The sequence below is a fragment of the Sapajus apella genome, unplaced genomic scaffold (genome assembly GCF_009761245.1).
Source record: "Sapajus apella isolate SASKATOON/1434 unplaced genomic scaffold, GSC_monkey_1.0 scaffold82, whole genome shotgun sequence".
NCBI lineage: Eukaryota > Metazoa > Chordata > Mammalia > Primates > Cebidae > Sapajus > Sapajus apella.
This window is the reverse complement of record NW_022437022.1, coordinates 2,078,168-2,150,256: the sequence shown is the minus strand read 5'-3', so window position 1 is coordinate 2,150,256 and position 72,089 is coordinate 2,078,168. Positions and strand designations below refer to the sequence as shown.

Below are 72,089 nucleotides of genomic sequence, written 5' to 3'. Positions count from 1 at the left end.
AACTGGATGAAAGAAATGGAGTCAAAGGTCATTTTGGAGATTTAAGATTTTACTACCCTGCTGGATTTCAGACTTGCATGGGGCCTGTAACCCCTTTGTTTGGGCCAATGTCTCCCATTCAGAATGGCTGTATTTATCCGATTCCTGTGCCCCTATTTTATCTAGGAAATAACTAATTTGTTTTTTATTTTAATGGCTCATAGGGCAGGGAGACTTGCCTTCTCTCAAATGAGACTTTGGCCTGTGGACTCTTGAGTTAATGTTGAAATGAGTTAAGACTTTTGGGTACTGTTGAGAAGGCATGATTGGTTTTGAAATGTGAGAACATGAGATTTGGGAGGTGCCAAGGGCAGAATGATATGGTTTGGCTGTGTCCCCGCCCAAATCTCATCTTGAATTCCCATGTGTTGTGAGAGGGACCTGGTGGGAAGTAAATGAATCATGAGGGCAGGTCTTTCCTGTGCTGTTTTCATGGCAGTGAGTAAGTCTCACAAGATCTGATAGTTATTATAAGGGAGAGTTTTCCTGCACAAGTTCTCTTTCTGCCTGCTGCCATCCATGTAAGACATGACTTGCTCCTCCTTGCCTTCTGCCATGATTGTGAGGTTTTTTTCAGCCATGTTGAACTGTAAGCCCAATTAAACCTCTTTCTTTTGTAGTTTGCCCAGTCTTGGGTATATCTTTATCGGTAGCATGAACATGGACTAATACAGGAGGGCTGCTTCAGCTTCCACAGTCAGCTGTATGCTGACTGGGCCACTTTGCTCATCTTGGTTTGATTTTCTCACTTGTGATGCATTCTCCAGCAAGTTCACATATGTACGTTCTCAAGATGAAAGCAGAGGAGTGAGAGGGGAGGCAGAATACAGAAATTCACATCCATGCCTCTGCTTACATTGGGTTTTCTACCATCCCCCAAGTCTAAGCAAATCCACAGCTACCCTAAGAGTCTGAGAGGAAGTCAACAGCAAAGTTGCCGGACCAAAGGCATAGACACAGAGTGGCCACCAGTGGTCATACCTCCACTCAAATTATTCACGTTTTTCACCTGCAAACTGTCCTCATCCTCCATCCACAGCACCTAGAAGTCTCATCCTACCACCAATCCCAGCATCAGGCTTCAAGTCAGGATCTTGTGAATGACATCATCTGGATGTTCAGCTGCTGCTATAATCTATCAAGAGGCTTGTGATCTAAAGACAAGTACCTGTCCCCCACATGTCCAACACACTGAGAAAATAGGCACAGGATCATCAAAATAAGCATCATAGCTCAAGTGAAGCAAACGAGCAGCATGCATAGACACTGGTCTGCAGAGTTCCAAACCCTCACCCTCAATAGTTGGCTGGTCCCATAATCTAAAAAGAGGAGACTATCTTTTTTTTAAAAAGTTCTGTTCTGTACCCTGGAACTGGCTTCCCAGTCCCTTGGCCATCCCATCTAGTGCTATTCCATTCCCATCCTCCTTGGCCACTGCTGAATGAAGAGCCTTGCAGGATATGCCTCTTGAGTAATCATTTCAGGCTGCTTCCTACCTGTTTGGAAGGTTGGGTGCCCAAGCTATGAATGACAACTATTTTTCTCCCTGGAGTCATATAGGAAACCAAATTTACAATCAAACTTTGAGGTTGAAAAAAATTTAAATGTGCAAAAGCAAAACATTTAAACCTCTCACAAATCTTTCTCAGGTAGTTTCTGTAGCATATACTTTCCCAAATCAAGTTGAGAAAGAGAAGGCCATGACTCACGAAATAAGGGGACTCACACAGGGTGGAGGCAAGCAGTGTCTGACAGGCTTTGCTGTGAAATGGCCCAGCCGTCCTGAAGAAGCGAGGGCTGCCTGGGAAATTCTATGCAAATAAAGAGGGGAGGCTGCTTTTCATCTTTTCAGGTTGTTTAGTGTTTTTGAATTTTTACTTAAAAACCCCTAAAAGACCAATCACAACAACCTAGGTAGTCACTCCCACACTACTCCACAGTACTCTGTCTGTGGGACTGTGAGCAATTTCCACAGGACAGGCGGGAGGCAGAGATTTGGGCAGCAGAAATTCTATGAGGGACAACACAAATCTACTCTACTCAACAAAAGTCACTTGGGGTCAGTGTTGTGGGCGGTCCATGTTATTTGGGATAGGAAATACAGGCTGGGCAGTGGAAAAGAAAATCTTACTGGGAAGTCAGAAACAAACTCTAGGGAAATAGAGATTTTTTTTTTTTTCTGAAATCAGAAAAAGGTGAGTGAAATGATCAAAGGAGAACTTCCAAAATGTTAACGAAATGATACAGCTGATTAGATAACAAAATGTAGCTTTGAAAGAATTAATAACATGACAAATCTAAACATATAAATATTACAATAGTCCATGAAAAACAAACTATAGTGATGGCAAAGAGTATGGAAAAGAGATAAAAACGCAGATTTTTATCTGAAATGGCAGATTCTAGAATGAAAATTTAAATAAATCTTTAGATTTACTAGAGTGAGGAGACACTTGTGAGGGACTAGATATACTGGAGTGATGGCTCTGGCCTGAAATTATAATGTTCTGTGCATGGCACCCTATAAACTAGAGAATGAAAAGGACCATTGTGCCAAATAGCCAGAGATTCAACAGAGACTTTTTTTAAAGATATTCTGATTTTTATAATGACAAAGAAAAGTGAAATGAGTAGAACAGAGTAAGCTACTCCAAATTTTAATTAGAAAAGAAGGAGAAATCTGCAGAAGGGTCCAGGTAAAATATTTTTAATTGACATGATACTTTAAAAAAAATCAATTGTATTGTGTATGTTTAAGTTATATGATGCAGTCCCCAACCTTTCTGGCACCGGGGACTGGTTTCATGGAAAACAATTTTTCCATGGCTCACTGCGTGGTGGCAAGAGGTGGAGGGAGTGTGGGGCGCAGATGGTTTCAGGATGAAACCATTCCACCTCAGATCATGAGGCATCAGATTCTCATGAGGAGCACACAACCTAGATCCCTTGCATGCGCAGTTCACAATAGGGGTTGTGCTCTTATGCATTAGATAATGCCTCCACTGATTTGACAGGAGGTGGAGCTCAGGAGATAATGGTTGCTAGCCTGCAATTCACCTCCTACTGTGCGAACCCATTCTTAACAGGCCATGAACTGGGGGTTGGGAACCCCTGATATACAATATAATCTTATGAGATTCACATGGAGAGAAAAAAAGTTACCATAGTGAAGCAAATTAATATATCTATTGTGTCACATAGTTACCTCTTTTCTGTGGCTAGAGCAAATAAAAGCTCCTCACTTCACATGAATCCTATATGCAGTACAATTTTACTACTTATAGTCCTCATGCTGTGTCTTAGATCTCTAAACTCATACATCCTGCAGCTTCCATTTCATATCCTTTGAGTTACATCTCCCATTTCTTCTCTTCCGCTGCCTCTGGTAACCACTGTTTTGTTCTATATTCCTGTGTATATATTTCAATTCCACATATAAGTGAGATCAGGCAAATATTTTCTTCATACATCTGGATCATTTGACATAAAATAATATATTCTAGGCGAACCCATGTTGTGGCAAATGGTGAGATCTTGTCCATTTTAGGGCTGAATAATATTCCACCATGTATATGTACCATAGATTCTTTATTCATTCATCCCTCAGTGGACACTTGGGTTGTTTCCATATCTTGGTTATTGTGAATAATGCTACAATGAACTTGGGAGGAGAAATGCCTTTATGAAGTGGTGATGTCATTTCCATTGAGTGCTTTCCCAGAAGATGGATTTCTGGGTCATATTGTAGATCTATTTTTAGTTTATTTAGCAACCTCCATTCTGTTTTCCATAATGACTGCACCAATGTCCATTCCCACCAGCAGTGTACAAGAATTCTCATTTCTCCATACCCTTGCCAACAATGAACTTTTGACTTTTTGATACTAGCCTTCCTAATGAGTATAAAGTAGTATCTCATTATAATTTTAACTTGCATTTCCTGTTGGTTAATGAAGTTGAGCACCTGCTCATATACCTTTTGGCCATTTATTTGTCCTCCTTAGAGAAATGTCTATTCCAATATTTTGCCTGTTTTTCAATTAGGTTATTTCTTTTTCCACTATTGAGTTGTGTGAGTTTTTTATAAAATTTTGGATATTGACCCCTTATCAGATAAAGCATTTGCAAATATTTCCCCCCAACCCATAGTTCACTGTTTCACTTTGTTGATTGTTTTATTTGCCCTGCAGAAGATTTTTAGTTTGATGAAGGCCCACTTATTTATTTTTGTTTTTGTGATCTGAGCTTTTGGTGTGATATTAAAAAAAAAGTCATTGCCAAGGCCAATGTCCAGGAAATTTCCCTTGTGTTCTCTTCTATGAGTTGTATGGTTTCTTGTCCCATATTTAGGTCTTTTATCCGTTTTGAGCTCAGTTTTCTATTTGGTGCAAGATAGGCATCCAATTTCACTATTTTGCATGTAGAAATTCAGTTTTCCCAGCACCATTTACAGAAGAGGCTGTACTTTCCTCATTGTGTCCTCTTAGTGCCCTTAACAAAAGTTAGTTGTCGGTTTATATTTGCATTCATTTCTGGACTCTCTATTCTGTTCCACTGGGTATCTGTCCTTTTATGTTCACAAACCATAGAATCTGGTGAACAGAAAGACTCATGACAAATATTCAGAGATTCAATCTACCAAACACAAAAAGTTTAATTCTTTAAACTCTTCCATTTTTTTAATTAGTAGGAAGACAGTAACCAGTAGGAAAGAGTAAACTACTCTAATTTTTATTTAGAAGCAAAGGAGAAATCAGTGGAAAGGACCAATTAAAATATTTGTAACTCATATGATAAAGCTTTAAGTTAATTTTTCCATTTAATTGGAAATTGGAGAGGACATTAGGGGATATTTTGAATGAATAAATTGCACACATACATAATTTCAGTATCAGTTATATAAAGGTAATTATCTTAAATTGTTTGAATATTTTTCTAACAGGTGCTTTAAATGAAATTAAGTATTTCACCACATGGAGCATTAACTAAGCTTTGAAACTGAAAGTTATTGAGAGGTATCCGGAAGATTATCCTAGCAAAGCAAATGGTGAGTTGAAGGTAAGATACAAATAAATAAAAGACAAAGCAACAAGTTTACAGAAATAAGAAAAAAATAGGGGCAATGTGACATTAGCAGGAACCTCTCATCTATCTTCCAAAATTAATAACACTATGGTAAATTTTGTGACAACTTATATATCATAAAATATATATGCATATATATTAAATAAAAGTGGAAAATCCAAAAACATATTGAGATTTATGGCAGCCTGGACAATTAAGACCTAGAATACTAGAAATGAGTTCCTTCAAGAAATTTTGGGCTGAGGAACCCAGTAAAGGAACTTTCTGGCCTATGTCGCCAAATCATCTACACTAAATTGCATAAACGATGAAAATAGTGAACCACATACCCTTGACTTAAGCTTCTGAAGATGTTTTAAGTCCGTTGAGCTAAAGCTCAAGAGCCACTCCCTCATCTCAAAACTATGAGAATAGGAGCAAGAAGGCCAAAACTGTTTTTCCCTGATCTTCCTCTCTAAACACAATCAGAAACCCTGGAAATAATGCAAGAAGCAACCAAAGGGAAACTCTAAAGGTAGAAAGAAGAAGAACTGGTGAGAAGCCCAGGGCCGGCAGAACAGAACACACAGCAGCAGGATGTCCAGGGACCTCCCACCCAGCAGAAGACAATCACCAGGCCTGGCATTTCTGATCCCAACCTGACAACAGAAGGAGATCCAGGGCTGCTCCTTCCTCCCAGGATGAAACAGTCTAATCAGTACAAGCAGGCCAGCTGGCACCTTTGGCAAGGAGATGGATCAGGAGACCCCTGACAGAAAGCTAGCAGTGGATGACTGTTTCCTCTTTCTAGTTTGTCAGTTGCCCAGTTGCCATGAATGTCACTAAATCATCATTTATTTTCTGACTCCCTGAGATGTGTTTGTGTGTGTGTGTACATGCCTAATTCCTAAGAAGTCATAAAATCACCATGATGCTATCGTCCTCCTTTTCTGCAGGGAGAGAGACTTCCCTGCTTCACCAAGAGACACTGAGCAGCCAGTCAGCACAAGTAAAGAGAATTTTCCAGCCGCCACAGCCCAAATGGAGAAAGGTCACTTTATCACCAGTTTCTCTACCCCACCTGGTGGCACCTGGAGGCCAGCCTGGGAAACGTCCTTACACTACCTCAGGCAGTACCTACAGGGATAAGTGGGAGTCCCAATAGAATAGATAAACCAAACAGATGAAATAGCATCATGAAGCTTCTGCAAAGTCAAGTGATACTGTAACCACATCCCACAAGACATTCCCCCAGATAAATCTTGAAAGCAGTCAAAGCATAGGGATACATTTCCTATAGGAGTTCCCCAATATGGATGACAGCAGAATTTTCATCTGAAAGCATGGAGACCACATTGAATTAGCACAACATTTTTCAAGCAGGGAAAGCAAAAAAGCTGTCAACTAAAAGCTGTAAAGCTGAGAAAACTGTTGTTTTTTTTTCTTTAGGAATGTAGGGGGAATAAAGACATTCTCAAACTAAGTAAAGCAAATAATTTGTCACTAGCAGAACTTGCTTTAATGAATAGCTAATTGAAACTCTTGAACAAAAAGAAAATGATAAAATGGCAGATGTAAGCACTAACATATCAATAATTAATAGTTAAACCATTACATTCATTCCACGGAATATTACTCAACAATAAAAAGAAACACCCTATTGGTACACAAATTAATGTGAATGAATCCCAGAAAAATATGTGGACTGAAAATGTCTAATCCAAAAGGTTGCATAGTGCATGATTTTACCTATATGACATTCTTGAAATGACAAAAAAATTATGAAAATGGAGAACATGTTAGTGTTTGCAAGGGTTTGAGATGGAATGGGGAGAAAACAGGACAGGATGGAGGCGCATGAGACAACATGAAGGATCTTTGTGGTGTCAGAATTTTTCTGTGTCTTAGCTTTGGTGGTGGAAAGATCATACTAGATGCACAATAAAAATTCAAAGAACTAAAGAAACACAAAAGGTTAATGGAATGTATTAATGTCAATTTGTTGTGATATTATACTATGATTTTGCAAGATGTTCTCACTGGAGGAAACTGAGTAAAGGGTACATGAAACCTCTCTGGAGTATTTCTTAAAATGGCATACCAATCTCTAGTTATCTCAAAATAAAAGGTTTATTTTTTTAAGTGACAGGCAATATGGTAAGTTTTGGGATATGGAAGTAAGCAGAAAAGGGTTCTGCTCCCATTGACATTATATTGACAAGTAATGCCAGACACTGTGCTTTCAAATGCGTACAGACTTAGAAAAAAGAAACTGCTAGAAGCTACTACAAAGGCTGAATAAGATATATTAAACATTCTTACAACTGAGGATGAGCAATTTCTTATGAACATAGTTCAGCATATAAGAAGTTGCTCTTCTCATGGGGTGTACAGACCAGATTGACAAGGAAACACCCCATCACATGTGCCTTGTGAGTACCTGCTGATGCTAGGACTCAAACTCTGATTTTAATATCGATACGTACCAGTGGGAATGGCAGGTAAACACTTGTTTCTGTACAAGTGTATGGGTGATATATAAAGACAGAACCAAACACAAATGAAAATAGGCCAGAAAAAAATTTTTTTTCTCCAACAAATAGAAGAGAAAATCTCTCTAGGTCCGTCTCAACCTTGAGTGAAGTAGGAAAATAAAACATTTCTCAGATATTTAAAATACTGCTGAGACCTCACCTGGGGGTGAAATTTATACTGTAAGAATTATCCAGGATTCCAAGATAAAGAAATAAAGTGCTTCTGAATTAATAGTACTCTAGGGCAACCTGAATAAATGAACTCAAAAGCTTTTGAATGAAAGCATTCTCTACCAAACCCTTCATATGATAAGCTCAAAATTCAAATTGTATAAAACTCTTTTAGATTTTAAAGGCAACAGAAAAAAAGTATAGCCCCCAAATACTATAGCTAACTATGTTTATAAAGTTACACTTTATAAAATTATAAAGTTTATGTTATAATATAACTTATTACAGTTACCATATAACTTACTACAGTTATAACATGGCTTTATAAGGTTACAAAGTTAACTTTTATGAAGTTAAACTTTATAAACATAGTTTTATATTTAAGTTTAATATAAGGATAATTCAAAATGTGAGAAAACAGTTCAAATAGAAACTTCCAGCACGTCTAATATGTATTTGATTAAATTTTTTAAAAGTCAGATTAAGAGAAAAATAGTGACCTGAAAATGGGTCTTGGACTGGGGGTGGTGGCTCATGCCTTTAATCCCAGAACTTTGGTAAGCTGAGGTGGGTGGAGTTTGAGAACAGCTTGACCAACATGGTGAAGCCCTGTCTCTGCTAAAAATACAAAAAATAGGCAGGCATGACGTCAGGCACCTGGAATCCCAGCTACGTGGGAGGCTGAAGCAGAAGAATTGCTTGAACCTGGGAGGCGGAGGTTGCAGCGAGGTTGCAGTGAGCCAACACTGCACCCTTGCTCTTCAGCTTGGGCAACAAGAATGAAATTCCATCTAAAATAAAAAGAAAGAAAAGGAAAAGGGTCTTTAGAAACTACAGCAAGTTGCCTACAATAGACCCACCTAATGGGTAAAGACAGCCACAGACTCAAAGTAAATAGGGGTAAAAAGATATACCATGAAAACAGAAAACAGAAGTGAACAGAAGTTGCCATGTTTATAAAACATGTTATAAAATAGACTGTAAACTAACAACAGTAAAAACAACAGCAACAAAAAAAAGACAAAGGTTATTATATAATGATAAGAGGTTCGATTAAACAAGAAGATATAACTATTTTAAATATATATACACCCAATCCGGAGCACTCAGATTCATAAAACAAATACTAATAGACCTAAGAAAAGAGATAGACAGCAATACAATAGTACTGGGGAATTTCAACATCCCATTCACAGCACTAGACAGATCATCGACCAGGGAACTCTGGACTTATACTGAACTTTAGACCAAGTGGACCTAACAGATATTTACAGATTATTTTATTTAAACCAATGAATATACATTTTGAGACATTCTCCAAAACAGACCATATGTATAGCCATAAAACAAGTCTCAAAGGACCAAAAAGATATCAGAGTCATTTCAAGTATCTTATCGGACTACAATGGAATAAAATTAGAAATCAATTCCAAGGGAAACTCTCAAACCTATACAAATACATAGAAACTAAACAACTTGCTCCTGAGCAATTTTTGGGTAAGTGACAAATTAAGGCAGAAGTCAAGAAAAGTTTGAAATGAATGAAAATAGAGATACAGCATACTAAACGCTCTAGGATATGGTAAAAACCGTGCTAAAAGGAAACTTTATAGTGTTAAATGCCTCTATCAAAAAGATAAAAATATCTCAAATTAACAACCTAACATCACATTTCAAAAACAAACCAACCCCCTCAAAAAAGGTACAAAGAATCAATGAAATAAAACACTGATTCTTTGAAAAGATAAACAAAATTGAAAGCCCAATAGCTAGATTAACCAAGAAAAAAAAAGAGAGAAGATTCAAATATGCACAATTAGAAATGATAAAGCTGGCATAACACCTGATACCACAGAAATATCAAAGATCATCAGAGCCTACTACAAGCATCCTCATGTGCAGCCATTAGAAAACATTATGACATGGAAAAACTCCTGAAAACATACAACATGCCAAGATTAACCAGGAAGAAAAGAATCTTTAATAGACTAATAAAACCACCATGGCACGTGTATACCTATGTAACAAAACTGCACCTTCTGCACATGTACCCTAGAACTTAAAGTATAATAATAAAAAAAAGTAACGAAATTAAAGCCATAGTAAAAAAAATCTTCCAATAACAAAAAAATGCACTAGACAGAATCACAAATTGTACTAGACATGCCAAAGTGAACTGGTACCTATCCGACTGAAGCTATTCCAGAAGATCAAGCAGGAGGGAATCCCCTACCTTATTCTTTGATACCAGTCTCACTCTGCTATCAAAATTAGACAAGAGCACAATTAAGAAAACCCCATAAACTAATAATCCTGATGAATAGAGATGCAAAAATCCTTAACAAAATACTAGCAAACAAAATCCCACAGCACATTAAAAATATAATATACCATGATCAAGTGAGATTTATCCTAACAATACAAGGATGGCTCAACATATAGAAAATGATAAATGTAATTCACCACATCATAAACTAAATTAAAAACAAAAACCATATGATTATCTCAATAAATGCAGAACATGCATTTGATAGCATCCAATTTCTATTACTGATTTTTTTTAAAAGCCCTCAAAAATTTAGGCATTGAAGAAACATATCTCAAAATAACAAATGCCATATATGACAAACCTACAGCTAGAATCATATTGAATGGGCTGCAGTTCAATACGGGCCTGAATATCCCTCCACCCCAGTGCTATAGATCTCATAGAATTATTGTTAGAATTAACTTGTGCACAATATATATTGAACATATTATATGTTGATATAGTCATATATTATCTAAATTAATTTTCCTAATACACACAACAATTTTTATTTTAATCTAACATATAATAAAATTGGAGAACCAAGGGATTAAGTAACTTGCTCAAGGTCATACAACTATAACAGACAAAGCCAAAATTTGAAACAACCAGTTTGCTTCCATAACTCATGCTGTTAATCATAATACTGTATATGATGGCCTCTCAATAAATGCAGAAAACTTTTATAAAGTTCAACTCCATTCATTGTTTCAATATGACATGTATTTTAAATAAACTAGAAATAGAGGACAGCTTCTTTACTAACTACACATAGAGAATTTCTACCCCTGCAAAAAAACATATGAAATGGTAAAATAGTAGATGGCTTCCTTTATTTATTTATTTATTTATTTATTTATTTTTTGAGACAGAGTCTCACCCCATCACCAGGTGCCAGGCTGGAGTGCAGTAGTGCGACCTCGGCTCACTGCAACCTCCACCTCCTGGGTTCAAGCAATTCTCCTGCCTCAGCCTCCCAAGTAGCTGGGACTACAGGTGCATGCCACCAAGCCCAGCTAATTTTTTTGTATTTTTAGTAGAGACAGGGTTTCACCATGTTGGCCAGGATGGTCTTGATCTCTTGACCTCATGATCCACCCGCCTTGGCCTCCCAAAGTGCTGGGATTACAGGTGTGAGCCACCGCACCTAGCCGATGGCTTCCTTTAAAATCATGAGAATGCAAAATATTAGCACTTTGTTCAAATTAATTTGAGGAGCAGCATTGCAGTAACATCAAATTTAAATAAGTAAATGTGCAGGTACTGTTAAAGGAATCACAAATAAAATATCAAAAATGTCATTATGTATATAATTTTTGGAAAAATCACAATGGTATCTACAGACAAATTCCAAAACTAATATAAATTCAAAAATTAATGAAAAAATAAATATGTAAAGTATCCTTGTTCCACATCTGCTCATAATGGAGTCATCAGAAGTAGGCTTATTCTTCTGCCATAAGTATTTGAAAAACTGTACAAAATTTTTAAAATGCTTGTTGTAAACATTGACAAACATGCAGTGCAAGACTATGAAACACTGCACCCCCACCCCAACACGCATATTATTGCAATTCATTTCAGCCTGAAGACACATTTTGAACCACAGTGAAGGGTAGTGGTCCCAAGCAGAGAACAATGGACTTGCTGAGTAGATGAGACAATGAATCATTCAGAGAGGCTGTGATGGTTGGCAACTGTCAGGGAGAGTTTTGGAGAGAAAGGAGCTGCACAAAAAAGAAGCTCTAGAAATCTGCACAGGGATCTCCTTGTCTCTTCCCTGACATCAAGCTACACATGCATAAGGAAACATTCCATGAATCCAGAAAAGGGAACTACAAAGGAACTCAAGTCTACCCTAACAAAATTTAGTAATAACTCGCAAAAGGATAAAGCTAGCCAAAACTTTAACTCCCTACCAAAAATATTTAAAGGAAAAAAGTCAGGCAATCAACAACAAAAAAATCAAAATGTCTGATACCAAATCAATATATAGTAACCAAAAGTAGAAGCAGAAAAATATGATTCATACTCATGAGAGAGAAAAAAGTCAATAGAAATAGAAGCAAAAGTGGCAGATGTGTTAGAATTTACAAAGGAGTTTTAAATGAGTATTACAAAATGTTTACTTGTCAAGGATTGTAAAGAAAAATATGAACTTAATAAAGAGATAAATTAAAGATGCAAAAAAGTACCAAATAAAATTTCTAGAAGGAAAAATACAAAATCTAACAAGAAAAATGTATCAGATAGGATTAAGACTACATACTGAAAAAGAAAAGATCAGTGGATTTGAAGACACAGCAAGAGAAACTACCTATATGAAATAGAAAGAGAATTTAGCAGGGTCAGTGATGTGTGGAACAATGTTAAGCAAATAAACGTGTATGTAATTGAACCCCTATGAAAAGATAAAAACAGGGCAGAAGAAGTATTTCACAGAATGATAGCCAAAAAAATTACCTGTTTTATGAAAACTATAAAGACACAGACACAAAATTGTCAACAAACATTCAAGCAGGGTAAACACAAATAAAAGCACACTGAGGAACACTACAATCAAATTTGCTGAAAATCAGTGATAAAGAGAAAAACTCGAAAGCATCTACAGAAAAAGACATTGTTACAGAGAAACAAGATCAGGATAAATGCAGAATTTTTTAGACACAAAGCAAGCCAGAAGCAATAGAATACAATCTCAAAGTGCTGAAAGAAAATAACTGTAAAACTTGATTTCCATATCACATAAAAGTATCTTTCAAAATCAAGGATTTTTCAGACAAACAAAAGCAGGAAGAATGTATTGTGTATACACTTGCATCATAAGGTAGGATTTTAGGGAAAACATAATATGCTATATGCAAATTTGAACCTGCATAAAGAAATGAAGAATGTGAGAAATGGTAAATATGTGTGTACATACAAAAAATAACTTTCCCAGTTGTTTGGCTTTTTAAAATATTGTCAGTGATTTAAAGCAAAAATGAATATATTTTTTATTGTATATAGAATTCATGAAAACAATGGCCAAAAACTGAGAGAGGAAAATGGTAGGGAATAATTGAATTGTTCATATATTATGTGTGACCTCTACAATGTTACTTAAACATAAACCATTATTACTTAAAGATGTATATTGTAAACCATAGAATCTAACTACTAAAATCATATACTCAATCAAAAATAGCAAAAATTGGGGAGAAAATCCCCCCCCCAAAAAAAAACAAGATAGGCTAATAGGAAAAGTAATGTGAAGGCAATCAGTTAAAGTTCAATAGTGTCAAAAATTGCATTAACTGTACATAGTCAAAAAACACAATTTTAACTGAAAGATTTTTAGACTGGATTTTAAAAGCAAGGCAATTCTATATTGTCTAAAATATTTAAATGTAAAACACTGTTATGTTTAAAGTAAAAGAATAGAGCATGGTATACTTTTAAAATACTAATCAGGAGAAGGCTGGAGTGGATGTATTAATAATATTGGACAAAGTAAATATCAATGCAAGGAATGAGACAATGTGTCAATTTTCTCCAAAATTATATGTTTGATGAAGGTACCATGAAAATCTCAGCATGATTCCTTATAGAAATTGGCAAGGCTTTTCTTAAAATTATATGGAAAGCCAAAGAAATTTCCTACACAAAACGAATTTGATAAAGAAAAACAAAATTATAGAGATTATACTAGCTGATTTTAAGACTTACTATATGTCATAGTTGTCACAGCAGTATGGAATTGAAGCAAGGAGGGGTATATTGAATAAAATTCAGGAGACTTCTCTGCAAAGAGCGACACAGTAAGTTTTTCAGACTTTGTAGGGCATTCCATGTCTCTCATTATTAGTTGGAACAATTGAATATCCATATGCAAGAGTAAATAAATAAACCTCTATTCATGCCTCAAACCCTGTATAAAAATTACCTCAAAATTAATCATATATCTAAATATGAACCAAAAGCTATAACTTATGAAAGAAAACAAGCAAAAATCAGTGATCTTGGATTAGAAAAAAATTTCCTAACTACCAATATCATGAAAAGTCCAGGACCAGAAGAGTTCACACCGGAATTCTATCAGATGTACAAAGAGGAGTTGGTACCGTTTCTTCTTAAACTATTCCAAACAATACAAAAAGGGGGAATACTTCCTAACTAGTTTTATGAGACCAACATCATCCTGATACCAAAACTTGGCAGAGACAAAACTAAAAAAGAAAACTTGAGGCCAATATCCTTGGTAAACATTGATGCAAAGATCTTCAATGAAATACTGGCAAACTGAATCCAACAGCACATCAAAAAGCTTATTCATCATGACCAAGTCGACTTCATCCCAGGGATGCAAGGCTGGTTCAACATCCACAAATCTATAAACGTAATCCATCACATAAACAGAACCAAGGGCAAAAGCTACATGATAATCCCAATAGATGGAGAGAAGGCCTTCAACAAAATTCAACAGCCCTTTATGCTAAAAACTCTCAATAAACTAGGTATGGATGGATTGTATCTCAAAATAAAATAGTTATTTATGACAAACCCACAGCCAATATCATAGTGAATGGGCAAGAACTGGAAACATTCCCTAAAGAAGGATGCCCTCTCTCACTGCTCCTATTCAACATAGTATTGGACGTTCTGGAGAGGGCCATCAAGCAAGAGAAAGAAATAAAGGACATTCACATAGGAAGAGAGGTTGTCAAATTGTCCCCGTTTGCAGATGACATAATTGTATGTTTAGAAAACCCCATTGTCTCAGCTCCAAATCTCCTTAAGCTGATAAGCAACTTCAGCAAAGTCTCAGGATACAAAATCAATGTGCAGAAATCACAAGCATTCCTACACACCAATAACAGACAGAGAGTTAAATCATGAGTGAACTCCCATTCACAATTGCTACGAAGAGAATAAAATACCTAGGAATACAACTAGCAAGGGATATGAAGGACTTCTTCAAGGAGAACAAACTACTGTTCAAGAGAGGACACAACAGATGGAAAAACATTCCATACTCATGGTTAGGAAGAATCAATATTGTGAAAATAGCCATAATACCCAAAGTAATTTATAGATTCAATGCTATCCCCATAAAGCTACCAATGACTTTCTTCACAGAATTGGAAAAAAAACACCTTAAACTTCATATGGAACCAATAAAGAGCCCACATAGCCAAGACAATCCTAAGCAAAAAAAAAAAAAAAAAAAGCTGGAGGCATCATGCTACCTGACTTCAAACTGTATTACAAGGCTACTATAATTAAAACAACATGGTACTGGTACTAAAACAGAGATATAGACCAATAGAATGTAAAAGAGGCCTCAGAAAGAATCTCACACAACTACAATCATCTGATCTTTAACAAACCTGACAAAAAGAAGCAATGGGGAGAAGATTCCCTATTTAATAAACGGTGTTGGGGAAAATGGCTAGCATATACAGAAAGCTGAAACTGGATCCCTTCCTTACACCTTATACAAAAATTAACTCTAGATGGATTAAGGATTTAAACATGAGACCTAACAGCATAAATACTCTAGAAGGAAACATAGGCGATATCATTCAGGACATAGCTATGGGCACGGACTTCATGACTAAAACACCAAAAGCAATAACAATAAAAGCCAAATTAAAAACAACCACATCAAAAAGTGGGCATAGGATATAAACATACACTTTTCAAAGAAGACATTTATTCACCCAACAAACATATGAAAAAAACCTCATCATCACTGGTCATTAGAGAACTGCAAATCAAAACCACATTGAGATACCACCTCACACTAGTTGGAATGGTGATCATTAAAAAATCAGGAGATAACAGATACTGGAGAGGATGTGGAGAAATAGGAACACTTTTACACTGTTGGTGGGAGTGTAAATTAATTCAACCACTGTGGAAGACAGTGAGGTGATTCCTCAAGGATCTATAAATACAAATACCATTTGACCCAGCAATCCCATTACTGGGTATATACCCAAAGGATTATATATCATTCTATTATAAAGACACATGCACATGTATGTTTATTGTATCACTGTTCACTACAGCAAAGACTTGGAACCAACTCAAATGTCCATCAGTGATAGACTGGAAAAAGAAAATGTGGCACATATACACCATGGAATACTATGCAACCATAAAAAAGGATGAGTTCATGTCCTTTGAAAGCACAAGGTTGAAACTGGAAACCATCATTTTCAGCAAACTGACAGAAGAACAGGAAATCAAACACTGCATGTTCTCTCTCAGAAGTGGGTGTCGAACAAAGAACACATGGACACAGGGAGGGGAACATCAAACATAGGGGTCTGGGGGAAAAGGGGTTACGAGAGCAGTAGCAAAGGGTGGGAGGATTGGGGAGGGATAGCATTAGGAGAAATACCTAATGTAGATGATGGGGCAATGGATGTAGTAAACCACCACCATGGCACGTGTATACCTGTGTAACAGATCTGCACTTGTATTCCAGAACTTTAAATATAATAAATACATTTAAAAAATAAACTAAATTGGACCTCATCAAATTTAAGAACTTCTGTTATCTAGAAAACACTGATAAGACAATAAAAAGACAAGCCACAAATTGGGAGAAAATATGTGCAAATCATATATTTGATGAATAATTTGCAAGAAAATATATAAAGAACTCACTAAAATCAATAATAAGGAAATAATTCAATTTTAAAAATTGGCAAAGGATTTGAAAACAACTTCACCGAAGAGGTATGTGGAAGACAAATAAGTGCATGAAAATATTCTTGCATTTTGTCATTAAGAAAATTCAACTAAAACCACAAGGTACCACCACCTACATATTAGACTGACTTTTTAGAAGAACACCCAGAAGAGGGGGTTGGCAAAGATACAGGAAAACTGGAACTTGCATTCATTGCTAGTTGAAGGAAAATGATACAGCTACCTCAAAGAACATGTTTATGGTGGCAATTTCTTATAAAGTTAATCATATAATTACCCATATATATGACCTGAAAATTTTTCCAGCCAAGTGTGATAAAAACCTACATTTGCACAAAAACTTGCATGTGAACATTTATTATGTTTTTATTTGTAATAGACAAAAGCTAGAACAAGCCAAAATATTCTCCAACTGGGAAATAATAAAAAAGTAATAATGAAATGTTATGAATCATAAATTATGATAATTTTATTGAAGTTCTAACAAGCAATGAGTTACGGGGAATAAAAAGAAGTTCTATGAAGTCCAATTTCCCCCTTTTTTTTTCTTCTATAGTTCTTGTTTGGCCTGTTTAAAAATGACCTGCTACATCAAGGCCATAGCTATCTTTGTTTTCTTCTTTAAGCTTAGAGTTTAAACATTTACATTCAGGAACACTCTAGAATGAATGTGCTGTATCCTGTAAGGTAGAGCCCAGGTTTTTTATTTTATCTGATGTGAGTATCCATTCTGTTGTTTCAATACATCCCTGTCGAAAAATTATTCTTTTTCCCATTAGATTGCTTGGATCCTTATCAAAACATGTTTAATTATTATCTATCTACCTATTGTTTTATTTACCTATCTATACATGTACATATGCATGCATACAGAATCTACCTCAAGGTTCTTTATGCTTGATAGTTATGGTAACTCTCAATAAACTAGAAAACTAAGAATATGAATATATTGATCTATTTATCTGTATTTTCATCAATAGCATGCTATCTTGATTACTATAGATTTAGAATAAGTTTTGATGTCTGAAAGGATAAATACCATATTTTTTTCAACTTTTTCCAATACATTGTATTGGCTGTTCTGAGTCCATTGCATTTCAAACTACATTTTAAATTGGCATGGTAATTTCTCGGAAAAAAATTTGTCGTTACTTTGATTGGTATAACAATGTATCAATAGATGAATATGGAAATAATATTGTAACAATAATGAGTCTTCTAATCCATGAGTATATCATAACTATTCCTATATTGGGGTCTTCTAACATTTTTTCAACAATATTGTAATGTTTTCAGTGTAGATATCTTGTATATATTCTGTAAAATTTATTCCTAAGTACTTGATGATTTTATACCACTTTAAAAGCTATGTATTTTAATTTTATTTTATAATTGCTTTTTACCATTCTATAGACATGCAACTGGTTTTTATGTTGACAATGTATTCTGCTACATTATTAAATTTAAGTATTAAATCTCTAAGTCTATTCGTAGCTTCTTTTTAATTTTCTAGATATAAGATTATGTCTCTGAATTAAGACAGTTTTACTTTTTTCATTGTTCTTGTCTTTTATTTCCTTTTCTTTTCTTGTTCTACTAACTTACAGGATAATATTGAACAGAAATATTTAGAATGAATATATTTGCCCCAGTCCTAATCTCAGGGTGAAAGCCTTAAGTATTTCACCACTATATATGATATTCACTGAAGGTTTTAATTAGAAGCCCAATATCGATTTGAGGATGTTTCCATCTACTCCAATTTATTTAAAGTTATTATGAATATGTAATGAATATTATTAATTTATTCTCATATGTTGAGATAATGTTCTCATTTAATCTGTTAATGCATTGAATTAATTTTCATGTATATAGCCAAACTTGCATTCCTAGGATAAATGTCATTATTCATGGTATACTAATGATTATTATTTTTAAATTTTATTTGCAAATATTTGGTTAACAATTCTTTTGTCTATGTAGCTATGTTCATGTAGAATATTAGTTTACAGCTTTTTTTTTTTGTAACATCTTTGCCTGGTTTTCATATTAAGATTACAGTGACCTCATAAAATAAGATTGGAACTGTTTCCTCCTCTTCTATTTTAAATGAATTTGTGGAGAATTGGTGTGATTCTTTTTTTAAATGTCTAATAGTAGCTTTTGAATTCATTGGTTTTCTCTATTGTTTTTATGTTTTTCTTATTTCACTGATTTTTTAAATATATTTCCGTACTTTCACTATTTTGAGGCTTAATTAGACCTTGTTTTACTAGCTTCTCAAAGGGAAATATGAGATTTTTGATTATGGAACTTTTGTCTTTTCTATAGAAGCATTTAAAGCTATACTGATACTTTTAATGATTTCTTTATTTATATCCCCCAACTTTTTATATTTAACTCAATATCATTATACTCAAAAAAATATAGCTCTAATATCTGAAATAGCACAAATTCATAGATACATGCTTTATGGCTTAAGATATCACTTATCTCAGTAATGTAATCCCAGCACCTTGGGAGGCTGAGGCAGAATACTTAAGCCCAGGAGTTTAAGACCAGCCTGGGCAACAGAGCAAGACTCTATCTCAAAATAACATAAAATAAAAATATAAAAAAGTTTAATTTTTTAAAAATATCATTTATATTAGTGACTATTTTATGTTTTTATTACTTTACTGTTGTTAGCATAGTATTTTGTAAATGCCAATTAGGTCAAATATTAATAAGTGCAGATCACAATTAGATTGGTTTACAGTGCTATCCAAATCTTCCTTATCCAGAGTTTGCATACTTGTTCTATCCTGAAAGATGCATGTTACATTTTCTAACTATGATTATGCATTCTGGTGACTAATAAGTAGTTTATATTGCTCTTTGACTACATAACTTTGTTTCATGTGTTTAGGATCTTCATTTTTAAGTGCATTTGAGTTTTGGTTAATTGATGCTTTTTACAATAAGTATCCTATTTAATAATGTTATTTCTCTTCTATGTGAAGACTATTTTGTTTGCTATTAGTAGTGCCACACAGCTTTCTCATACTCACTTTTTGCAGTGTGTATTTATTCATACTCTTAATTCTCAACCCCTTATGTTTTGATGTTTAAAGTGTTCTTCTTTTAAAGAACATGTAGTTGGATATTGCTTTTTTATACAATCTCTTAATCTTTGCTATTTAATTGTGATGTTTAGTGCATTTACTTTGTAATCAATTCTATGCTTACATTTCAGTGTGTTATTTTTGCATTTAATTTCTAATTTGTCTTTGTATTCTTTGTTTCCTTCTTTTGCTTTTCCTGCAATTTTTGAATAATTGAACTATTTTTGTGTATTTCAATTATCTCCACTATTAATTTTTAGTATGATTTGCAAGCTGTTTATAGGGGTTACTCATAGAGATTACAGTATTTGTCATTAACATCATGGTTCATATTCAAAAATATTATATTTCTAAGAAATTTGAAAACTTTAGGACAGCGTATTTCCAATAAAAATCTTCCACACTTTTGCTATTATTTTATATGTTATTGCTATAGATAATATAAATCTTACATTGCTTTGTGATTATTATTAAACAGATGATAGCCTTTAGAGATATTATATATATATGTATATATAGTTTAAAAATGTTCTTTACGTTTACTGACCTATGTACATTTTTGATACTCTTTATTTCTGCATGTAAACTAAATTTCTTTCCAATACCATTTCCATTCAGTTTATTACATTTAGCATTTCTCAAGGGAGAGATCTGTTTAAGATTATTGCTTTCAGATTCTTTTTTTTACTATGAGGCATATCTTTATATCATTTTGAAGTATATTTTACTGGACATAGGATTTTGTGTTGACAATATTTTTTTGAGCACTTTAAAGATGTGTCATTGCTTTCTTGCTTCTATTATTTCTGATAGAAATCAGAAGTAATCCTTAGTGTTGTCCTTTTGCACAGAATATTTCTTATTTCTCTCACAGCTTTCATAATTTTTTCTTTATCATTGATTTTCAAATGTTAAATGTAGAGTCTCTAACAGGTTTATTTATTCTTTATATTTAACCTGCTTGTAGTTATCTGAGTTCCTTAGTTTATTTATTTAATTTTTTTCAGTAATTTTGATAAATTTTCCTATCATCCCTCAAAAATTACACCTGTCTCATTCTCTTCTTTATTTAGGGCTCCAATTCCACATTGATAGACATTTAATATTGAAGCTCAGATCTTGAATTCTCTGTTACTTTTTAATGGTTTTCCTTTTGTGTTTAGTTTGGATTATTCTATTGCTCTATCTATATTATTGATTGTTCTGTTGAATCTGTTTGCCGATAAAGCCATCAAAAAAATTATTCATTTCTGATACAAGTTTTATTTTTAGCATTCCTAAGTTTTAAATTGGTTTATCTCTGCTGAAACTTTCCAGCTGTTCAATCCTGTTATGCACTTTTTTAATGGTGATTCTTTAACATATTAATCAACGTTGTTTTAAAGTCCCTTTCTGAGAACTGTAACATCTAGTCCATCATTGCATCTGGATGTATTGACTAACTTATACCTTGGTGAGACATTATGGTTTCTTGCTTTCTTTATGTACTTTTTTAAACTTTTTGATTGAATACCAGGTACTGTATAATTTCAGCTAAAAAGTAAACATTTTCTTCTTAGTCGTGTCTCTGATGTCTTTCTCTTCCACCTGTTAAATCAAATTTAATCAAGTTATCCTCCTTACTTATCCCCCCAAAGCACTGGGAATACTGGTGTAAGCCATCATAGCCAGCCAAAATTATCATTAAATCATCACCTATGGTTATATGAGATGGAAGCATAATGACGGCCTAATAAGAGTGGGTAGTTGCTACTTTGGGCCATCATGGTGAGAATAATAAATATACAACTGTGGATACAGAGTTTCAGTTTTGCAAAATAAAAATGATTCAGAAATTGAAAGCACAATGTGAATATATCTAACACTAATGAACTGTACACTAAAATATAGTACAGTAAAAACAAAAATTTTTATGTTAAGATTATTTTACCACAATTATAAAAAACAAACAAACAAACAAACAAACAAACAAACAAACAAAAAACCTGTGGAGTGGGTTGGCTTATTCCAACTACTCTACAGACCAGCAGAAAGAAAATTAAAACCTCAGAGCTTTAAACTTTCAGAGTTTACAAAATACGAATTATTATTATTGATATTATGAATGTCAAACAAAGAGTTTACTAAATGGACTGCATTCAGAAAGCTAAAGCAACCTTTTTGACTTTTGCTTGAAATATTGCTGATCCTTGTTTTGTTTTTCAGAGTCAAGGAAACTATTTTGAACCATGTATGGCCTTTAATAATTGAGTAAGATATACTCCTGTGAAAAAAATTTGGAGTATGTGTGTTTCTTTCTGCCTGGTTCCTGTAGAGTTTGGAAATTATATGTGAGTACTCTTAACTTATGGCAATACAGATGTTTGCATCACTGCAATAAGCATCCATTTTTCTTTTGCAACAAGATATGATTGGAAAAACTGGTTATTTTATTAAGTCTTTGACTGAAAGGGCCTGCCTCCATTTAAGGAATCAATCTCAACTTGCAGAGCTGATAAAAGCCTTATGGGGAGAATTGGCCTCATATCATTGCATGCACAATCCCTGTACACTGTTCCTAACCTGTGGTCAGTTAAGAATGTCACTTTCTAACAGGTCCAGAAACTCCAAGTTTATCTTGTGACCTTAAGAGGAGAGGATCACTCAGCTCACAGGAATTTGAGGATATAAACCCATGGCTGGGCTCAGCTCTAAAAGGTCTTACCTAAGGTTACTTGTGAAACAGAGTTCCATCGAAGCCAATGAAAAGGCCTATGTAGAAATAATTATTCTTGCTGTGCTTTATGCAAATAACCAGGCCAAGTATAAGAATAAAGTTCATTCATAATTTGTTTTTACCAAAAATGAGGACTTAAGAGGGAAATTGTGCTCCAAAGCTTATCATACATTTTTCATTAAATTCTAGTCTCATGAATTGCTTTAAGCATTTTGCCACAGGCTAGACTAACCCTGCTTATTCCTATGAATCAAGTGGTGATGTCCTGCAGTTTGGAAAAAACAAAAAGGAATGGGTACTTTAAAAATCTGAATCAATATGTTAGTTTGGGGCAACTATCCTGCAAATTCTGCCAGGTAATGAAAGTAGGTAGAATGGCAATAACCAGCAGGTTTCCTTGTTTGGAAAAATAAAACCAAAGAACTTCATAGACTGCCTCAAAGGGGAACTCTATATCTTGGCAAGTAAAATTTTAGATAGAAATAATTGACTACATCACACTTGTAGAAATAGCTATAGTCACTCTCCTGTTTGTAGTAGAGATATGCAGAGTAGCACCTTCTAACTGAAATATTGGACAGAGTTTACATTGCTCTAGTATTTTGCTTAATTATTATTCTTATAGCAGGAACAATAATTACCAACAAAAAGGAAGCATGAAAAGTTTACTGTCAGTAAGTCTGCTGGAATTTCTTATTGGGTTTGGTAATATGTCACATCCTGGCTATGCAAAGAATGTTATAAAGGATAAATATTTTATATAAGAAAGGATCTTTCTTATATAATAAATACTTGTCCTAAAGAGAATACGTGGTTGTTTAAAAGAGGGATGTTTACGACAAGTCAGAAGGTTAAAGCACGTCGTAGATGGTTCGTGGAAGTCATGAAAGGATTATAAGGATGGTAAATACTTGTGCTAAAAAGAATAGTTGGTTGTTTAAAAACAAGGCTATTTAGGACAAGTCAGAAAGTTTAAGCATATCTTAGATGGTCTGTGGAAGTTATGAAGAGATTAATGATTGCAGGAAAGATTTACCCAATGTTAACAATAAAGTTACTTTAGCCACCCAAATCCAATGCCACTTATCCTAAAAGAAATGTTACTTTTATATTAACATTTCAGCAACATCTGGTAGAGGCCAACCAATGTTACAACTCATCAGAATAGCTGATCGCAATCAAACTCCAAATGATGTTGCAGACAGAACCACTCATAGACATGTCTTTCTTCTGAGGACCCTTATATAGACCCCAGGAGGAGACCTAGCTGTTGCTCTGCACACAACACCCCTTTTCAGCAGGAAGTAGCCAGAAAAAGTCATTAACCAACACCCCATAACAGCAGTTAGGGTTACCACTCCCAAGGGGGGTAATGATATGGGAGTTAAGAAGAAGTCACTTAGGCATATAATGAAAGTAAGGAAGTACTCTGTAAGGTTTTCCTTTTAATGAAAAGTAGCTCAAAATTATTTTCCTTTCTAACTAAGAGCAGCCTGTAAAATTGAGCTGCAGACATAGATGATGGCAGTTGTGCCAATCATGTTCAAAATGGAAGCCCCATCTTTCCTTCTCTTCCAGCCACGTGTATAGTAAGAAGCAGACAAAATGTCACTGGCCAAGGGGAAAATCCATTTGCATAACAAGGTTAGAGTGTGACAACCAGACTTCCCCATGAGCTATGAAAATCTCACACCTGATTGAACCAATCTGGGACCCTACGGAAATCAGACATGACATCTTCAAGCCTCACTATAAAATCTGGTGCATCTGCCACCAGATGGTCTTTCCTCTCAGAAGTCACCCCTCTCTCATTAAAGAGAGAGCTGTTTGTCTTTCTCTTTATCTCTATTTTGCCTACTAAATCTCCACTCCTAAGCTCCTGTGTGTGTCCATGTCCTAAACTTTCCTGGCATGAGACAATGAACCTTGAGTGTTTACCCTAGACAATGTAGGTGCTTCATTACATATCTTGACTGATGTCTTATGTCTTCATAAAATGTAAAAAAAAATTAAGCTGTAGCACAAGCAACTTGGGCACATGTTCTCAGAATCTTCTGATGCTGTATCTTGGGCCAGGATCACTCATATTTGGCTCAGAATAAATCTCTTTAAATATTATACAGACTTGTACTATAGTTGTTCACAACATGTCACAGACTTGACATCCCTTAAATAAAAATGATTCCAGCTTCGCTTATGAAAAATCTTATTACACTACTATAAGTATCCCCCATATATTTTCCTCCATGCCTTTTCCCATTACCATAGGGAAATAATCTTGCAAAAAGTTAAAGGAAAATAACTAGACATTCTGGTACAGGTTCTAAGGTAATGTTTAGTGCCTGTGATGATTAATATTAAGCATAAACTTGATTGAAGAATGCAAAGTACTGTTTTTGGATATATTTGGACATTACTGGGTGTTGCCAGAAGAGATTAACATTCTTCCCAGGAGAGGAAGACCCACCCTCCGGAAGACCCACCCGCAGTGTGGGTGGGCTCTATCTAATTGGCTGTCAATACAGCTAGAAAAAGGCAGAAGAAGGTGGATCTGGCTGACTTGCTGAATCTTCCAGCCTTCATCTTTCTCCCATGCTGGACACTTCCTTCCCTCAAATATCAGACTCCAAGTTCTTCAGATTTTGGGCTCTTGGACTTAGAGCATTGTTTTTCCAGGGGCTCCTGGGACTTCAGCCACAGACTGAAGGCTGCACTGTCGGCTTTCATACTTTTGATGTTTTGGGACTGAGACTGGCTTCCTTGCTCCTCCGCTTGTAGAAAGCCTACCATGGACTTCGCCTTGAGATTGTGAGTGAGTTCTTCTTAACAAACTCCCTTTCATATATACATCTAGCCATCTACCTTATTAGTTCTGTCCCTCTAGAGAACCCTGACTAATACAGTGCCCATGAAAGTTACTGGAAACCCAAAATATCACTATGTCTCACTGGTGAGTGTGAGTGTTTAAGGAAGTCAGAAAAGAAACAGAGGTTAGATCCAATTCCATCTCTCTCTCAGTGAGGTTTCTGGGTGCATGATAGACCAACTGTGATTATATGACCAACTCTTGGAGCAGAGTTGAAAATACGCAAAATCATCAGCTGCAAGAATTCCCATCTGGGTTCCCTGATCTGTGGGATGAAGATTATCATAGCATAAAGAACAATTTAGAGCCCCCAAGAAATAGCCCCACAAACCAAAAGAGTAACAAAAAAGCAAAACCACATCCCGGGGGGATTTACAGATATTAGTGCCACAGTGAAATATTTGAAAGTGAAAGAGGTTGTGATTTGTGTCACATCACCTTTTAATTCACCACTTAGATTTTTTTCCAGAAAGTGATAAAATTTGAGATCATCATTGTGGATTATTGTAAACTTTATTGGTGATGACTCCAACTGCAGCTATTTCCCTAGATGGGATATTTTTCCTTGCTCAAATCAATACAACTGAGAGTCTCTATATGCTACTGTTTAGTAAAGTTTTTTCTCTAAACCAACTGGTTATTTCTAGAAACCTTAATTTGCTTTCAGCTGGCAATGGCAGTGGTACGCTTTCACTATCTTATCTCAGAGCTGTGTCATCTTCTGTGTTTTGTCATAATCTAATCTTCAGGAAACATGATTGTCCTGATAACATCATGGAGTATTGCCACAGTTCACTGCATTAGAAATTTATGCTGATTGAATCTGGTGATCAGGAAGCAGCAATATCAATACACCAGGTGCCTTAGTAAGACAAATGTACACCCAAGATATTGTATCAGATCCTGAAAATATTATTCACGTGCACATGCAGGCAATTAATTCTTCCATGGCCTCTCTCCTTGCTCATTTTCCACCTTCTCTCATACCTGAGAGAAGCTCCACATGCCAGTTGATGAAGGAAGCTTCATACGCCAGTTGGTAAAGGAAGAGAAGACTCATTCTGCTGCTGCAGCATTATGGCTCTGCTATGCCTGTCACTGAAAGACAGTAGTTAAGGGAAATCTACCAGATAGAAAGATCTTACAATAGCATATCAGATCATCAACTTTACCTGGATTAAATGATGGCCAGAATTAATGTCTTGGTCAGTGTGGGCTGCTATAACAAAAATAGTATGGACTCAGAGGTATATAAACAACAAACATTTATTTCTCACAGTTCTGGAGTCTGAGAAGACCAGGATCAAGATGCCAGAAGATCTGGTGTCTCATAGTTGGTCAACTCTTGCTGTGTTCTCACATGGCAGAAAGAGGGCCATAGTGCTCTCTGGAACCTCTTTTGAAAGGGCACTAATCCCACTAGTGAGGATTCTGCCCTCATGAGCTAATCACCTCCCAAAGACCACGCCTCATAATACCATCACCTTGGGGTGAGGATTTTAACATAGAGATTACGGGAGCACACAAACATTCATAATGAATATAACTGTGGCCAAATAGACAGAAATGGGAAAGGTGGAAAATGAGTGACCAGAAATTCTGGGAAAACACCTCTAGGTGAACCCCTCAGAATGGGGTAGCATGTGAACATCTTTTTGTGGGCATTCACTATAAGAATTCCCCTGAAGAGAAGGCTCTTAGAAATCAGGTGGAGGAGGTGATGATCTGTGAATCTCAGTCATTTCCTTATCCACCTGGTTATTTTCTGAGGTTTATGTTTTAAAAAATGGCCATGGTAGCGGGAAAAGAAGCTATTCAGGGCCTTCTATGGAGAAGTCCTTGGGGACTTCTCCCCAAGTTGTATCTGGTTAGAGATGCTATCTGTTGCTAAACCTGAAATAGCAAAGGCCCTTGAGACCCCCAATATGGCATCATTCCTGGGAGGAGCAGCCAGCCACCTGCGGCAAGTTGATTATGTTTGGATCCTACCATTCCATATTTCCCTTACCATAGTACAGATGCTTTTTGGTTTAGAATGGGGTTCTGTCCCAATAAACCTACCCTATATTGAAAAAATCCTAAGGGAAACTGCTTTAATATGCCTAACCTACTGAACATCATAGCTTAGCTTTGCTTGCCTTAAACATGCTCAGAACACTTATGTTAGCCACAGCTGGGCATACTTATCTAACACAAAACTTGTTTTGTAATAAAATGTTGACATCTGATGTACTTATTTAATATTCTATTGAAAAAGAAAAACAGAAGAGTTGTGTGGGTATTCAAAGCGCAGTTTCTATGGAATGCATATCACTTTTGCACCATCATAAAGTCAAAAGTCTTTAAGTTGAGCCATCATAAGCTGGGGACTATCTGTACACATTTAATCTAGGTGTGAATGCACCTTTCCTGCCCACAGTTCTGCCAGCACCACCATCCCAGGCCTGCAGAATGCTGTAGTCACAGGCATGGTTTTCCACAATACACTACTTCTACTAAGAACTCTTTCTTTTTACAGCAAAATAGTGCTACAGTGGGCCCACACCCATGGAATTCACTGATTTTGCCACATCCAGAAGCTGCCTGCCTCATAGAAATTTGAAACAGCCTATGGAAGGCTCAGTTAATGAACCAGCTGGAGACAACGTCATGGAAGTTTGAAATGTTGTACCTAAAAAGTGATATAATTCTCTCAACAAACAACTCATATTTGATGCTGCATTAATTTCCATTGCAGCATAGTGAATTATTACAAACTTGGCAAGAAAAAACAGCACCTATTTATTATCCAGGTTTCTGTGGGTGATGATTCTGGGCATGACTTAACTGAATTTTCTGCTTGGGGGTCTCAAAGGACTATAAGCAAGGTGTGGGCTGGGGCTGAGGGCTCATCTGAAGCTTGAGGTTCTTACTGTCCCAAGCTCACAGAGTTTGTTGGTAGTATTCACTTCTTTGCATCTGTAGAACTGAGGGTCACTTGTCTTCCAGGGCAGCAGGAGAGAGCATCTCTGCTTTATAGACCCTCTAATAAGGGCTCCCCTGCTAAGGTCAGGCCCAACAATGGGCTTTTGATTTACTCAAAATCTTTCATTAGAGATCTTAATAACGTAAGTAAAAGTCCCTTCACCTTTGGCATACAACATGATCTAATTATAGATGTGGCATCTACCATATTCACAGGCCCCATTTGTGCTCTCAACTGGAGGGGCATAGGCTGGTCCAACCATCTTAGAATTCTGGCTACCACCAAATGTTGTCTCTAAAACACCTAGAATACAGAATCTGGAGGATTTAGAATTTTCTGTTCCCTAGGGGGAAATGTAATGCTGATAGGGGTGCTGGCACATAGGTTTCTGCAGAGGCCTTGATTTCTACAGCAGCTATGGGAGAACCAGCACTTCAGGTCATGAGTAATAATTTCATTCATAGTATAAATTAGTTTTCTTCCTCCGTTGTCCCTCCTTATTTTCTAAGCCTTCTATAATTGATGTCTTACATTAAATCTCCTTCTGCTCAATATATCTAACGTGGCTTTTGTTAATCTACCTGAACACTGACTAATAAAAATCATGATTTGTTCATTATATGATTCCAATAAATTTTAGCCTATTCTTGCTCAAGTGAGTTGGATTTATGGATGTTTTTAGGTGATAAGTTTCTTCATATTATACACCCAAAGTGTTATGTAGATTTGTAAGAACCATTAGTAGAGATGATTACTGAATTCCACCAAAGTTGCACATAAGTTCTTCTAGTCACTATGGGAATTGCACCAAATGTATTCCAGCATAGATCTTTAGGTATGATTGAACTTTTTAACCAGCAGTGAAATGTAAAAGAATTTTAAAAATGGGACTCAAAAGCATAGTGAAGTTAGAATTAACAAAGATATTTGAATGCTTGAAAGGAAAATTACCTGGCAAGTTTCTTTTTTACATCAAAAGATAGAATTCATGCTAGATATTTTCACAAACATGTCTACATATGTCCCTTTATATTTCTGTATTCTTGCTAATTAAATAAGTTTGCTTATCCTTACACAAATTACATGCAAGGATATTTTTCAAACATGCCGCATATTCCCTAGTGCATTGGGTGGGGCATTCCTACCCTAAAAAGCAACATGAGTAGGCCCCCAAGGCAGTGCTAGCTGTCATATAGCTTTAATAATCATACATCATGTATTCTATGAAACACATTTATTTTATAGTATTTAAAAAGATCTTGATAAATAACCTTCTGCTTAACCTGAAACCAGTTGATCAGAAATCTAAAAGTAGTGGATTTCATGCTACTGTATATAGTTTTGAGTATATCTGGTTTATGTCTCTGTGTCTTTAAGATCTTATTCTTTGTAGATCAGGGTTAAGGTTCACAAAAAAATTAAGAGGAAGGGACAAGTAATTCCCATCTACTTCCTTCCCCAACACATGCACAACCTCCCCCACTATCCACATCCTCTGCCACAGTGGTGCATGTGTTGCAGTCAGTGAACCTACCTTGACACGTCCAAAGGTGATTGTGTAGACCAGGGCTGATTCTTGGCGTTGTACATGCTATGGGTTTGCACAAATGCATAATGACATGTGTCCACCATTGTAGTATCATACAGAAGATCTTAGCTGCCCTAAAAATCCTCTGTGATCCACCTATAGTACATCCGTTGTATTTAAATAAAAGAAATTTTTTCTAAAAACATTTAGGTTGAGAATGGATATATCATAGCATTCTGGGAGCCAACAAAGGCAGAAGCAACTGACAATTGGTAATGAAATTAAACCAGTGGGCTGCTTTTGAGATGGCACTGATTGTCTCACATTTGGTACAGCACATTGCCACCTCTGAGTGAGATTTCTGCTCCCCTACCCCAACACTAACTGTTTGCTTTCCTAACGTTTGCATAAGAAAACAAGTAGCCCTGAGGTCACAAAAAAGTTTCCTTTTCTTGGTTCTTCACTACAAGGAATGTCATGTCATATTAAAAAGTGCCACATGTTCCAGATTATCTCAAAAACAATGATCTCAGCCTTAAAGAGTGAGTCGGAGAGGAAATTGGGCAAAGCAAGTAATATAGGTCTTGGGAAATCAGCATAAAAAACAAGAAAATGGGAGATTTGTTACTATAGTCAGGGGAGCTACCCAACCTCCATTCAGGTTTTTTCTTTCTCTTCTCTGAAAATTCCATTGACATTTTCTCTTGGATTTCCTTATTCAGAGACATCAAAGAAGTAACATTCTTCCCACGGATATGTTGTCACCATATGCAGCTCCTACCTAGCAGATACCCAAAGACAACATTTGGGATCAGAAACCAGTCGTGGCACCAAACATGAATGAAGCCAGAGTCAAAAAAAGGTCCAAGGCCTAAGTGTCATCTGGAGGTGACTCTGACTTTCCTAAGCTAAATCACTATTTGTGAGGCAAATCCACTTTTGCAACATCTTCTCAAGGAACACCTACTTCAAATGAAGTGACCATGGTTTCCCTGGAGAGATGCAAATTTATGATTAAAAAACCCAAGCCTCTTCTTATATATCTAGGCATTTTCCACGTTATCGAGAATGAGTAACACCAGCATAGAGTCCCTCCTTACGTTGTCCAAGTATCCATCAGGATATCTATATGCACGAAGACGTCTGTTTCCTGTGTTTTCATCCCTAACTGGCTCCTCGGGTGGTCCTTGAAGTCATTGCAGGCCTGCAGGCCCCTACACTAACCAACCTAAATGCCTGATCCTGCCAGCTGGATGCTGCAGTCTCCTGGCATATGGGCAGTGTTAAAATGTTTAAAACTCTTCCAGGGATTAGAGGAATTTAGACCACCAGAGCTCCATCAATTAAAGACTGATAACACTCATTTTACTTGGGCCTCTTCCAGCACAGCATTCTGTTCTGCCCCATCTCCAGTTGGTTTGACTTGGTACATTTCCTAAACACAAGGGCCAGGTGTCCAGCACTGCCAAGCTGAATGTCATTTCCATTTTGGATGGAAATTTGCAATTCAAATTTAATTCCACTTTAAATCTTTCAGAATCATTTATAAAGATAACCTGATTTTCAGCAAAGCTAGATGCTTCTGACAAGAGTTTCCTGCTTGTTATATGCATTCAATAAGTGATGATTGATTCTTTTGAAAATCATCAATTCTTTCTACTAGTGATAGTTCGTTGATCAATTTTAGACCTAACTGGAGAACACACCAATTTTATTATGCTGACTACAATATTACCAAGATGATTCAAGTAAAGAAGTCAATTATCACAAGGCACAATTTCTCAAGACCCAAATTATGTCAAGCTAGAGATATTAATTTCACAGTCTTGATGTCAGTAAGCCTCTCTATGTGTGTTTAGTAATCCCATGCACAGATTGATCTCACATTATCTTACAAGGTCCATGAAGAGAAACCTTGAGCTTTCAGAAATTATGTAGCTATTATGAGCTTTAATTCAATAGCAGAACCTCCATATTTACTATCTCTTGGAATTTTTGAATTTCAATAAGTTAAAATACCAAACCAATGTGTTGACCATTTTTGTTTCAAGACTCAAATCAACAAACTCTCTAAATCTAACGGTTTCAGTAATAAAAATACTCAATCATTCACTCACAGAAATCAGAATGCATGTAATGACAGCCTAGAGCAGCTTTAAAGATAATTAAATCAACACTGTTCATCTTCCTGAGGACTGCCTGAAAAGATGAGAGAAATAAATAAAAGGTTGAAGACAAACTCCAAACTTACTTAGCATGGCATTCTGTCTTTTTGTAGAATTCCAATGGAAATAAATAGAACACAATCCACAGTGATTCTCCAACACTTTCCCTTCCCTTTTCCCTGATAACACTGACTATGGTTAATGGAAAAACAGGATTAATGGAATATCTTTTAAATGCATGCACACATTTTAACTCTCACACAAGACTGCTACAATGCACAAATCCAAGTTGCACCACACACCTAGTAGCACATCTGAATAATATGTCCTGGTGTTGTGCAGCACACAGCACACTTAATATTTGTACAAGGAAGTAAAAAAGAAAGAAATCAACCTACAACCAAATTTTTCTTAGTTCAATTTATAGTGTTCAAAGATTTTCCTGAATTCTCTGAATTTTTATTTAGAAAACAAACAGGTTTCCTAAGAATTTTTTAAAATTAAAACATTTCCATTATATTCAAGGTAAAATATCAATAAGACTTTTTTTAAAAATTTTACTTTAAGTTCTGGGATACATGTGAAGATCTTGCAGGACTGTTACATAGGTATACACATGCCATGGTGGTTTGCTGCCTCCATCCCCCTGTCATCTACATTAGGTATTTCTCCTAATGTTATACCTCTCCAAGCCCGCCACCCCCTGCTATCCCTCTCATAGTGCCCCACCTCCAACAGACCCCGGTGTGTGATGTTCCCCTCCCTGTGTCCATGTGTTCTTATTGTTAAACACACACTTATGAGTGAGAATTTGCAGTGTTTGCTCTTCTGTTCTTGTGTCAGTTTGCTGAGAATGATGGTTTCCAGTTTCATCCATGTCCCTGCAAAGGACATGAACTCATCCTTTTTTATGGCTGCATAGTATTCCATGGTGTATATGTGCCACATTTTCTTTATCCCACCTATCATAGATGGGCATTTGCATTGGATCCAAGTCTTTGCTATTGTAAACAGTGCCACAGTGAACATACATGTGCATGTGTCTTTATAATAGAATGATTTATAATTCTTTGGGTATATACCAAGTAATGGAATTGCTGGGTCAAATGGTATTTCTATTTCTAGATCCTTAAGAAATCATCACATTGTCTTCCACAATGGTTGAACTAATTTACACTCCCACCAACAGTGTAAAAGCATTCCTATTTCTCCACATCCTGTTCAGCATCTGTTGTCTCCAGATTTTTTAATGATTGCCATTTTAACTTGCATGAGGTAGTATCTCAGTGTGTTTTGATTTGCATTTCTCTAATGACCAGTGTTGATGAGCATTCTTTCCTATGTTTTTGGCCACATAAATGTCTTCTTTTGAAAAGTGTCTGTTCACATACTTTGCCCACTTTTTGATGGGGTTGTTTTTCTCCTGTGTATTTGATTAAGTTCTCTGTAGATTCTAGATATTAGTCCTTTCTCAGAGGGGTAGATTGCAAAAAATTTTCCCATTTTTTTGGTTGCCATTTCACTCTAATGATTGTTTCTTTTGCTGTGCAGGAGCTCTTAAGTTTAACTAGATCCCATTTGTCTATTTTGGCTTTTGTTGCCATTGCTTTTGGTGTTTTAGTCATGAAGTCCTTCCCTATGCCTATGTCCTGAATGGTATTGCCTAGGTTTTCTTCTAGGGTTTTTATGGTGTTAGGTCTTATGTTTACATCTGGAGTTAATTTTTGTATAAGATGTAAGGAAGGGATCCAGTTTCAGATTTCTGCACATGTGTAGCCAGTTTTCCCAACACCATTTATTAAATAGAGAATTCTTTCCCCATTGCTTGTTTTTGTCAGGTTTGTCAAAGATCAGATCGCTGTAGGTGTGAGGTGTTACTTCCATTCCATTGGTCTATATGTCTGTTTTGGTACCAGTACCATACCATGCTGTTTTGATTACTATAGCCTTGAAGTATAGTTTAAAGTCAGGTAGCATGGTGCCTCCAGCTTTGTTTTTTTTTTGTTTTTTTTTTGTTTTTTTTGTTTTTTTTTTGCTTAGGATTGCCTGGCTTTGCAGGCTCTTTTTTGGTTCCATATGAAGTTTAAGGGGTTTTTTTCCAGCTCTGTGAAGAAGGTCAGTGGTAGCTTGATGGGGATAGCATTGAATGTATAAGCCACTTTGGATAGTGTGGCCATTTTCACGATATTGATTCTTCCTAACCATGAGCATCAAATGTTTTTCCATCTATTTGTGTCCTCTCTTACTTTGTTGAGCAGTGGTCTGTAGTTCTCCTTGAAGAGGTCCTTTATTTCCTTTGTTAGTTGTATTCCTAGGTATTTTATTCTCTTTGTAGCAATTGTGAATGGGAGTTCTCTCATGATTTGGGTCTTTGCCTGTTATTGGTGTACAGGAATACTTGCGGTTTTAGAACATTGATTTTGTATTTTGAGACTTTGCTGAAGTTGCTTATCATCTTAAGGAGATTTGGGGCTGAGACGATGGGAACTTCTAAACATACAATCATGCGGTCTGCAAATAGAGACAATTTGACTTCCTCTTTTTTTAACTGAATACTCTTTATCTCTTTTTCTTGCCTGATTGCTCTGCCTAGAACTTCCAATACTATGTTGAATAGGAATGGTGAGGTTAGGCAACCTTGTTTAGTGTCAGTTTTCAAAGGGAATGCTTCCAGTTTTTGCCCATTCAGTATGATTATGATATTGGCTGTGGGTTTGTCATAAATAGCTTTTATTATTTTGAGATACACTCAATTGATACCTAGTTTATTAGGAGTTTTTGTATAAAGGGCTGTTGAATTTTGTTGAAGGCCTGCTCTGCTTCTATTGAAATAACCATGTGGTTTTTGTCTTTGGTTCTGTTTACGTGAGGGATTAGGTTTATAGATTTGTATATGTTGAACCAGCCTTGCATCCCAGGGATGAAGCTTACTTGATCATGATGCATAAGCTTTTTGATGTGCTGTTGCATTCAATTTGCCAGTATTTTATTGAAGATTTTTGCATTGATGTTCATCATGGATATTGCCCTAAACTTATCTTTTTTAGTTGTGTCTCTGTCAGGTTTTAGTATCAGGATGATGTTGGTCTCATAAAACTAGTTACAGAGTATTCCCTCTTTTTGTATTGTTTGGAGTAGTTTCAGAAGGAATGGTATCAGTTCCTCTTTGTACACCTGGTAGAATTCATCTGTGAACCTTTCTGAATCTGGACTTTTTTTGGTTGGTAGGCTATTAATTGCTGCCTCAACTTCAGACCTTGTTATTGGCCTATTCAGGGATACAACTTCTTCCTGGTTTAATCTTGGGAGGGTGTAAATTTCCAGGAATTTATCCATGTCTTCTAAATTTACTTGTTTATGTGCATAGACTTGTTTATAATAAGTCTGATGGTAGTTTGAATTTCTGTGGAATCAGTGATGATATCCCCTTTATCATTTTTATTGTATCTATTTGATTCTTCTCTCTTTCCTTTTTTCTTAGTCTGGATAGTGGTCTATCTATTTTGTTGATCCGTTCAAAAAACCGGCTCCTGGATTTATTGATTTTTTGAAGGGTTTTCTTGTGTCTCTATCCTCTTTAGTTCTGCTCTGATCTTAGTTATTTCTTATCTTCTGTTACCTTCTGAATTTGTTTGATCTTGCTTTTCTAGTTCTATTAATTGTGACAATAGAGTGTCAATTTTAGATCTTTCCTCACTTCGCATGTGGGCATTGAGTGCTATAAATTTCCCTCTAGACACTTCTTTAAATGTGTCCCAGAGATTCTGGTACAATTGTGTCTTCATTCTCATTGATTTTGAAGAACATCTTATTTCTGCCTTCATTTCATTGTTTATCTAGTAGTCATTCAGAAACAAGTTGTTCAGTTTCCATGTAGTTGTGCAGTTTTGAGTGAGTTTCTTCATCCTGAGTTCTAATTTGATTGCATTGTTGTCTGAGAGACTGATCCTTATGATTTTTTGTTCTTTTGCATTTGCTGAGGAGTGATTTACTTTCGATTATGTGGTCAATTTTAGAGTAAGTGCGATGTGGTGCTGAGAAGAATGTATATTCTGTGGATTTGGGGTAGAGAGTTCTATAGATATCTATTAGGTCTTGGCCCACATCTGAGTTCAAGTCCTGGATATCCTTGTTAATTTTCTGTCTCATTGATCTGTCTAATATTGACAGAGGAGTGTTAAATCTCCCACTATTATTGTGTGGGAGTCTAATTCTCTTTGTAGGTAATTAAGAACTTGCTTTATGTATCTGGGTGCTCCTGTATTGGGCACATATATATTTAGCATCGTTAGCTCTTCTTGTTGCACTGATCCTTTTACCATTATGTAGTGCCCTTCTTTGTCTCTTTAGCTCTTTGTTGGTTTAAAGTCCATTTTATCAGAGACTAGGATTGCAACTCCTGCTTTTGTTTTTCTCTCCATTTGCATGATAAATCTTCCTTCATCCCTTTATTTTGAGTCTATGTGTGTCTTTGCACATGACATGGATCTCCTGAATACAGCACACCGATGGATCTTGACTTTTTATCCAATTTGCCAGTCTATGCCTTTTGATTGGGGCATTTAGCCCATTTACATTTAAGGTTATTATTGCTATGTGTGAATTTGATCATGCCATTTTGATACTAGTTGGTTGTTTTGCCCATTAGTTGATGCAGTTTCTTTATTGTGTTGACGGTCTTTACCATTTGGTACATTTTTGCAGTTGGTGGCACTGGTTGTTCCTTCCATGTTTAGTGTTTCCTTCAGGAGCTCTTTTAAGGAAGGCCTGTTGGTGGCAAAATCTCTCAGCAATTGCCTGTCTGTAAAGGATTTTATTTCTCCTTCACTTATGAAGCTTAGTTTGGCTGGATATGAAATTGTGGGTTGAAAGTTCTTTTCTTTAAGGATGTTGAATATTGGCCCCCACTCTTTTCTGACTTGTAGGGTTTCTGCCGAGAGATCTGCTGTGAGTCTGATAGGCTTCCCTTTGTGGGTAATCTGACCTTTCTCTTTGGCTGCCTTTAGCATTTTTTACTTCATTTCAACCTGGTGAATCTGATGATTAAGTGCCTTGGGATTGCTCTTCTTGAAGAATACCTTTTATTTCCTGGATTTGAATGTTAGTCTACCTTGCTATATTGGGGAAGTTCTCCTTGATAATATCCTGGAGCATGTTTTCCAGCTTGGTTTCTTTCACCCTGTCACATTCAGGTACACTGATCAAATGTAGATTAGGCCTTTTCACATAATCCCATATTTCTTGGAGGCTTTGTTCATTTCTTTTCACTCTTATTTCTCTAATCTTGTCTCCTCAATTTATTTCATTGAGTTGATCTTCAATCTCTGATATCCTTTCTTCTGCTTCATTGATTCAGCTACTGAAACTTGTGTATGCTTTGCAAAGTTCTCTTGCTGTGTTTTTCAGCTCCATCAAGTCATTTATGTTCTTCTCTAAGCTGGGTATTCTAGTTAGCATTTCAACTAACCTTTATTCAAGGTTCTTAGTTTCTTTGCATTGGGTTAGAACATGTTCCTTTAGCTCAGTGAAGTTTGTTATCACCCACCTCCTGAAGCCTGCTTCTGTCAATTTGTCAAACTCATTCTCCATCCAATTTTGTTCCCTTGGTGGCAAGGAGTTGTGATCCTTTGGAGAAGGAGAGGCGTTCTTGTTTTTGGTGATTTCATCCTTTTCATGCTGGTTTCTTCCCATTTTGGTGGATTTATCTACCTTTGTTCTTTGAAGTTGGTGACTTTCAGATGCGGTCTCTGAGTGGACATCCTTTCTGTTGATGTTGAAGCTATTTCTTTCTGTTTTTTAGTCAGACCCCTCTGCTACAGGACTGCTGGAGGTCCACTCCAGACCCTGCTTGCCTGGGAATCACCTGTGGGAACTGTAGAACAGCAAGCATTGCTGCCTGTTCCTTCCTCTGATTGTTTCATTCCAGAAGTGTACCTGCCAGATGTCAGCCAGAGCTCTCCTGTATGAAGTATCTCTTTGGATATATGGAGGTCAGGGAGCCACTTGAGGAGACAGTCTGTCCCTAATCAGAGCTCAAGTGCTATGCTGGGAGTTCCATTGCTCCCTTCAGAGCTGCTGGGAAGGGATGTTTAAGCCTGCTGCAGTGGCACTCACAACCAACCCTTTTTCCCAGGTGCTCTGTCCCAGGAAGCTGAAGCTTTATTCATAAGTCCCTGGTGGGCTGCTGCTTTTTTTTTTAGAGATGCCCTGCCCTGAAAGGAGGGAGTCTAGTCACAGTCTGCCTGCAGATGCATTGCTGAACTGCCACGGGCTCTGCCCAGCTACTGTGTAAACTTCCTTGAGATTTGGTTTACACAGGTAAAGTTAGACTTGGCAATGGTGGACTGCCTTGGTAATGGTGTATGCCCTTCCCCCTACTGAGCTCCACCCTCCTGGGTCTGGGTCAAACTGCTGTGCTGGCTGCAAAACTCTCCAGTGGGTTTCGGTTTGCTGGTCTTTGTCGGGGTGGGACCCACCACGACCACCTGGCTCCCTACCTTCAGCCTCCTTTTTTTCAGGGGAATGGGCAGCTCTGTCTTGCAGGCACTCCAGGTGCCAGTAAAAATGGCTGCCCAGATTTGTGCTGGAAACCTGTGGCACCAGCTGAAACAGCTGCCCAGATTTGGGCCGGAAACCAAAGGCACCTGTCAGCCCAGAGGGAATCTCCTGGTCTGTGTGCTGTAAAGACCATGGGAGAAGCTGGGTATCTGAACCGGAGTGCCTGAGTGGCCGGAAAAGTCCCCGAGGGCCTCAATTGGGTAGGAGGGGGATTCTCTGGCCTGTTGCACTTCCTGGGTGAGGCAGTGCCCTCCCCCCACCTCAGTTTGCCCTCCTTGGGCTATACCCACTGTCCAAGCTGTCCCATTGAGATGAACCTGGTACCTTGGTTGGAAATATGGAGGTCACTTGCCTTCTGTGTTATTCTTACTGCGCACTGCACTCCGGAGCTGTTTCTATTTGGACATCATGGTGAAAGTCTTCTCAATGAGTCTTTAATCACATTTATCAGTACCTACGGTTAAGAATATTTAACAAGAGAACTTTGGAAATTACTACTTGCCAAACTCTCAGGGAAAAAAGTATTTTAAAAATGTAACCCACAGTCTTGTCTTTTAGTCTGAATGTAAAATATTTAGGGATAAAATAAGAGTTTATCGATACTTTAAAATTCTATTAGCTTTCTTTTGTTAGTGTGAACTAAAAATAGATGACTTTTAAAAAATTTTTAATACAAGAATAATATTTTGTCTTAGAAAATCTTATTAAATATTTAGAAATTAACACAAATATATCAGTTTGACCTATAGTTTAATATATTGGTGATTTAATATAAATATGTTTTTTATTCTACCCATTATAATAAATATGACCCCTAAATTGACACAGGATTCATTTGATTATATAATCTTGGCTCACGATAAGTAATGAAGAGCCTTATTAATATTAAGTATTTTCTCATTAATATATTCAAATCACAAAAGTTTGGCCTTTCGTGTAAGTAGTTTGGAAATCACTCCTTTTTAATGACAAATAATGACTTGAACAAACTAAAAAATCCACAATGTGTCTTACTGTCAGAACTACGGCCACAGGGACAACCACTGCCCCAAACTGGAGACACCTACAGGCAGACACAGATAATTACAACTTACCAGAGCAGAACCCCAGCACAACCAGGGGCAGGGTAAGGAAACCTGAATGGTCACTGGCACATGGCTGCAGGCTTGGTATGAACAAGTCTAAGAGTGAAAAACACCAGTGGGACCCAGCTATTCAGGGATCACACACTTCTGTGAGTTGTAGCTCCAGGAGCTCTGCCAAGTTTTCACAGTGAAGATCAGAGAAAAGTCTTTTTATGCTACTGGCAGGGGCAGGGATCAGAAACCACTTGAAATACACTAGAGCATCCTGTTCTTCCTAGCCAGAGGACACCATATAATTAGAGCCCAAACTACTGGATTTTTCCCAATTTTGAAATTGGGAAGTGCCCAATTTCAGCCCACGCTAGCCATTCTATGCCACTTAAGGAAGGTAGGGTGACCAAAACATGATTGTGAACTCCGTAGTGCAGAGGCCAAATCTTTCTAAAAGACTGGGGCCTACCCATAGAGTTCTACCGTGCTCCCTCACCTTCACACAACTACAGGCCTATTAACTGCAGTTTTTAAAAATCCATTATATCATGTATGGCTATCAGAAACAATGGCAACGCATACTAAAATGAGAAAAACACAGTCTGAAGAGACAGAGCAAACATTTGAACCAGACTCAAATATCAAAGGGACTTTGGAATTTTTAAACAGGGAACTTAAAACAACTATGATTAATCTGTTAAGGGCTCTAATGGACAAAGCAGAGAGCACGCAAGAACAAATGTGCAATGTTAGCAGAGGCATGGAAATTCTAAGAAACAGTTCAAAGGAAACGCCAGAGAGAAACACAGAAACAGAAGGAAGAAGAATGCTTTTGATAGGATCATTAATAGACTGGCCATGGATGAAGAAAGAATTCTGCACTTGAGGATATGGCAATAGAAACTTCCAAAACTAAGAAGCAAAGAGAAAAAAAGGACTGAAACAAAAGAGCTGAATATCCAGCAACTACGGGATGACTGTGACAGGTTTAACTATGTGTAATGGGAACACTAGAAGGAGTAGAAATAGAGAAAGAAGTGGAAGAAATATGTGAAGCAACAACTGAGAATTTAACTAAAGATACTATCAAACACCAAATTGAGCCAGGTAGATCACTTGAGGTCAGGAGTTCGCCAACATGGGAAAATCCCATCTCTACCAAAAATTCAAAAATTGGCCTGTTGTGGTGGCACACACCTGCAATGCTAGCTACTTGGGAGACTAAGGCAGGAGAATCGCTTGAACCCAGGAGGCAGAGGTTGCAGTGAGCCAAGATAGCATCATTGCACTCCAGCCTAGGCAGCAGAGCAAGACTCCGTCTCAAAAGAATTATAAAAAAAAAAGACACATTAGTCAAACTTCAGAAAATAAAAGTTAAATAAAAAATCTTGAAAGACACAGGGGGAAATATCTTACCTCTAGAGGAGCAAAGATGAGAATTATATACAACCAACTTTTCCACAGAGAACATACAGCAAAAAGAGAGTGAAGTGAAATTAAAGTGTCAGAGAAAAAGAACACCAAGCTAGAATTCTGTAGCCTACACATTATCCTTCAAAAGCAAAGAAGAAATAAAGACTTCCAAGACAAGCAAAAATTTAGGGAATATTTTGCCAGTACACCTGCCTTGCAAGAAAAGTTAAAAGAAATTCTTCACAGAGAAGAAAAATAATATATGTCACATGAGAAACTAACTCACCTGTCCAAATCCAAATAATATACTCAGAGATGCAGAGAACAGCAGAAGTGAGGCTTTAATGGTAGTCTTGCAAAACCGGGTGTCTGGCATGCAGGCACACCCAGAATGGTTTCAACAAGTAACTTATTCCCTAGTACACAAGTTCCTTCCCAAGTTCCCTTATTGGCTGAATACTATGGGTTACAATCTTCCTGGACATCACCTATTGGTAGTTGGGTTAAGGCTTCAAGTATGTTCTTTAGGGTCTTTTTATTGCAATTTATTGCAGCCCGTAATGCATTGTGACTGCTTCAGGACTCTTTAAATATTTGACTCATGGCCATAATGGCTGCACTTAGCTGATAAGAAAGGGTACAATTATTTATGTTGCAAGCTAGCCTAAACTGAATTCTTTTGTGGGGTGGGGAGTGGGTACTTAATGTGGGCAGCTGACATCTAGGTATCTGGCCACTGGGTGAAAGGGAAAGCAGGAAGAAGGGAGGGAAGGGGTGGCTCATGGCTCAGTACATTCTGTTTCATTATTGGTTTATTTCCATGAAGACTGTTTAAACTTATACTAAAGCACTTAGCATTGGAAATGGACCATCACATATAGGTTGTTCTCTACAATTCACTCCTCTTTTCTTTTTACCCTTGTTGTTATTTTCATTTAAATTACTTTGTTTTTTAAACTGTTCCAGAAGTTGTATACTTTCTTTTTCATAGCAGGGGAAGTTTAATTTGGCTTCTAATAATAGTAGTTTATTTTGTTGGGACATTAAGGGCATTAGTTTACTGATAACTGCTTTAATTAACCTTAGTGTTAATCCCCTCACACAAGGAATGATACAACATCCTATGGCTGTTAAGACCCCTGTCACAATTACAAGAGATGTAAGAATAGAAGCTACCATTCCTTTCACTTTTTAAACCAACCTTTTAGCCAATCAGTAAAAGGGTTATTTATTCCTGCATTTTTTAAAATTTTTATTTATTTATTTATTTATTTATTTATTTGCCATCTTATTGGCCAGAGTTCTTGTAGTGCCTTTGTAATGGTTTCATTTGGGGCAAAATTGTTGGGAGTGAAAATACAACATTTTCCGCCCAATGTAACACATGCAGTACCTTTTTCTGCTAATATATTGTTCAGTGCAATTTTGTTTTCCCAAGCCATTGGGCTAATGGCATTTAGTTGGCTGGCTACACACTTAAGGGCCTCTTGAGTGTAACTGATGAATCTTTACTGATTATAATAGATGTTATTGATCTAGTTTACATTTTTGTTAATAGTTGACCACCAGAAGAGTGCTGACTTAAATCCAGCAGCTTTTTGGTTTTGAGCCTTAAATATGTTAGGCACTCCCCGAGGAACTCCTAAGGAATTAATATATACATTGGGGTCAAAAGAACTTGTTATATTTCTTCAGTCTCAATGACCCTGTGTGTTTTTAGGTATTCTATGGAATGCCAGGGTGACAGGAATAGCCAGTTGCACTAAGGCACAAGTTCCAATTCAATTGGACAGTAGCAAGCTACTGAGGTTCCATTTCCCACAATACCACCAGACATCTGCCCCAGGGTATTTGAAGAGCTGCGTAGTTGCCACAGTCTGGCTTGCCAGTGACATTTAGGACATGAGTGCAGATTGAGACCTCCCCCTTGGGTTTATGGAACCTCGCCTCCTGTCTAGAGAGACAAGAGGAGTGATTTCCCTACAGAGGATGAGGGGATTGCTCTGGGATCTGTTCTCCACGAGGTGGGAAAGAGCAATGACAGGCTTTTACAAGTCTTATTTCCGCATGTATCCTTGTCTTGGTATAGAGCCAGCAGGCAACGTATTTCCATCCAAGAGGAAATGGAACCACCTGTGCCTGAGGCTGACAGCAGTGCATGCATAACAATTACTCTTATTCAGGGCTTATACTGAAAATGTAACCCATTTAACCCAGGCATGGAGAGCTCCATCTTCTGTTTGAATTTTCAATGTTTGTCTTAAATATTTTACTTCGACTATTTCTACTCTCTTAGGGTTATCATTTGAAGCAAGGTACGGGGTTGGAGTGGCATCAGGGAAAAGGGGAACTGAATTTCTACCTTAAGCATAAATTACCCTCTGGGGTCTTTACCGTCACATTAGGTCCCATTCCATATACTCAAGGTGCTACTATACCAATTCTTAGTTCTTCTTCTAAGTCCCATGATCCTAAAAGAGCAGGACTTTGAATAGTTAGGAGTACAGGATTACCCTCTAGGTTTTGACAGTTGATGGGGTGCCCCTGTGTATGCCTGGCATATCATTTGGGGGTACCCTGCCCCAGATGAAACCTGATGTCCAACCCTGAGGCTTGGTGGTCCACCATATATCTTCCCAGACATGACAAGGGGCTATATCAAGGCCCATGAGGGATTCTGGGCAGAGATTTTTTTTTTTTGCTCAGAAGAGCTGTCTCTAATTTTCCAGGCCTCTCTATAAAGCAAGACTTGATAGGCATTAAATTTTATAGTAATGGCTGTTTTAGCTTCAGTCACATATGCATATGGTGTGCTTTTAGTCATGTTAATTACTAATTTAATTGGCCAATAAGGATTTCCCTTCCAAGTCATCCAGTTCCTGTGCCAGCCGCTAGCCCTTGATATAATAACCCGTCCTAGCCATATTAATTTCCACAAATGGGGCCAGCTTATGTTTCCTTCTTAGGCTTTTCATAGGGTTAGCTTCAGGGGTTCCTTAGGTGACACATATGCCTCCCACTGGCCTGTGCTTTCCCTTCTTGGACCTGGCTTACCCGTCCCTTGACTTGCGTATAGTGAGTTCAGTCTTGTTTAGCTGTTCCATGGGCATCATGCTTCTCAGAAGCACTTGATAAGGACCTTCCCAGCTTGGGTAGAGCTTGTCTTCTTTCCAAGTTTTAATTAACACTGAGTCATCGGGTTGGAAGTGGTGAATCATGAACTCTGCTCAAGAGGCAGAGTTTGAGTTAGAAGTTCTTTTAACCCAGTGGAGGACAGAGTAGAGGCTATGGGCAATATACAATTGTTTTAAGAATTGATCCTTAGTTTTCATGGTGAGAAGGTCTGTACTCCTGCCCACATATGGGAGTCCATATAATAATTTATAGGAGGACAGTCCCAAATATTTTTCTAGGGGCTGTCCTAATTCTAAGGAGTGTAATGGAGAGGAACTTTGTCCAGGGAATTTGGTTTTTAGGATTAGTCTGGTAATATGTTTTTCTGAGAGTTTGATTCATTCTTTCTACTTTCCCGGGGGAAGGGGAACACCATGGGGTATGATAGTTCAATTTGTCAGCCCTCCATGATTCCCCTCAACACCCTTGAGGTAAAGTGACTCCCATTGTCTGAATCAATATTCTCTACCAGGCCGAAGTTTGGTGTAATTTGCTCTAAGATTATTTTAACCACATTCCCATCAGTGGCATCTGGGAGGAGAGAGGCCTCCACCCAGCCACAGAGGTGATCCACTATTACCAGTAAATACTTTAGCCTATCTATTTTAGGCATTTCTGTAAAATCCATTTGAATGCTTTGAAATGACCTCAGCCCAGGAGGTCTTCCCCCTGTTGTCTGCTTCCTAGTTACCCTTTGGTTTATTTTCTGACAAGTTACACAGCCCCTGCATACTTGCTTAGCAAGGGTGTAGATTCCTGTGCACCCATAAGTTTTTAGTATTGCATTACACATAGCCTGGGGGCCCCAGTAATTTCCCATGTGCAGTATGGACATTAGTTCTCTCATTATGGGCTTACTTGTTATTTTCCTCCCATCACGGAACATCTGCCTCCCATCCTCAGTTTGAGTGGCCCTTATATTACCCAGCTCTTCTGCCTCCTCTTTGGAAAATTGGGGTCTTAATATCACATTAGGGATGTCTGGGATTAGGCCAAACAGTCTAACTTCTTTCTCCAGAGAGGCTTGCATAGCCACTTCATCCTCAAGCCTGTTTCCATACAGTGTTTATATAGTGTTTCCTTTTTATGGCCATTTACGTGAACTATGGCTATTTCTGCTGGGAGCAAGGGGCTTTCCAAAACTTGTGTAATCAGTTCTCCATGTACCAATTTATCTCCCCTGTTATTTATTAGGCCCCATTCTGACCAGATTTTTCCAAAGGTGTGTATCACCCCATAGGCATATTTGGAGTTAGCATATATAGTGCCTTTTTGGCCTTTAAGAAGATTTAGAGCCTGGTTAAGGGCGTATAATTCACAGGTTTGTGAATTTTAAGCACATTCCCAGCAGTGGCATTTGGTAGGGGAAAGGCCTCAACCCATATTCGAAGTTAGTGTATGGAGTGCCCTTTTGGTCTTTAAGAAGATTCAGAGCCTGGTCAAGGACATATAATTCACAGGTTTGGCCTGCCCTTTTCACATAAGAGTTGTTTGTTTCCATTAATGATAGCATAGCCATTATGTTCCTTGTCTTTTATTACTAGGGACGACTTGTCTATAAACAGCCTGATTCCATCATGCAGCAGGGCTTCCCTAAGGCCTCACTGGAATTTGGTGTCTGATATCCAAGCAGCTATGGTTAAGTGCTCCTTTATCTTCCCCTCTCTTCCACAGGAAATTGGATGGATATAGGCAAGTGTCTGTTGTGAAAGCCAAATTATTTTTTCTAACAATACGGCTTCATACTTTAGATTCCGGGAACTTGTTAACCATCCCCAGCCTTCTGGTTTAATATGGGCCTGATCTGGTGCGGGGTACTTACTATTAGAGCCGCACCAAAGGTTAGATTTTGGCTCTCTTCCACAAGCAGAGTTGTAGCCACCACCGCTTGAGACGGGATGGAGAAGTTTGGAAATAAAGGCCACAGGTTGCTTTTTTTTCTCGGCAGGTTTGAGGAAGCACCGCAAGGGCAATGCCCTGATCCACTGTCACAAACAAGCAGAGCGGTTTCTCTGGAGATGGGAGGGCCGAGACCGGAGCTGTCATGAGAGCTTGCTTTTGTTCCTCTATTGCCTGAATTTCCTCTGGGAACCAGTGCAAGGGATTAGGTTCCTTTTCTAATAGTTTAAGATACAAAATTCTTGCCTTTTGGGCATATGAGTCAATCCATAATCTATGATAACCAGTTAACCCTAGAAATTTCCAGAGCTCTCTCTTTGTTGTAGGTAAAGTCCACTATCCCAGATGCCGCTTCGGTATTCATTCTCTGCTTGCCTTCACTAATCACATGTCCCAAGTATTATCTTCCTTTTCTACAAACCGTAGATCGGTTTTAGAGCCTCATAATTCCTTTTCACCCAGAAAATTAAGTAATCTTATGGTTTACTTAGTACCTGATACCTCTGTCCTTTTTTCCCCAGAGATTAAAAGGTTATCAATGTATTGTAACAGCTGAGTCCCCCTGGGAGTTTGGAATTCTTCCAATACCCTTTCCAGGATCTGACCAAATAAGTTTGGGGTTTCAGTGAAACCTTGTGACAGCACAGTCCAGTGATGCTGCTGTTTCCTCCAGGTTGTGGGATTTTTCTAGTTGAAGGCGAAGAGATCTCTACTTTTGTCATCTAAGGGGCATGACCAAAATGCATCTTTCAGGTCCACCACACTGAACCACTTGTGTTCACAGGGTACCTTACTAAGGAAGGGGTAAGGATTAGGTACCACACGGTGGCAGGCCTGAACGATTTGATTTACAGCCCTTAGATCCTGTACTAATCTGCATGACCCATCCAGGTTCCTGACTGGGAGGACTGGGGTATTGTATAGTGACACACATGGTTCCAATAACCCATCATTAACCCCTCTATTACCGGTTGGAGGCCTTTTCTTCCTTTAATGGGCACTGCATATTGTTTTCTACAAACTATTTCTCCAGGTTGTTTGAATTCAATTTGTAAGGGTGTGACCCTTAATCCTCCCTATTGCCTTTCCTAACCCATACAAGGGGATCAATTTTACTTTCTTCTTCTTCAGTTAGGATAGCCATTATTCATCACTTTTATTCATCCCTCTTCTACTGCTAATCCTAGGCCCAATCTTTTTTTTTTTTTTTTGACAAACTTACCCTCTTGTAGCCCAGGCTGGAGTGCAATGGCGCAATCACGGCTCACTACAACCTCTGCCTCCCAGGTTCAAGCGATTCTCCTGCCTCAGCCTCCCAAGTAGCTGGGATTACAGCCATGCACCACCATGCCTGGCTAATTTTTGTATGTTTAGTAGAGACAGGGTTTCACCATTTTGGCAAGGCTGGTCTCAAACTCCTGACCTCAGGTGACCTACCCTCCTCAGCCTTCTAAAGTGCAGGGATTATAAGTGTGAGCCACTGCACCCGGCCAACCCAATCTTAGAGTCAGGTCTCTACCCAGGAGGTTGGTTACTGCTTTAGGAACATACAAGAGTGATTCTTTAATCTGTTCTGATCCTAGTCTAATCACCATTTTCTTGAATAACCTGAAATTCCTCCCCTTTTACCCCTGATACTATTAGTTTTCCCTTAGAGAGCTCTGTACCTTTTGGTCAGTGAATTAGGGAGGAGCAAGCTGCCCCAGTATTGACCAAAATGTTACTTCTGTTGCAGAATATTCAGGAGGCTGGAGAGACCAAGGAAGATTTTATTAAGGTGGCCACTGACTCAAAGGGTTAGCATCCCAAGGCTGAGCACCTAGGAAAGACAGGGCTTGATTTTTTATACATCCAGGATGATGTAGCAGCTATCAGATTTACAGAAGCCAGAACAAATAACAGTTAATTAATTTGTAACATGTCTATGTCTTGTGATGTACGTTACATCTGAAAAATAGCATTTTGGGAAACACACTATACATTCTTTGGGTGCTATTTTGCCCTGTGACCTTGTAGCTGGTCTGCGAGAAAAACAGGAGCCTTAAGATGCCTGGGAACTTTGCTGAGACTGTAGGGAGAATAGGTAAGGTAGTTTTACAGGGAGTTCATTAATTTTAAGCAGAGCTGGGGATTAGGTTTTATATTAAACACAAGACAGTAAACTTTATTATGCAGCAATTACAGGCTACTATGGTTGTTATTTAGTTTCCCTTTTTACTTCTTCCCCTTCAGGTCCCACTCTCAAATTTATCAAGGGTTCCTGGTGGGACCTACCTATAAGGAACCACTGGCTCCCCTAATCCTTATCAGAAGTTATGGGGGATCACTTTCTCTTCCTTTTTCCATTCTGGGCATTCTCTCTTAAAATGTCCTGAGCTTCCCACATTTGTAACACACATTTACAATCTTGGGAACTTTTTCTTGTCTTTCCCTTCTATCTCTTTGCTGACACCTTGTATTCTCTCATCTCCCCAGAAAAGTCTTGACCCAGTTTCTTTCTGATTACTTCCTTACAGTGGAAACCATAAAATTTGCCTTTTGTTTCTGTCTCTCTTCCTCCCTTCTTACAAAAACTTTCTGTGTTTCCCTCAGCAACTCTTGAATCAACTTTTCATTCCAGCCCTCAGTCATTTTTGGTGATATCTGGCCAGCTTTTGGTCACAAAGTATACCTTTAGAAGACCTGTTCTACTGGGTCCTCTGAATCTAATCCATAGTATTTCCTCATCTGATCTCTAAGTCTTTACAAGAACGCAGAAGGAGTTTTCTCCTTCTCTTGTTGAATCTTAAATGCCTTTGAGACATTCAGTCCAAGGAGTGGACTCTCTGATTTCTTTAATTATTAGCTCTTTAAGGTCCTGCATTTGGGCAGGATCTCTAGGATTATGATTATCCATTCAGGATTAACATTTGGAAATTTTTGTTCAGCTGGTAGAACACCTTGCCTGGGAGGGTGCTACCTTTCCCAAAGGGTCATGGCTGCCCTCCTAATCATTCCCCTTCCTTCTCCAGTAAACACAATATTCAACACAGACATTATTTCGGCCCAGGTGTAAAAACTGGGTCCCAAGACTTGAACCAACTATTCTGCTAACCCAAGGGGATTTTTCAGGAGTGACTTCATTTCCTTTTTCAAATTTCTTACCTCAGTACTTGTTAAAGGTGCATTTACAAATCCAATTTCTCCCTGTGACATAGGAGCTTCCCTAAGGGGAAACATATTAGAAATCTGTAGTGTAGAGGGGATAGGGAAGCTTTCAGTATCCTTCTTGCATTATTCTAACTCTTCTTAAACCCAGACAAGGGTTTAAAGGTGCAATTGGCCTAGTTTTCTCATGGCCCCCAGACCTCTCCTTTTCTGATTCATGTTCCCTCATTTTCCTGCTCCCTATTTGTCTGATATATTGTTGGGGGAGCAGGAAAGAAAGGGGGCCCCAGGATTTCTCACTGGATAAGCGTTCTTCATTATGCTCTTTTTTTTTTCTTTGAGGGAGAACATGGGTGTCAATTCCTTGATCCAAAAGAGAGCACAATTTACCTCCCATTGAGAAGGTGGGGTTTTATCATTAACATAGAGAATTAAAGCTTGACATACCCAATTTTTATCTGAGCCAAATTTTGACCAAAGGACAGAAGGCTGATGAATGGGGTCTTCAGGCCAGATAAAACATCAATACTTTATTGTCTTTTATTTTTCCTTATCTTTGGTTTAGGGGTTATTCCCCCCAGCCTGTAACATTCTTTCCAATGGACTAGCAGGGGTGATATCAGAGTGGGCCTCTTTGGCTCCCTCCTTCCTTTGTTTCCTAGACCTGGAATTTTTGCTCCTCATTTTCTGCTGGTCCCTATGTTTAAGTTTCCCTGTGTATTCATCCCTGCCTACTGGAGGTTTCTTGTACACCCCAAGAGTCAACCATTTCATATATCTCCAACTGTTTTCCTTGTAGGAGAACAGAACCACAGACTGGGACTCCACACTTGCTTGGTATCTAGGATACGTTTCAGTTGCACAAACTCACTCAACCTCTGAAAATGCCCAATCACCAAGGCAGTACTTACAGTCTAATTTTCCTACTTTGGCTAGTGTACAAGATTGGCAGCTGTGGTGCCAGCAACCAGCCTGGTTTCTTCCTGTGTCACCTCCACTGCTTCCTGAATAACAATTACAATCTTGGGTTTATCTATGGCCTCTGCAGGGAGCTGGGACTCCCAGACAGAGCAGGCCACCTACATAAGGAGGGACACATATTCCCTCTCAGCTGGGGACCCACTCTGCTCAGGAACAGAGATCCTGGATGAGCCCCCAGATTGTGAGAAACAAACTCACCCATCTAAACCCAAAGAATGGACTCAGGGATATGGAGAACAGCAGAAGTGGGACTTTAATGGCGGTCTTGCAAATTTGGGTGTCTGGCATGCAGGCATACCTGGAAGAGTTTCAACAAGCAATTTATTCCCTAGTGTGAAAGTCCTTCCCCCAGTTCCTCATTGGCTAAGTACTATAGGGTTACAATCTTCCTGGATATTGCCTACTGGTAGTTGGGTTAAGGCTTCGAGTGTGTTCTTTAGGGTCATTTCCTGAATTTCACTGCAGCCCATAATGCATTGTGACTGTCTCAGCACTCTTTAAATATTAGACTTACAGCCCTAGTGGCTGCACTTAGTTAATAAGAAAGGATACAATTTTCTATGTTGCAAGTTAGCCTAAGCTAAATTATTTCATGGGATGGGGAGCGGGGCTTAAGCAGAAGAACATGACCAACAGGGGCCTGACCACTGAGTGAAAGGGAAAGCAGAAAGGCAGGGCGGTGATTCATGGCTCAGTACATTCTGCTTCTTTATTTCTTTATTTGCATGAGCCTGCTTAAACTTATACTAAAGCACTTAGTATTGAAAATGGGCCACCACATATAGGTTATTCTCACCAGTCTTAAACTCAGGTCTTAAAGAAAAAGAAGCATTGAAGAAGACATAAGTGAAGTTAAATAAAAACTTTAGTTATTCTTAATTTATTTAACAGATAACAGATTATTAAAAAACAAGCAAGGAAGTGTTCAATTACATATGCCTATGTGTGTGTGTGTGTGTGTGTGTGTGTGTGTGTGTGTGTGTTTATATATAAGTAAAGGGAATGGACAGCAATAATACAAAAGGCAAGAGGAAGACATTGGTATTATTTTGCTATTAAAAGATCATGCACTACCCATTAGGTGGTGTAGTATTAATTGAAAGTGGACTTGAATTAGTCATAAATGTATATTGCAAACTTTAGGGCAACCACTACAAAATTAAAATTAATTTGCTAAGAAATGAGAAAATATTGACAACAAATAATAGTATAAATTCTCAGTTAAAGAAATTATAAAAAGCAAATAAAAGAGTGAAAGATAAAACAGAAGCAAAAACAAGGTTAACAAATAGAAAAGAATAACAAATATAGTAGATATTAATAAGAATACATAAATAATTACTTTGAAGGTCAATGCTCCAAATAGACATATTAAAGTATAAAAATCTTAGAATGAATTAATAGATAAGATCCAAATATCTTTTGTCTTTACGGAACCCATTTTAAATATAAAGACAAACGTAGATTAAAAGTAAAGGTATGGTGAAACATAGACCATGCCAGCACAAATCAAAAGCAAGCAGAATTAGTTGTGTTAATTTCAGACAAAGTATACTTCAGAGCAAGGAAAGCTATGGGGAGTAGAGAGAGGCATTACCTCATGATAAAGTGGTCAATTCTAGAAGAAGTCATTCCAATTCTTAATGTGTATGCACCTAACTACATAGCATCAAAATATGTGAGGCAAAACCCGATATAACTGGAAAGAGAGATAGATTAACCTGCAATAATAATTGTGGATTTCAACACCTGCTCCATCAGAAATAGACAAATCCAGTCAGCAGAACATCAGTAAGGACATTATTGAATTGAACAACACCATAAAACAACTGGCTTTAATTGACATCTATAGACTACTTCATCTAACAACAGCAGATTAAGCATTCGTCTTAAACTCACATGGAATACTCATTGAGATGGATCAAATTTAGGACCATGAAATGCATCTTTACACATTTAAAATAGAAATCATATAATATCTGCTTTTACCATGGTAAAATTATATTATGAATCAATGACAAAAGGATAGCTGGAAAATCCCAAAATAGATGGAGATTAAACAACACATTTCTAAATAACACATAGGTCAAAGGAGAAGTCTCAAGAGAAGTTAATCTTTTTAGCTAAATCAAAACGAGATACAACTTAGCAAAACTTGTGACATATAGCCCAAGTAGTGCTTTGAAGGAAATTTAATAAAATTTATATATATATATATATGGGAAAAAAGTAAGATATAAAATTAATGACCCATGCTTCCACTTTAGGGAACCAGGAAAAAAAGGGCACATTAAATCCAAAGTAAGCAGAAGAAAAGGCGTAATAAAAATTAGAGTATAAATACATGAAATTAGAATAATCAAATTACCAGAAAAAAACAACAAAACCAAAAGCTGGTTCTATGAAAAGTTAAATAAAATAAATAAACCACTATCCAGGCTACTAAGAAAAAAATGGCAAAGGCACAAATTTATAATATCAAAATTAAAAGACTATCACTACAGATCCCATGACATTAAAAAGATAATAAAAAATGTCTTAACAATTTTGTGTGTCTACAAATTGGGTAACACAGATAAAATGAACCAATTCCTTGAAAAATATAATTTGTGAAAACTCACAAAAGAACAATCAGATAAGATAAATATGTCATATTTATTTTTGAATTAAATTAATAATTATTCATTCTTCAATATAGAAAGCATCAGAACCAAATGGGTTCACTTGTGAATTCTACCAAACATGTAAGGAAGAAATTATATCAATTCTCAACAATCTCTTTCAGAAGATAGAGGTAGAGGGAATACTTCCCAAGTCATTCTATGAGGCCAGTATTAATCTAATACTGAACCCAGACAAAGACATTACTGGAACTAACATCTCTCATGAACATAGAGGAAAAAATCTTCAACAAAATATTAGCAAATCAAATTCAACAATGTATATAAATAATTATGTACTACAACCAGGTGAAATTTATCTCAGGTGTGCAGAACTAGGTCAATGTTAGAAAATAAACTAATGCAATTCATCACATCCACAGACTAAAGAAGAAAAAAAATTATATTAACTTATCAGTAGATGCAGAAAAAGTACTTGACAAAATTCAACACCCATTTATGTTAAAAACTTTCAGCAAATTAAGAATAGAAGGAAACTTCTTCAAATTGATAAAGAATAGCTACAAAAAGTCTCATAGCTAACATCATACTTAATGGTGAGAAACTAGGAGCTTCTAAGATAAGGAATGATGTAAGGTTGTCCCCTCTCACTACTCCTTTTCATTGTACTGGAAGTCTTGGCTAATGCAAAAAGACAAGAAAAGAAAATATATGCACTTAGGAAGGAAGAGATAAATCTACCTTTAGTCTTAAATGACATGATTGTTGTAGAAAATCCAAAAGAATCAACAACAACAAAAAGCTTTTGGAACTAGTAGATGACTACAGCATGGTTGTAGGGGTGTAGGATACAAGGTTAATATACAAAAACATTCCTTGTCCTATATACCAGCAATGAACAATTAAAATTTTAAACATAATACCACTTACATTAGTACCAAAAAAGCATAAAATACTTAGGTATAAATTGAACCAAATATATGCAAGATATATATGAGCAAAACTTCAAAATTCTGATGACAGAAAACAAAGAAGAAATAAATAAATGGAGAGTTATTTCATATTCAGAAATAGGAAAAGTGAATATTTTCAGTATATCAGTTCTTCCCAATTTGATCTATAGATTGAATGCAACCCCAATAAAAATATCAACAAATTACTTTGTGGTATTAAGAAACTGATTATAAATTTTATTTGGACAGAAAATAGACCCCAATTGTCCAACACAATATTGAGAAGAGAATAAAGTCAGAAGATTGGCACTACCTGACTTCCAGACTTAATATAAAGCTACACTAATTAAGGAAGTGTGTTAATGGTGAAGCAATAGATAAATAGTTCAGTGGGACAGAATTGAGAGCCCAGAAATAAACTCACACAAATACAGTCAAATAATCTTTGATCAGAGGGCAAAAATAATGCAGTGGAAAAAGTAGTATTTTCAAGAAAGAGGGCTTGACCAACTGGACATCCACATGCAAAGAAAAAAAAAAAAAAACTAGAAACAGACCTTCAGACCCTTTAGTCTTCCCACAAAACTTTTAAATTCCTATATAATAATAGGAAAATACCTAAATGACCTTGAGTATGGCGATTAATTTTAGATATAATACCCAAGGCATGAATCTTAAATACTTCATAAGCTGGACTTAATTAAAATTTAAAAGTCTGCAAAAGACACTGTCAACAGCATAACAAGATAATGAAGATAAGTCACAAACAAAAAGAAAATATTTGCAAAATGCCTGATAAAGTGATTATCCAAAATATACAAAGAACTCTTGAAAAATTCAACAATAAAAACATCCCAATTTTCTAATAAGAAACAGACCTGAACAGACACCTCAAACAAAGAAGATATACATGTCAAATAAGCATATGAAAAAGATGCTTATGATATGTCATTAGGATATGGTAAATTAAAACATTACTCACATATTAGAATGGTCCAAATCCAAAACGCTGACAATACGAAATGCAGGAGAGGATGTGGAGCAACAGGAACTCTCATCCATTGCTGGTGGGAATGCAAAATGGTGCAGCCGCTTTGGAAGACAGTCTGCCAATTTCTTACAGAATTAACCATCCTCTTGTTTATGATCCAACAATCATGCTCCTTAGTATTCACCTAAATGAATTGAATACATATGTTCGCACAAAAACCTGCACACAAATGTTTATAGCAGCTTTATTCACAATTGTCAAAATGTGCTTATTTGGAAGCAACCAAGGTGTCCTTCAGTAGGTGAATGGATAAATAAACTGTAATATATCCAGATCATGGAATATTACTCAATGTTAAAAATAAATGAGCTATCAAGCCATGTAAAGACATCAGATAACTTTCAATTTATCTTATGAAGTGAAAGAAGTCACACTGAAAACTCTATAGAGTGTGTGATTTCAATTGCAGTCATGTGTCATTTAACAATGGGGATACAGTCTGAGAAATGCGTCGACACCTGATTTTGTCATTGTGTGAACATCACAGAGTGTACTTAAATAAACCTAGATGGTGCAGCCTACTAAACACCTCGCTCTATGGTGTAGCCTATTGCTCTTAGGCCACAATCCTGTGCAGCACATGACTGTATTGAACACTGCAGGCAATTGTAACATGGTGATAAGCATTTTTGTATCTAAACATAGAAAAATTGCAGTAAAAATATGGCATAAAAGATTTTTTTTTTTATATACAGGACACTTACATAAAGGAGCTTGCAGGACTGAATGTTGCTCTGGGTGAGTCAGTGAGTGAGTGGTGAGTGAATGTGAAGGCCTAGAACATTAGTGTACACCACCATAGATTTAAAACTGCACATGTAGGCTACAATAAATTTATTTTAAACATTTTCTTCAATAATAATTTAACCTTAACTTACCGTAACGTTTTTACTTTATATATGCCTCATTTTTTAAAACTTTTATACTCTTTTGTAATAACACAGCTGAAAATACAAACACATTGAAGAGCTGTACAAAAAATTATTTGTATACTTATTCTATAAGCTTTTTTCTATTTTTAAGATTTTTATTGATATGTTTCATTTTTTAAGCTTTTTTGTTAAAAACTAAGACACAAACACACATTATAGCCTAGGCCTACGTAGGATCAGGATTATCAAGGCATCACTCGGTGATAAGAATTTTCCAGCTCCATTATAATCTTATAGGAACACTGTGGTATATGTAGTCTACAGTTGACCAAAACATCATTATGCAGTGCATAGCTGTATATGACACTCTGGAAAAGGAAAAACTGTGGAGATAGTGGAAGGATCCCTGGTCATCAGGTGATGGGGAGAGCAGGGGAGCAGGAGATGCACAGGTAGGGCACAGAGGATTTGGGAGCAGTGGAACTGTTCTATATGAAACTCTAAAGGTCGATAATGCCATTGTTTCTCAAAACCCGTAGAACAGGGGTCCCCATGAACCAATACCTGTTAGGAACCAGGCAGCACAACAGGAGGTGAGTGGTGAGTGAGCAAAGCTTCATCTGTATTTACAGCCACTCCCCATTGCTCGCATTACCACCTGAGCTCCACCTCCTGTCAGATGAGCTGCAGCATTAGATTCTCATTGGAGCACTAATCCTACTGTGAACTGTGCATGCAAGGGATTTAGATCTTCTGCTCGTTATGAGAATCTAATGCCTGATGATCTGTCACTGACCCCCATCTCCTCCAGATGGAACCGTCTAGTTGCAGGAAAACAAGATCAGGGCTCCCCTGGATTTTACATTATGGTGAGTTGTATAATTATTTTATTACATATCATAACGTAAAAATGATAGAAATACAGTGCACAATAAATGTAATGCATCCCTAAACCATCCTCACACCCTCCTTGGTCCATGGCAAAATTGTGTTCCACAAAACCAGTCCTGCCAAAAAGGTGAAGGACTGCTGCCATAGGATATATACAGCACCAGGAGTGAACTCCGGACTTTGGGTGATGACACTGCATCGGTACAGGGTCATTGATTGTAATAGAGTTATGGCTGTGGTCAGAGTGGTTGATAGGGAGGGAGGCTGCTTGTGTGAGGGTGGGGGACATAAGAGAGTTTGTATCTGCCATTCAATTTTGCCGCAAACCTACTCTTCTAAAATATAAGGCCCATTTACAAAGCAAAACAAAATAAAACAAACCATATGCACAAATAGGTGAATCTTAAAACAGAGGTTTAAAATGAATGAAGCAAAAGCTTACAAACTGAAAAGAAAATATCCACATGTCAGCTAAATGCTGAATTATTTTTGAAAAAGTAAACTATAGAGGCAGAAAACAGATCAGTCAGTGGTTGGGAGGGGCTGCGGGCTGAGTGAAGGGTTGATCCTAGGGGATATAGGGAAATATTTTTAAATAATGGAACTATTCAAAAGCTTTATTGTAGTGGTAGTATGCCTGTACATTTTTGCAAAAACTCACTGAATTCTGTACTGAAAAGGTGAATTTCATGCTATGTAAATTATACCTTAATTTTTAAAATTTTAGACCTTATTTTTTTAATGGGGGAAAAGAAACATAAAATAGGCATAGAAAAATGATCATTGATGTGGGGATCTATATGTCTGTCTTATTTCCAATAAGTCAATTTTTTTTGATATTTTTATATATAGCTGTTAGGAAAGTCTATCACTCACTTCTTAGCAATCTGATATCTGACTGTGCAAAAATCAAAACAACCCTCGTGTTCAAATTTCTCGTGCAAATTAGGAAATGAGGATACTCCATAAACTAAGCAAAAGATATCTAGGATCTCTTTCAGAATGAGTGCATTTCATTGAATCGGTGCACATTTGTTCAAGCCATTCTTTTAGTCTTTTCATCCCTAAGCATCTTCATACATTAGTCTGCAAATAGAAAGACCAAATGGTATCAATAAAGCAGACACAGCCAGAGATGCTGTTATTTGCTGAAATTTAGAATTGGAAGAAGAGTAAGTGACCAAACATCCTAACTCCTTATCAGCATCAAACATGCTGGGTCCAGGTGGGTTGGGGTGACTCCCCAGGGCTAGTGCAGGACCCTGTCAGCTGCTCTCTTACCGCTGCCCTTTGGTCTCAATCCAGCACCCAGTGGGTTAAAACAGGTGTGACCACACTCCTCCATTACTCCAAATAGCCCAGTGATTTCTCATCTCAGAGCAAAATCCAAAGTCGCCATAGTAGAGGAGATGACCCAACTGCTATATGTAAAAACAATAAAATTGTTAATTGACTTACTGCAAGTAAGACATACCTATAGATTTCCATGCCAATAAACAGTTCTCTATCCTAGTTTTAGTTCTTCTCTCCCCTATTTTAAAAATTAAGGTATAAAATTCTAAAAATTAAGATAGAAAAATTAAAAATTAAGATATAGTTTACATAGGGTAAAATTCACCCTTTTATTACAGAATTTAGTGAGTTTTGACAAGGATATATAGCATTAGTTCTTAAATGCTCTGGACCAATGAGTGCTACTCGTTTTCCTCTTTTTAGTCTTTATGTTTTTATTTTTTATTTTTTTAAATTATACTGTTTTATAACTGTTTTTAAGTTTTTTAAAAAACTTTTAAGTTCTGGGGTACATGTACAGGTTTGTTATATAGGTAAACTTGCGTGTCTGTGTGTGTGGGGGGGTTGTTGTACAGATTATTTGGTCACCCAGGTATTAAGCCTAGTACCCATTAGTTATTTCTCCTGATTCTCTCCCTCCTCCAAGCCTCCGTCTTCCAATAGTCCCCAGTATGTGTTGTTCCCTCTTTGGTCTTTTCTGTCTTCGAGACTATGTTGCAATTAACCTGTCCCCCATCCCACATCACTGCTGTTGGATGGAAGGCACAGACAACTTGTCTACCAGGATATTGATTTTTAGATGCTGAGAAGCCACTGTTGAGTCCTGTGGGCAGTACTGACCATCAACCAGAGGTCTTAGAGTTTGAGCTTCATGTACTGACTGGGTAGGACATTGGGTTGTCTTCTAGAGGAATGGGTTAGAATACTCTGAATGGGAAGAAGAGTGCAAACAGTTATCTCTGCTACAGAATGACAAAATGTACACCATTAATATTCAAATGCCTCTTCCCATAGTTCAGAGTTGTCTCAGGAAAGCACTGGCAGTAGTCAAGATAAGAGTTCCCAGCCCCTCTCCTCTGCATCCAGGGAAGGCCGCTAGGAAACCTCACAGGCCTTTCTGCTGAAAACCTCACAAATCCTTGGAGAGGGCAGCCCTGCCAGGACCTAAGTCAAAGCCAACCTTACAGGAGAGTGAATTGATTATAATTTTAGCACAGATTTTACAGCCCAGGACCCCCACTGTTTGTTGAAGGATAGGAAGGCTAGGCTGGTTTTTATCTGCCTATTCCCAGGTGGTCAAAATGATTCATTATGGCCAATTCCTGAGAGATTGATCTAGAAACCAGAATGCCAATATGTCAGTGAATAATGTGACCTAGAGCCGAAGAAATATTCGTATCTGTTGTACAATCAATACTACACTTTCCTAGAAGTCAGGCCTTTTGAAGAATCTACTTTTGGACATTCTAAATTTTTCTAAATTCATCTATTGTAGTGTGTTCTTAGGTCATTTCTCCAGGAATTAAAGACCCTGAAATTATTTGGCATGTTCCTGTGATACAAAGTTACTATTGGCAAGGTCAAAGACAGTGTTAATTAAGCACAGGGTTTGCTAATCTCCATAAAGTTAGTAGACCATTAGTTGAAACCGCAGGCTAATCCAGCCAGTAGAGTAAAAACAAATAAAAATTCGTTTATGGCTGATGTAAGTTAAGAAATGGTCCAGTCAATATAAATGTTTGTTCTTTCCCACAAAAAAAAAACCCTTTTTTTCTGATTTATGAAAATGTTTTGATAGTAATGATTTCTTTTTAAATAAATCATGTGCACATAATCAGATTGTCTTTCAAATTCAAATGCGTGGAATTCAGCTAGCCATTTACTGTACATCAGAAAAAAAGGCAAAGGTTTGTTTGAAAAGCTGAGAATCATTAGCTTTAGATGCCATTATCAATTAAAAGGGCAACACTGATTAGCAAAGATCTCTTGGTCTTAGCACTAAATTGATGTGCCTGGAGATATAAAATCTGGTTTTGCTTAACTCTGAGAGTATAAATATCAATTTCTCTCCATGAGTTACATTTCCACTTTGAAGTCTGAATTTGGATTTTCAATGCAGAACTAATTAAGATGTTACAGACACCAAGCTAATTTGATATGTCTGAAAGCATAAAAAGGGATTATTTTAAAGGTAGTTAAGTGAATACACCAAAATGATGTATGTGAGTATTTCTCCTTGAGCATGTCACAGAGGTGCTATTTTAAAGTACTAGGAAATTTTTCAAAAGACACAATGTTTGAATTGTAAAAGAATAAAAATATTGGTTATACATATTTCTTAAATATTATGTTAGTTATCATTATATACCACTGATGTGTGCCCAGTGTTTTATTTATAATATTTCATATGCTAGTAGGTACTAAATAGTGTTATTGTCCTTACTTTCCAAATAAGGAAACTGAGGCTCAGGATAGATAACTCATTTAGTTCACAAAGTCAGTGAGCAGCAGAGTCAGAATTTGCTCTCCTCTCTTGAGTGTTAACTAAAGACACACTACCCTTTTTAATTACAATACTTTCTGGCCCTTTTCAAAAGATACTGAAAAACTAAATTTAACAAAGTAAGATACAAATTACTATGGAAATTGGGAGTGAAGTGTCCAGGGTATTTTGGGTAATACATAAACCTGACAGTCCAGATGAGAGGCATTGACTGACTACTGGGTGAACAGGTTGATTTCTGTTCTTTCAGGTGGACCAATTTCATGAGAAGTCATTACCATGATGTGAGGACATACATAAATAATTATATATGTTACTTCACCTTTCTTGGGAATTGGGACAATTTTGCACTATGTCTACATAAACCATTGGAAAACAATAAAAAATCCAGAAATAGACCTACACATCTGTGGACAATTGATTTTTGACAAAAGTAAACACAAACCAAACCATAGACCTAAGTGCAAAGACTAAAACTATAAAACATATAGAAGAAAACATCAGAAATAAAATATCTGAATACATGAAGACTTCCACGGTATGACACCAACAACAAAATCAATACGGCAACAAAAGTACATTAGACTTAACTCAAATGTAAAGCTTCTGATCTTCACAGACAGTGCTCAGAAAATAAAAATTCAAGCCATAGAAAGATAGACAATGTTTGTAATACTTTTATCTGACAAAATAATGATATCGAGAATATATAGAGAATTCTGATAACACATTAATAAAATACCAACATAATAAAGATAGTCAAAATATTTGAAACAATTTAATATGAAACCATATAAAATGATCAATATACATGTAAAAATGCTTGAGATCTTTACTCATAGAGAAATTACAAATTCAACCCTCAATGAGATAATGCAACATACACTCTTGAGTGGTTAAAACTAACAAGAGTTACAACACATAGTGTTGGTGGTGGTGTAGAACAACTGAAACTCTTACACATTGCTTGCAGGAATATAAAATGGTAGACATATTTTTGAAAGTAGTTTGACAGTTTCTTAAGAAGTTAAACATTTATAAACCCTATTAACCAAACACTGTACTTCTATATATTTAACCAAGAAAAATAAGGCATATGTTCACACAAAGACTTTTAAATTAGTGTTCATAGCAGATTTATTCATATATCCCAAAACCAGAAATAACACAAATGTCCATTATCAGGTGAATGGATAAACAATTTGTAGTATGTCCATATATGTAATATGTTACAGTAATAAAAATCAATACTCAGCATCATAAATAAATGTCAAAACATGGTGCACTATGCTAAGAGAAACCCAAACTATGCTCTTATTCTATTTACATGAAATTGTAGAGTAGGCAATACAAGTCTATAATGGCATAATGCATAGCAGAGGTTGGTATTGTCAGGGGTAGAAAGGAAGATTGCAAAGAGGCAAAAGTGGACATTTTGTGATAGAAAAGATCTTTAACTTGGATTACACTGATGTATACATGAGTCAAAGTCATAGAAACTATGCAATTAAAATGTAGGTGATCTATTAAATATCAGCCATAACCACTATAAAATTTATAAGAATAACTATACCATTAACTACTTTCACCTATCAGGTTGTCCAAAATTAAAAATATGACAATAAATTTTGTGTTGAGGCCTTGGGAAATTGGGCACTTTCATGCACTGCTGATTGAAATCAAAATTGGTTCATGAAATATTTAGCAAGCCTACTTAGCATTTATCTTCTGAGTTAGCTATCCTAATTCTAGTAGTTTACCTTGAAAATACACACAAATGCAAATATGTACATACACAAGGTTATTTGTTGCAACACTGTTTATAATTGCCAATTGTTAGTAACAACTAAATCCCCATACACAGGAGTTGAAAAAGGGTATATCTATACGAGGGTATATGATGCAGCTCTTAAAATGGATGCGGAGAATCCCTGCAAACTTGCATGAAGTCATTTCCAAGGTATATTTCTAAGTGAAAGTAAAGCGTAAATATGTATGGTTTGTGACCTTTTATATGAGGAAGAATAAGAAAATACATGTCTACTTACACATACCTAAAACACAGGATATATAAACAAGAAAGAAATAGGAAGTAGGGTCACAAAAGTATGAAAGATAACATCTAGGATAGTATATGATTTTGCATAGTTTGATGTTGGAATGATGTCCATGTATCATATATATAAAAATATATAATGAAGCCAGTAATAATCCTAAAACACAAACAGAAATAAACTTAATTATATTTTAAAGGAGGAGTATCATGACACTGAAAAGGGGGAAATGAGCTGATCTGAGTAAATTGTAGACACTTTATTTTTATTATATATCTTCAGGCTTAACAGAGAAAAAAAATGTAAACAAATATTGAACTCTATACTGATTTAGGGATTTGTGCTCCTTTGCAGTGGTATGAGTTAGTAATGCTCATACTCTTTTCTCTGGATTATAGAATTTAGCAAATAAGTAAATATATTGTGTCTAAGAAGCTGTTGTTTTCAACATCATGTATACAAAGTGCCCAAGGCTGTGGGAGCCCATCTCTTGCATCAGCGTGTCCTGGATGTGAGACATGGTGTCAAAGGAGATTCTTTCAAAGCTTTAAGATTTGATTATTGCTCTGCTGGATTTTGGACTTGCAGGAGCCCTGTAGCCCCTTTGTTTTAACCAATTTCTCCCATTTGAAATACGAGCATTTATCCAGTGCCCTTACCCACATTGTATCTTGGAAGTAACTAACTTGCTTTTGATTTTATAGGCTTCTAGCAGGAAGGGATTTGCTTTGGCTCCGATGAGATTTTGGACTTGGACTTTTGGGTTAATGTTTGAATAAGTTAAGACTTTGGGGGACTGTTGGGAAGAAATTATTGTGTTTTGAAATTTGAAGACGTAAAATTTGGGAAGGCCAGAGTGGAATGATATGGTTTGGCTCTGTTGCTCCACCCAAATCTCATCTCAAATTGTAATCCTTAAGTATCAAGGGAGGAAGGTGAGTAGATTATAGGAGTGGTTCCCCCATGCTATTCTCCTGATAGTGAGTTCTTACAAGACCTGGTGGTTTTATAAGTATCTGGCACTTCCCCTGCTTGCAGTTCTCTCTCCTGTGGCCTTGTGAAGAAGATCCTCCCTTCCCTTTCTCCTTCTACTATGATTGTAAGTTTCCTGAGGCTTCTCAAGTCGTTTGAAACTGTGAGTCAATTAAACCTTTTTTCTTGATAAATTTTCCAGTCTTGGGCATTTCTTTATAGCCGTATGAGAACAGAGTGATACAGAGAGGAAGGAGATGAGAATAAAACTTTTGTATCAAATTGGAATTGGAGGTATCAGTATAAACCTATGGGTTAATAGATGGGTTATTAGTTCATTTTTATATTGCTGACAAAGACATACCTGAAACTGGGAACAAAAAGAGGTTTAATTGGATTGATAATTCCACATGGCTTGGGAGGCCTCAGAATCATGTCTGGAGGTGAAAGGCACTTCTTACATGATAGAGACAAGAGAAAAATGAGGGGGAAGCAAAAGCAGAAACTCCTGATGAAACCATCAGATCTCATGATAGCATGGGAAAGACTGGCCAACCTGATTAAATTACCGCCCTCCAGGGTATTTCCCACAACATGTGGGAATTCTGGGAAAGACAATTCAAGTTGGGATTGGTAGGGACACAGACAAACCATATCAATGGACATAGATACAAATGTACATATTGCTATATACATTTATAATTGACATCATGATGTTTGTGTGTGTGTGTGTGTGTGAATGTGTGTGTGTGAGTGTGTCTGTGTGTTTCCTGGCTCTGATTCCTATCTGCTGAGAGGAAATAAAAGCAATAACATCTAGTAGTAATGAGCGTATCTAGTGCCTAAACATTAGTTTCCAAACACCATCCTCACTAAAAGAAATCAAGACTAACTGGAGGAAATACTAATTTCAGGGCTGGAAAAGGGAAATAAAAAATGAGAGTAGAGCATTTTGTTAATCAAAAATTAAAACATTGGAATAATGATGGTGACGGTTCAGAAAACACAGAAATCAGGTTTAAGGGGCTTCTACTGGCTAAAAGCCTTTTTCTAAATTAAGATTGTATAATTCCATATTGAAATAAATAATAGTAGAAAAGCAAAACCTCTTCCTTATAGTAAAAACCTAAAGAATAAATTCAGAAGGAATGATTGAATTATAAAAGCACTATTTGACAATCATCTTAAGATTATGTATTTAGACAAGAATCATCAATGACTACTAAAAGTAATGGAAGTAACATTTGAGTAAAAAGTGTATTAATCTAGTCTTAGGGCAACTCCCTTCAAGATGCTTATTAATCACAAAGGTAAAGCAACATCTTATGCAGAGAGATTTTGAAAATAGAACTTTTAAAAAATAATCAAAATTAACATTGGTGGAAATGGAACAATTCAGTACCATATACCTCCTCATAGAATCTACTAAAAACAGCACCAATTCTGTATTATTTCAGTTACAAATATATACCTTGAATATACTCATTAGAAAAATCTGACTATCCCAAATTAAAAGCTGGTGAACACAACATCTAGCCGACATTCATTAAAAACGTCCAAGACTAATGAATTATTCAAGATTAGAGAAGATTAACATTACATGAGACAACAAAACATTGAGTGATCTTGGACTGAATTCTGAACCTTTCTTTTTTTAATCATACAAAGTATATTCTTCAATCACCATGAATTTCATTAGAAATACATTAGAAAAAAAATCTAGAAAATTCTCAAACATTTGTAATTTAAGCAACATGCTTCTAAATCATCCATGGAACAATGAAGAAATTATAATGAAAATTAGAAAATCTTTTGAACTAAATAATGCAAAGTACAACAGGTCATATCCTGAAATACTTCTAAAGCAATGTTTACAGGAAAATTAATAGCTTTAAATATTTATATCAAAAAAATGAAGAAAAGTTTAGAATCAAAAAGCTAAGTTTCCACTCTAAGAAGCTAGACAAAGGTGCACATATTAAAGCCAAAATCAATAGTAGGAAAAAAGAAAAAAAAACTATAAAAATGAAATCAGAAACAATGAAATAAAGATTAGGCAAACAACTGGAAAAATAGCAACATGCAGAGTTTGGTATTTTGAAGGTAAAACTACTAATATCATACTGAGAAATAAGATATTACAGACCTCATAATCATAAAAGGTAAATTTAACAACATAGTGAAACAGTCAAATCTCCTGAAAAATGCAACTTACCAAAACTGACTAAAGACGAAAAAAATTCTGAACAGCCCTTTATCAATTTTACAAATTGAACTCATTATCAAGAACCTGTCCACAATGCAAATTCCAGGCCTGGATGGTTTCACTGAGAAATTAATCCAAACATTAAAAAATAAATACTAATAACATTCCAAAAATTAGAGAAAGAAACACACACCAACGTTCATTTTATAATGTCAGCATTAACTAACAACAACCAGACAAAGACATTAAAAGAAATGAAAACTCTAGACTAATATCTGTCTTGAACATTGGCCAAAAACAAACAAGTAAACAAAAACTAAATATGAACAAATAAAATCCAGAAATATATGAAAAGGACAATACATCATGACCAAATGCATTTTATCCCAGAAATGCAAGGTTGATTAAGTGTCAGTGTAATTCACCATATTAACAAAATGAGATTAGCTATACAATTTATATTAATTAAAATGAAGAAAAACATTTAATAATATTCAGCCCTCACTTATAAGGAAAGTTCTCAGCAAACAAAGAATAAAAGGAAATTTCTTCAAATCAATAAACATAGTTTTCAAAACTACAGTTAGCATCACACTTAATAGGATAAAATGTAATGGTTTTTTCTAAGATCAGGAATGAGCAAAGGATATCTGTCCTCATCATTTCTATTCCAGGGATTTTAACCAGTGGAGGAAAACCAGAAAAGGAAAAATACATGTCACCTAAAATAATATAAAAAGAATATCCACAGCCGAATTATTCATTATTGCCAAATTCTGGACATGATCCAGCAGTCTATTCATAGCAGAATGAGACAAACAATAATGCTATAGAGTGGAACAAACTACTCAACCATATACATACATGTCAGTGTATTGAATATAGCAAAGGAAGCCAAACATTGTGTACGCCTATTTATACGAAGTTCTTGGATAGCAAAAATTAGTGTATAGAGGCAAAATTCAGAACATGGGTTGCCTCTTTGGAGGAATTCAAGAGAAAGAGCCACAAATAAACCTTCTAGAATAATGAAAATATTCCATATCTTCGTACCTTGGTAGGAGTGTGGTTACAGGATTATATACATTTGTCAACACTCACCTAATTGTACACCTAAGATCTCTGGTTTCCACTGTACGGAAATTTATTTCAACGATTTTCAAAAGAATCGTAGACAAAAATTGAAAAATAGTAGTACGGGTTCGGAAACAACCTTTTAAAGGTGTAAGGCTTGAACAATGACTAATGTTGAGGAATTGAAAATAGAATCACAGAATCAAAACGGCAGAGTGAAATAGTGAGACCCCAGGAGTGCCTTCCTGGGAGGAATGTATTAGCAGCCCATCACTCATCCTGGCTGTCCACCACTTGATGTTTTTAGCAATGGACAGATAAGTCTGTGCCCCTTCAACACTGAGCCTGACCCCACCCCTGGGCCATCAGGAATTCTCCTAGGAAGGCACTGGGCCTCCGTTCCACTTGGCAGGCCTCAGGCTACATGCCCACCTCTCCAGTTTTGAACATCTGCTGTCTGGTTCGCCATGATGATAAGACAGAACCAAGAAAGGAAAGGTATGTTTATGTGTCTGATTACCACTAAAGAGGTAAAGATGTGTTTAAAAATGTGTCATGAGAAGCTCCCTAAAGACATTCTGATGAGATGGGAATGGGGTTGAGGAGAATGGTGATGATGGCAGTGAGGTTCTTCATTAAACTGAAGAAAAGTAGTAAAAAATTTGAAATGGGGCAAATGGTGAGATTATGGGAGTCCTAATAGAAACAGGCTGATTGACAACTGAAGATTGAAGTGCACCAATTCATAATTAGAAGATAGCAAAGCAGTCCTCGGCTCCTTTATTTCTGTGCAGCGATTACATCAGGGACAATGAAACGTAACAGTTCAATAAAACTTGGATATGATGCTGATGGAAACAAAATGTAAAGCCTTCTTTTGGCAAGAAATTGGGATCTCTGGGACCTAAGATTTTGTTTTGGCTTTATCAATGTGCTCTTTGGTTCGTGACACTCAACCTCTTTTCCCCCTGCACTTGCTAAGAAAAATGAAGTCGTAAATGCTCTTTCAACCTTTTCGATGATACCAATATATTGTGATGATAAATTTAATTAATACAACATTATCCAAGTTGAGCAATTTGTAAGAAAACTGCCAAATAATACACAGTGTAAAAAGCCTATGTTTTTTTTTAATTACATGAGAAATTAAAGAATCAAATGAAGATTTATCTTTAGGGAAAAAAATGAAAAGCTAGAAAGAAAAGTGTTTATAATACACATCTCAAAACATGGAAGACAAAAAAATCCCTGCCATTTCTGCTATTTATTTGTCAGGCTCAGTTCTTCACTAAAAACAATGACATTTAATGTCAACTGACATTATGTTGACTGAATGCTTTAGTAGAATGGATTTATGCTGTTCCCTCAAGAGAATTTGAAAGTATAAATGATGACAAGAATGTATTCTTTTTTCTGATGTTTCTTCTGTGTCTCACTAATCCTCATTTTGGTAGACTGGTTGTTTTACCCCTGGTTTTTTCTAATTGTTTATTTTTTTTCCTGCCCTGTCTTATAAGCAAGTGAGAAAGTCTGTTTCTATTTTCAAGAAGGAAAGTCAATCGGTTCCAAGTGGTTAGGCACGAGCAGGACAAGAGAGGGCTCTTCCCCCAACCACTAGAAAAATCAGGTAATGGTTTGTCAATTACCGGATTGCCTCTCTAAAAGTAACAAATTGGCAGTGGAGCCAGGAAGGGGCCATTTCCTGACCGTATACACCTGTTAATGTTAAAGTGTTCATTACAGGCTGTCTCCAGGAAGAAGAAACTTCCCGGGCATGCACATTAAGACACAAAAATACGATCTTCCAGGTACTGCTCCACTGGAAAAGGGAAGAAAGCCTCAGGTATGCATGCGTACAACTTCCTAAAACATGCCGTGTTCTCACTTCCCAGGGGTAAAGAGGACAGTGTGCGTGCAGGCAACCCACCCTAAGGGAAGAATCATGGGAAAGAGGGAGCCTATAGAAGTCCTAAATCATGGTGAAACAGGGCACTTGATCTTCTCTCCTTAGCCTTCACGTGCCCTCTTGAATCTCTCCATAGTGAACTTTCCTTTCTTTCCTATTCTGAGGACTTTTAAATAAACTTCCACTCCTGTTCTGAAACTGGCTGTGGTCTCCTTTTCTGCTTTATGCCCCTCAGTCAAATTCTTTTTTCCGAGGAGGCAAGAACTGAAGCTGCTGCAGATGCGTACAGATTTGCTGCTGGTAACTCGGGGTAGCTCAGACCTCTCCCGCCTCTAACAGATCTGTACTAGCTAATAAAATCGACTCCCATAGTGCCAGGTCCTTTGTGTAATCCTGGCCTCAGTACTCTGCAAACAATATTCTGAGACTTTCTGGTGAAGATTTACAATTATTGCATGTAAAACATTGATTGGAAAATATTGCATAATACATTTTACAAATTATATTTTATAAAATTATACAGATAATTATACCAGTAACTTCAAGTATCCAATTCCCTGGTGGTGGAGTTTTTTTATACAAAGCTAGCTAGGTTAAAAATATCAATTCCACATATTGGGACATCTACTTGAGTTCCACAGTGGTATGTGAAAATGAGACAGTATCATAGAAGAATGAGAGAAGATGTATTCAAGTCTCCTTACCTTCCAGAGGTCATCACGAACATAGGTTCACAGGCAGTCTTGCACTTCTTTCCATTGTGCAGGTGGCACTCCTTTATCCAAGTGCTTGAGGGCTTTTTCTAATCCCCAAGCTCAGGGTATCGACCACATCCGTCAGAAATGTTGCATGCAAAATTTTAAAACCACAGCTCACTATGAGCTCTCAAGAACCAAATGGAAAGTAACTATAATCCTACAAAAATGAGAACAGGTTATTTGTTGAAAATGAAAAACTATATTACCTAGTTTGAAATAGCCTTTGACACAAGCAAAGCAATTATTGAATGGTTAAGAAAAACAGCTGTTTCCCCAGAAGAGAAGCATTCAGTGTGCATGGTAAGAGGAGGGCAGTCCAGTTGGAAAAGAAGCAAAGAGAAAGCAGTGCCCTTGTGTCAAAGCCTCTCCAAAGCACCTTCTCCCCAGCTGGTTCATGGGTCCTCTGAGTTCTCATAAGCAGAAGAGCAAGAGTCAGGAGAAGTGTTCACCTTGTGCCTTCCAGTGACTGCAGGACAAAGAAGCAGAAGGACCCACATGGATGGCTTCATTTCCTGTCCTTGGTTTCCTGTCAGCTCACTTCTAGGCTGCAACAGTAGGATATAGCTACAAAAAACCAGACAATAGTCAAAGAGAAGTAGAAATGTCCGAAGGGCCATTATAATATTCTAATGATTCTACATTTGAATGACAACATTATTATACCGCATAATATCACATCTTTATTTTCTGTCCAAGTTATATTGACTGTGGTCAGATAGGCTGAGCACATCAAGGGCTAATACTTCTAATTAGAGTAACTATCAATTGTCCCATCGGTATTACCTGCCCACGTGGTATGATGGCAAGTGCCTTGGGGAGGTCCCACAGCCCCTAAATGGCCAACACCACCAGCTGGCTAATATCCAACATACAGAATGGTGATTTACCAAGTAATTATAAGTTTGATCACTGTTAAAATTCAAACATGTCAGGGCGGGCCTAGCCTGTTCATGGCATGTTTCCTGTTGTGGGAATGAGAGCAGGTGTTGCTAACAGAGACTATTAGATGCCTGCTCAACATACACCCACCTACCTTTTTTCAGCAACAAAATTACATTTCCCAGAATCCTTTTTCATGCACAACAGTTCTAGCCAATGAGAAATTGTTGGGGTGGGGAAGGGGATTTGGAAGTGGAACTAATATATTTTGCAGATGCCAGGGGGAAAAGATAGAAAAGGGTGGATTGGGGGTTCTGCTCTGGAGCTCCAACCCTAGATGGCAACTTCCAGATATGTGAGAAAAAAATTATTTTAAACTCATCTTTTTATGGCTGCCTGGTGTTCCATGGAGCTGGAGGCCATTATCCCAACTAGAATAAGGCAGAAACAGAAAATCAAATACTGTACGTTCTCACTTATAAGTGGGAGTGAACAACGGGTATACATGAATGAAAGACAAAATACATAGAGGTAAAGATAAAAATAATAGACCCTGGGGACTCTAAAATGGGGGGTGGGGGTGAAGGTTGAAAACTTACATGAAGGGTACAGTATTTACTATTCAGGAGACAGGGGCAGTAGAAGCCCAAACCCACCATTATGCAATATTTTTATGTAACAAACCTGCCTATGTGGCCTTTGAATATAACATTTTTTAAAAAACCTCATCTTTTTAGCCACTCTTGGGGTTTTTACTATTTGCAAATTAACATAATTTCTAACTCAAGCAGCGGGAGTACAAGTACCTGAAATGTTTTCAAAATTGAAACCAGAACCTATGGTGCAATATAATTTGACAATTACAGCATCTTTACGTTAAGACTCACAAATAATCTGAATGGAATGGTTCACACAGGAAAGAACGAGAAAAGGAAAAGGTTATAGATGAGGTGGCTGTGGCAGTAGGTGAGAGGAAGTCGTGGGAGCAGAGAAAGGAGCATAGAGGTGAGGCTGAGCTTCCAAGCAAATGCTACCTGCTTCACAGGCAAGCAGTCTTGCAAGGCAGGTGCGAAATGACATTTGGATCCTTTTTGTTTTCCTGATCATAGGACATTCTACCATCTCACACACACACACAATATCTCCATTTCTTGGGTGTCAATATATAACAACCCTTTTCCTTACCTGTATTGCAGACCCACTTGAAAAATAAAACAATAAAACAGAATGAGACCAAAATATTGCCTTCATCATTCATAAAGCAGGTGGAAGATGTGACGCAGAGTGAGGGCACGTGGGCTTACTAGGTCACTGGCTGAGGAGAGAATCACAAGCCTCCCCTCACAGCTTCGTGTATTGGTTAGAGCAGAAAAAAAACACATGCTCAGTAGAGACAAGCAAGCCCATGAGAAAGACTGAGCACACGGTGCACACATATGAAACGTTCAGCTGCATCTCACTTGGCTTGCCTCTGACAACATGTCAGCAATGAAGTGATTATTTTAAAGATAACTGCTTAGTTCATTCTTGTTCCTGGCTTCTTTCCATTTCCTATTGGGCTAATGTTGGACTTCATTTTGAATCCTGGGGTCTATGTAATACATTATTAGGGCTACAGGAGATTTTGACGATGATCGAATTTAATT

The 72,089-nt window shown here is 36.9% G+C and overlaps 1 long non-coding RNA gene across 1 annotated transcript; it reads left to right on the top strand.

Moving 5' to 3' along the window:
• Positions 1 to 39,299: 39,299 nt before the first annotated feature.
• LOC116533483 lies at positions 39,300 to 55,835 on the top strand. The gene is made up of 4 exons (XR_004261317.1): positions 39,300 to 39,311; positions 40,067 to 40,072; positions 48,361 to 48,365; positions 55,731 to 55,835. It is a non-coding gene; the product is annotated as an uncharacterized LOC116533483 (long non-coding RNA).
• Positions 55,836 to 72,089: the final 16,254 nt, after the last annotated feature.